The following is a 72,089-nucleotide window of genomic DNA, read 5'->3' as shown; positions in this document are numbered from 1 at the left end:
AAATGCCACTGTTGTGTAACGTAAAGTTTTGTAAGGGAAAAGGGAAATTCTCTGGAAGCTGTCTGAAGTTTAAACTATGGTCGACCCGATCGCCGATGCAAAGGATCGAGGGTGCTTTTGTTTACTTCAAAATTTAGGAGGCAACACTGTAAGGGAGAGCAGCTTTGCTTTATGACGAGCCCACCCCCTCCCCTTTCTCTAAACCCTCCGCTCAGGGCCTCTCTTTCCCTTGGTTCCGCGCCCGGTCATTTTTTTTTGGCCTTTTTTTCTTCTTTCTTTTTTTCGTCATCATAGCATCCTTCTTGTTGTTTACATTCGTATGTTGCATGGTAGTTGAAAAAAGAGGGATGATATGGCTTGTCAACGGTAGAACAGATGGTATTTTGATTATTTTTTTGTATTTGTGTTGCATGATATTTTAATAAGAATTAGAACTATTGTGGTATTTTAATAGATAAAGTGTCAAAATGAATAAAAGTTTGAGAGAGAGAACAAGAAGACCGGCAGCACAACCAAGCAGCAGCGTAAGGAGAGCGAGTCCATTCAGTCGGCTGGAACAGAGGGAAATGTAGATTCCGTTGAAGCTTCAACCATTCTCGACCACAGCACTTTTGAGGGACAAGTAGTTCAGAGCCCAGAAAACATGAGCAGGCAAGAGGAACAATGTTGCATTGCACCTGCAGCAATAGTTCGGCGAGCAACGTTAGTATTCTTAATGAAATTCGAAATTTGTTCGCAGAATTTCGGAAGGAGATGTGTGACCGGTTGGATGCCAGAGAACAGAAAGTCAAAGAGCTGACGGAGGAACAAAATGAGATCCGAGCCGAAACTAGCAGTCTTCGAAGGGATGTGGAAGAGTTAAAAGGAGGTCAACATGATATGGAGAAAGCTCTTGAAGAGATAAAGAATGACCAAGCGGACGTTCGTGTCACGTTTGAACGGAGTTCTGTATCTGAGAAAAGACGTGTGGACAACGAGTTTCGTCGGATAAGAGAAGAGTTGGTCCGAGATTTTCGAGAGGAAAGCCAGATTCAAGGCACTGAGTTTCGGGAAGAAATTACTGATTTGCGAAACCAGATGTCAGCATTACGGCAAGAAACTGTTTCGATCCGAAGTGACCGTCAGGAACAGGCACGCGCAGACACTGCAAACATCGGAGAGTACAGTGCAGGGGCGAACGGGGACAGTGTAAGTTCGCACATGAATGTAGAGCAGGGTCAATCTCAGTTGGTTGCGGGAAGGCAACAGTTTCACATATTCCAGCCACGTGAACTACAACTTCCGGTCTTCTCAGGGGGCGACAGTGAACTGAAAGCTCATCAGTATCTGAATGATTTAAAAACATACTTTGCCCTGTCGCAAATACCGCAGAAACAGCAACTCCAGGTCGCAAGTTTGGCACTAAAGGGAGCTGCGGGTTCCTGGTTCAATGCCGTTAAAAGCACGGTGCTGGACTTCACGACTTTTGTGGCCAAGTTCAAGGAGGAATATCTGAGCCAGGACACAATGCTTCGCGTCCGAGCCGAGATTTTCTCCGGACGTTACAATCAAGGCGGAAATCAATCCATCTCCGAATATTTTACCAAACTTGTGGAAAAGAACTCAATTCTTGATGATCCTATTGAGGAGAAGATTTTAGTAAAGGTAGCCACACGCCAATTTCCATGGAACGTACAGCGGTGTTTGCTGGGTGTGAAAGTCGAGACGGTGCCGCAAATGCTTAATCTGTTGCGAGAAATACAGGCGACGTTGCCCCCGCGGGAGGCACAGAGGAGGCCGCGACAGGTGAACCAGTTGCAGACTTCTGCACGTCAAAACAATGACCCAAGGAGGGGGGCAGACGGGGATTACTACACCCACCGATCCAACAATGGCCCCAGACCTAGGCGCTACGGTCCCGACAGGACGGCGGAGTCTGACAACCGAGGAAGGAGAGGGGGCCAGAGTGCATGGCCACCCCCCGGTGGAAGGGGACGACCGGCTCAGGGAGGCCGCGGTCTTTACAATCGAGATTCAGGCTTCGAAGTTAACGAGGTTTTGGTCGAAGACGAAACCCCGCCACTCCATGCCTGATTTATGGCTGCTGGAGAGAACAACACGCTGCCTATCATCTCCAGCACCTCGGAAGGAAATAGAGAGGACGGGGGGAGAAGCGACCAATTAGACAGATTAAATGATAATGAATGTGAAACGCAGGTGAAGGAATATGAGATATCTAATTCAGATTATCTTCCGACCGACAATGATAAGAGTAAGGAACCCGTCAACGGCAATGCTATTTGCACCATTTTTAATGACCTCCAGGCTGATGACGTCACAAAACGAAAAGTGAAACAAACACGTTTGCCTGAAATAGAAATATTGGTTGAGGGGAGACCCTGCAAGGTTTTGGTAGATTCCGGGTCCACGGCGACGGTTCTGAGTGAAGACCTCTGGCAAGAATTAATAAAGGAAAATCCGCTTATTCCATTCTTGAAAGTGGGTGATTTACGAGTGGTGTCGGCTTTTGGAAACAAGTCCAGCAAGATTATCGCCCAAGCGATGCTAAAGGTAAACATATCGGGGGCAGAATTTGATATAGATTGCCTAATTGTGAAGGCACTCGTAAGACCCTTCCTTATTGGCAGCGACGTGTTACAAGAATATCACGCGAATATTAATTATGCAGCGAGCATGCTGGTTATGAAGAGAGATGGACAATGTGTGGAAGCCCCATTCGTGGTAGAGGAAAACACCGATGTGTGCAGAGAGCTGTGCAATTTAAGCGTAGTGACAGATTTAAATATCCTGGACAAAAGATTTAGCCATAATGATATTCGCCAGGCGGGAAATAGGCAGCCAATCTCGAAGGAACGCCAGGATTGCGCTACCCTGGAAGATATGCAACAGCACGTGCAGCTTGCCGACGGTTTGACAAATGTGCAGAAAACCAAGTTGAAGGAACTCCTCTGTCTGCACATGGACGTTTTCAGTGAAGAACCTGGAATGGTAGCAGGATATGAACACTCGATTGCCATGACCAGCGAAGAGCCATTCGCACAAAAGATCTACCCAATACCAATAAAAGTGAGAGATCAAGTTAGGCAACAGATACAAAATATGTTGAAATGGGGTATAATACGTCCGAGTGACACGCCTTACATATCGCCGCTGACTATAGTGCCGAAGCGGGGCACGAAGTCAGAGTATGTCTCGACCTAAGATTTTGTAACAAGAGCGTTTTATCGCAATATGAAAGCCCACCTTCACCCCTCAAGATTCTACAGAAGTGTGAGGGAAAACCGTATGTGACGTGCATTGATATTACGTCATTTTTCTGGCAAATAAAAGTGAAGGATGAACACCAACGCTATTTAGGCTTTGTACATGAGGGTCGATGTTATTGTTTTACGCGGCTACCTTTTGGTCTGAAGACATCCATGAGTGGAGCGGTGAGGTGTTTGAAGATGGTTCTTGGCAGCGAGGTGCAACCGTTTTGCGAGTACTTCTGCGATGACATTTGTGTGGCCAGCGACACGTTTGAGTCTCACTTGCAACACTTAGAAGTCGTTTTGAGGAAGTTAAGGGAAGCAGGACTAACGCTAAAGCTAAAGAAATGCAAGTTTGTAAGAAGAAGAGTTCAATTACTTGGCTTCGTATTAAGTCCGGAGGGCATAAGCAAGGATCCGGAAAAGCTGCAAACCATTCACGACATGCAGGCGCCTCGAAATGTGAAACAGTTAAGATCAGCCTTAGGATTCTTTAATTACTATCGAGCCTTTCAGTACAAGTACGCCGAGTTCACGGTGCCACTGGTAGCACTATTGAGGAAGGGTGCAAGGTTCGTGTGGGGACCAGAACAAGAAAAGGCCTGGCTTGCCATTAAAGAGGCTTTCATGAAGAATGTAATGCTCAAGCACCCGATGAAGGAAGCCCCCTTTTTCCTCGAGAGTGACGCCTCGGGGAAAAGCATTGCTGCTATTCTGTATCAAAGGGACAGCGAGGGCAACCCTAGGATAGTTGGATGCTCCAGTCGTGTGTTGAATCAAGCTGAGCGCGGATACAACATTACTGAACGCGAGCTGCTTAGCATTCTATTTGGGCTACAGAAATTCGCAGTGTATGTCTGGGGATTGCCGGTTATTATAAGAACCGATCACCAAGCGTTGAAGTTTATGTTGAGGTGTCGCATCACGAATGCAAGAGTGAGCAGGTGGCTCATGTTGCTGGAAAATTTTGATTACTTGATTGAGTATATCAAGGGAAGCTCGAATATGGCGGATTATTTCAGCCGTTACCCGTGGAGCAAACCGAATGACCGGCAAGATGACGCAGAACTGCCATGTGAAATAGTCGCTGCGATTGTGTCACGACCACCTGATGATTTGATTCGTGGAATGCACGATGTCGCAAACATGCAAAGAAGGGATCCTGAGTTATTAGAAATAATACAAAAGTTGGAACAAGGCGAAACGAATGGAGACACAACAGAGAAAAAAGAAAAATACCAATTAAAAGATGATGTCCTGTGTAAAAGTGAAGGGGGAGCACTCAAAATTTGCACGCCGAGGTCACTGACTGAGAAGGTCATTCAATATTTTCATGGACTAGGGCACTTTGGTCAAAAGAAAACACTAATGGCAATCACTGAATTCTTTACGTGGAAGGCGTTAAGAAAGCAAGTACGAGCTTACGTAAACGCGTGTGATATGTGTCAAAGGACAAAAGCCGTACAAGCTAAAGTAAAAGGTGAAATGTTCCCAGTACTAGCCAGAACACCTGGTGAGCTAATCAGTTGTGATTTGTATGGTCCGTTGCCAGTGGCTAAGTACGGATTACAATACTGTTTTGTTGTGCAGGATGTTTTTAGCAAATTCTTAGTGGTATATTGCATAAAAAGAGCCACCACAAATGCTACCCTGAACAAACTGATTAACGAATTCCTTTTGATGTGTCCGAATTTACAGACAGTGCTGACCGACAAAGGGACGCAATTCACAAGCAAGAAATGGAGAGAAACGTTGGAACAAAAGGGAATCGAGGTGAAGTTTATTAGTGTGAAATCGCCGAAAAGCAACCCTGTGAAGAGATCTATGCGTGAGTTCTCACGACTCTTCAGGACATACTGCAGTGAAAACCACAAAAGGTGGCCAGAACACGTGGGAGATGTGGTCAAATATTTGAACATGGCGCACAGAGAGGAGACCGGGTTTTCCGCATATGAGCTTTTCCATGGTCGGAGTCCTAAGCAAGAGCTGATGAGGCTATTCAAGCTACCCAGACTGTCAGAGGAACGAGATTACCAGCTTAAACTCGAACTCGCTAGAGGCAACCTCACGAAAGCAGCTGCGAAGAGGAAGGCCAGATACGACAAGGGAAAACTTACTGTCTTCTCAGAGGGTGACTTAGTATTGAAGAAGACATTCCCTGTATCTGACCCGCAAAAGGGCATATGCAAGAAGTTTGTTCACCTGTATACGGGCCCATACAAGGTGGCGAAGGTTACAGGGCAGAATGTGTACTCGCTCCAGGATGTCAAAACAGGAAGAGACATGGGGATTCATAACACCAGTAACCTCAGGCCCTACATCACCTGGAAGGAAGATGATAGAGACCAGGAAGATAAATAGGCATGATATCAAAACTATGTGAACTTATGTTGTTGTTTTTTTATATATAAAATGTAGCAATTGTCATGTAGGTTTGAATCTATAAGACTTAATTAATATTGTCATAGATAATTGAAATCAATCATATTTTATGTTCGTTTTATAATATTTGTAAGTAATGTCGATGTCTCATTTATATTTTGTTTTAAAAGTAAATGTTGCACAAATTGAAATAAGTAATAATTTGTATTCATGTCAGTATTGTAAGAAAATTAATATAAATATGTATGTAATCGTTCATTGGATAATATAACCAGCATAATTAACTATATTGATAGGTCGTAGCGAGCAGCGCAGCACATAGAAATAGTATAGTTTTGTTGCCTGATGCTGTATAAGTACATAATCATTGTAAAGTTTCAAACATAATGTTTCTATTGTCGTTTTACGTAACATCTCATTTCACTTAAGCGCGTACTACTTCCATGCGAACCCACGTCCTTCTACGTATGCTCGCATGGGGTGGCATATGTACTGCGCACCTTTATTTTGTTATTATTAGTAGATTATGCTTTTAATTTTTCATATTTTCTTTCCTCGTTGGCAAGCCCATCATTTTTTTTCTCTTCGTTTTTCTTAGTCGACCGTTTCTTGTCTTTTTCTTTGTCGACCCAGAAGACAGAGAGGCCGTACGGCTACCCCCAACTCCTACATTCCAGCGACACCCCAGAATCCAGTATACCCAAACCCCCACATAATTAACTAAACTTTACATTGTCATAATTTTGTTCAAATTATTAATAATCGGATCCTCTATCCATTGCATAGGCGTGATGAGTTATTATACATGGAATAATAGAGTGCAATAGCTTCAACATAGATTTTGGACAGGAACTAAGTTAGGGGTAGATAGGGACACAATTTGGCAGTTTTGTGTGTTGTGAAAAGAGTGGTCTCCAAGAAGTGACTTTTTTTTCTTCTTTTTGTGCAAAATGTTAAATGGAACCATGAAAGACGGGTGACCATTGTTCCAAGGGACGACAGAGGAGCCAAAGGGCGATAAAACTGACGAATTGATTGGCTATCTCTTCCCCTTCTTTAAGAAAATTGTGTTGGAAGAGAAAAACGTGCGTTTTCCAACAGAGTGTGTTTTGAGATCTGACGAGAGGAGGATTGTGAAATTGTGTTAAGTGAGGGAAGGAGAAGAACTTTTGTTGTCCTTTGTGTCCTGTGGTGAAGTGGATAAAACACAAGTACAGTGGATGGGAGGACTCATCTTCCATTGAGTTGTGCTACGCCGAGGGGAGATAGCTGATCCAGACAAGTAAGTGAAGCCCGACTGCAGTAGTGCCAGTGGCATTTCTTACTATCGCCCCGCGTCTCCTAGACCCTCACGGACAGAGGAAATGTGAAGTTAAGCGTGTGGACCTAAAATTTATCTAGTTGAATCTGGAACGTGCACGAACTGAACTAAACTCAAAATTTCAAATAGCTATTTCATCTTTTTTTCTTTGGCCAATGGGATTTTATTTTTATGTAAACAAAAATGGGTGGGAGAGTTGTACCTATTGATTTTGTTTATTTAATTCTAGAATAGATTATAGTATAAATTCACAGCTATTACTTTTCATTCTTTTTACCAACAATAGTAATAGTGAATGGCAGCTACCCTTTCCCAGTGCCTGGAGAAGAATGAACCCTGGGAGTCTCATGCTCTGAATATTCTTAACCCTTCACTACCGCTCTGCCTAGCACAATATCATATCCCAATCTCGTTAATTTCAGTGTGAGTATTCTTATGTTAACAATGTACCATTCCGTATGACATGACCATGATGCAAACTGTAAAGTATTTAGCACAGAGGCTGAATCGGTTGCAATTAGAACTGAATTTAACTTCTTCTTTTGTACATAAAACAATGCCTGTCGTATTGCAAAAGCTTCTGCAGTGTAAATGGACAGATACGATGGCAAAGGAAAAATTTTGAATTCTGCAGAATTATCACAGTAAAATGCTGCTCCTGTTTTTCCAGACGTTGATTTTGAAGCATCTGTATATATGTGATATTCACATTGTAATTTTGAATGTATGTAGTCTTGATATATATTATTTGAAATTGTAGGGATTGTCATCCTGAAAACTCTACTTGGGTAGGCAGGAAAATGAATCCTCATGGGAGATATCATATTAAAGTAGTCTGTCATGAAGCATGTTGCATTAGGTAAACGAATAATATTAGCTCGAAATTTATTAATGTCCTTATAAGCATAATATAGCATAGGTAATCTGGATTTATATTTTGCTGTACGTCTGTTGAGCATCAAAGAGTCTAACAATTGAAGTGTTGGTATGATCGGAGATGTCGTGTTGGCAATTTTCTTAAGTAAAAATATGCCCGCAAGATATTTAACTCTAAGTTTGTATGGTGGATCTCCCACTTCTACGAAAGTTGATTGTTTTGGAGTTCCTTTCCAAAGGCCATAAATCCTGGATAAACTGCTATATTGGATAGAAGATAGCGTGTTAAAAGCCCAACTTTAATTATCATTGTACATAAAGGAACCATACTCTAGTCTTGAGTTTAGCATCTGTTTATGGATCTGATGTAATAATTTAGGATCAGCACCCCACTTTTTCTTAACTGTCAACATTTTTATTATGTTAAACACCTGAGATCCCTTACATTGTGCCAGTTCTACTTGTGACTTCCATTTAAGTTTTTCATCTAATATAAGTCCCAAGAATTTATGACTTCTTTGTTGACTAATAGTTGTTCCGTTTATATTTATTGATATGCATGAATGAGATCTCTTCTTATTAAAAACTACTACCGAAGACTTATCTGGATTTACTTCAATTCCATTGATATCACACCGTGATGATAATTCATCCAGAGATTTTTGAATTTTTTGAGACCCTTCTTGAATATTTTTACTACTAGTGTATATAACAATATCATCTGCATATTGTAATAGACGAGTGTGTTGAAGAATTTTTGAGCCTAAATCTGCCGTGTACATATTAAATAGCATGGGACTCAGCACTGCGCCTTGTGGTAGACCTTTATGTGTATAACGTGCGGTGGATAACTGTCCTCCATATCGAATGTACAACTTACGTGCCAATAATAATCCAAGAATACTTTTTATAAAATTACGTGGAACGTTCATTTTCTCCAATTTTTGTAACAGTATATTTGGAAGGACAGAATCATAGACGCTACTTAGATCGAGAAAAACTACGATACAAAATTCCCGCCGTATGAAAGATAGCCATATATCTAAAATTAGTGTCGCTAATACATCTACTGTTCCAGTTCCTTTCCTAAATCCCATCTGATGTTTCGGTAATTTCTGATTATATTAGACCCACCATGTGAGTCTGTTCAGTATTAAATGTTCATATAATTTAGCAAGGCATGATGACATTGCAATAGGTCTATAGTTCGCATGTATTCCTGATTGTTTACCTGGTTTTAATATGGGTATTATCACCACTTCTTTCCACTGTGATGGAATTTCTCCACTATTCCATATTGAATTGTATGTATTTAGTAAAATTTCATATCCATTCAAAGGCCAGTGTTGAATACATTCGTATGTAATACCATCTAAACCCGGAGACGTTTTCTTTCGTTTATGAACAACATATTCTAATTCATCCATAGTGAATAGCGATTCTAACGTGGATGTTTCTGGATATTTCATAGAGTTTAACAATTGACAAAGATTAGTTTCAACCGTATCCGGTGTCAACTTGCGGTGAAATTCTTTTATCCAGGCTGAATTGATATCTCCTCCAAAATAATGACAAGTATTTTTATTATTGGACATACTTCTTATTATTTTCCAAGTCACTGAAATAGAAGAATCTTTAGTTAATGTAGAGCAAAATGACTTCCAAAAGTGTGATTTTGATTTCTTTAGGAACCTCTGAGTTTTTGCTGCAATTTCTTTATATCTAATAAAATGATTGATGGTAGGATTCTCCTTATAATTTATGTATGCCTTTTGTCGTTCCTTTACCCATTTCTGGCAATCCGTTGTCCACCACGAAGTCACTTTTCTTCTAGATCCAAAATTAGATACTGTTGCATTTATTTGTTCTTGTCGAATGAGAGACACCAATGTGTCATACGATACTTCTTGTTTCAACAATTCATTCTTTATTGCATTGTTTACATTTCCGGAGAATTTCTGCCATTCAACCCTTCTTGATATATATTGACTATTGTTTTGTTCAGAGCGCATAGTAAACCACGTTATATTTTTATTATGTTGAAAGGTTATCATAATTGGCATGTGATTACTGTTGTAACACTTCTCTAATACACTCCAATGGATTTTTGAAGCTATATCATTTGAGGTAATAGTTATGTCTGGAGCACTCGGCTGTTCATTAGGTCTTGAGATTATTGTAGGTGTTCCGTCGTTGAGTAATACAGCTGAGGAATCTTGCAAGTAATTATACAAATCTTTACCTGATCGATCAGTTAGAGAACAGCCCCACATAGGGTGGTGTGCATTAATGTCCCCTGCCAGCACAAATGAAGTGTTTGGTGGAAGCTGCCCAACGATATTCTGCCACACTGTAACAGGGAGGTGCACTGTGGGAGGGCAGTAAATTGATACATAAGACGTATCAGCAATCCGAACAGCTGTAATCTGAATTTGACTGTTTATATTTTGAAACAAAATAATGTCATGCTGTATATTTCTTTTAACACCTATAGCTGAACCACCGTATCCATCTAAACGATCATCTCTTATCCAATTGTAACCTTTAAACTTCAATGTTGAGTCAGTTTTCAACCACGTTTCTTGTATAAGAAGGACATCTGCAGAAAAATAAGATAAAATATGTTGTAAATTATGTCTATTAGGAATTAAACTTCGTATATTCCATTGTAATATTTTCAAGACTTTATCTGGCATGCTGGTTGTTGAAATAAGTATTGCAAAATACTTGTAGCAATGTAAGTCCAGTCCTGGTTAACGTTCAATGTCGAAGTCCCTGCTAGGCTACATAATTGTTCTATAAATAATGAAAAATTATTTAGGAATTTTGTAGAATTTTGTTCTTGTGCCCAGGGTTGGCAAAATTTGTGTGTGTTTTTTTAAAAATAACAAAACAAACTGTTTTTTTGTTTAAAACATGTTTTTTTGTTTTAAACATAGTTTTAAACACGAGTTAAAAAAACATGTTTTAAACAAAACAAATTCAACCTTTTCCCAGTAAATTATAGTTAAAGTCGTTAAAGAGAAAAAATACTCATTTTTATGAGTACATTGGCGACAAGGACAGTTTATTTACCTTTGGAGATAAGGTTTACCATACTGCAGGGTAGGGGTGTGCGGGACAGAATTTTTCGGGTCGGGACGGGAAATTCTTTAAATCTCGACATTCGGGACGGGGAAAATTCTCAATTTCCCGAAAAAGTCGGAAAATTTTCGGGACGGGATGTGTTCCAAATTTCCCAAAGCTCTTGAAATGTCGAATTCCACCCGTAATTTCCATCTTAAGTGCTTGTTTTTGCACTTCTGGTACAAAACCACAATGCAGAGAACGTCTAGAATTGACGACTTTTTAAAATGACCATTCGAAATTTCCAGACTGCTTGGGATCCCAAAAAGTCCGGAAGTCGGGACGGAAATTTTCTTTCCCGATCCCGGTCCCGACTTTTCGGGATCCCGCACACCTCAACTGCAGGCATAGGCGCCGACTCCATGGGGCTTGGGGGGGGCTCGAGCCCCCAATATTAACAATGTGGGGGCAGAGCCCCCAAAATAATCTTGCTTAAGAGGATCTAATGTATTATTTTGCTTCTCTTGTAAAGTTTACTCTGAATTGTGCCACATGAACTTAACTTTTATTACACATTTAAAATTTTCTAAAAGTAGCTTAGGATTTATATTCATCTAAATTTCAAGAAACTAAATATTATAGAATTACTATCCTCGTCCTGAAAAAATCACGGTGAAATATTTCCTGCTGCCTGAGCAGTTTATATAGCAGAAAACAAGCTGCAGAGTCATAATAGATTCTCCAGATGAATTTATGTTTCAAAGTACAAAATTATGTTAAGAAAAGTAAGCATCTGCGCTTCATTCAGTTATACAGACCAATGAATCGTATCGCAAAAGAAAAAAAATCACGTCATGATCAAAATCAAGCATTGTGTATTTATATATTAGATTCCATTTCCAGCTTCCACCAGTCTCAAACTTACAGGACGATACGAAACAAGGAACTGAAAGCTTTCAATTTCTACAGTAAAGCACGGGTCTTTCTTGTCGCACAACAATTTTGCTACCTTGTGCATACATAGCTAGCCTGCCTAACCTAACAACATAGGCATTTAGCCTAAAATTAAAGGCAGTGTCTGCTTCCACGTTTTTTTTCTGCTGGGACCTTAAAAAAGATGCGCGTGGCAGTAGACTCGGTCTTTGTTTTATCGTGATTTCATCATGCTATGTATGCAATTACGTCTGTAACACATACTGTGAAGTTGTAGCGATTACTTTCACATAAATGTTTTAAGATTAGGTCCCTTAGCATTCTTCCAATAATAAACCTAAATGCTCTCGTAGTTAGGTTAGGTTCCGTTAGCATTAAAATAATATCGCTAAATGCTTTCTAAAGAAAAAGGTTCTAAATTACCTGTACATTCATTCCCACTAATCATAAACTTGCATTTATGTCGTCTTAATCTGTTCTTAAGATTTGTAACATCCTCTTAGCAGACGAATTACGTGGCAGCAGCAAATTTGATGCTTATTCTTACTGCTGACACGTGCGTGGCAGCAGACTCGGCCAAAATTAAAAAGGTTTCTCCCGTAACGTCAGAACATAAGATTGCTCAAGTGTTGTGCGATAAGTGAGACTGTAAAGCACGGATTAATTGACACAGATTCAATGAAAAACAGGGTTGCCAAACAAAAAAAATTATCACAGACTATAAAATATCTACCACCAAAATGTGTTTTAAACACTTGTGAAAAAAACGTGTTTAAAACAGATTGTTTTAAACGTTTAAAACATTTGTAAAAATAACAAAGCCGTGTGTTTTAAACGTTTAAAACAAGTGTTTTAAACACTTTTGTTTTAAGCATGCCAACCCTGCTTGTGCCTGATTTGGCTGGATAGCTTGAGCCGCCTCTGCAAGAACAAATAATTTATTTTGTTGGCATGTTGTCGACAAATCCGGAGCATTGTCTTTTCGAGATCCTGACAAAGAATAATCAGGGTTTGTCATTCTCTTTTTATATTCATTTTGTCCAAATGGTTTCAATGTTTGAGAAGATTTCTGGCGTTTTCCTTGAGAAGACTCAGTCTCTTCCAAATATTTTCCAGCTTTCTTTGAACTGTACAATGGTCTTTTATTAGATACGCTGTATTGATCTTGTATTATACTATTATGATATGAGGTGCTACTCGAATTGTTAGATATCGAAGCATATGTAAATGGCATTACTGTCTGTCTTTTCTATTTCCTGAACATGGCCAGTAGATATCTGTTCATATCCATACATATAGTTAATTTTTGGGACTTTCTTCATAGCTTCGTTAAACGTAACATTCTGAACTGTCATAATTTTGATTATTTCCTTTTGGCGTTGTTTTTCAGGACAGTTTTTGTCAATTGCAGTGTGCTCCTGATTACAATGGAAACACTTGATCTTATTTGTGCAAGAGGACGATTCGTGATTCTCACCACAGCGTTTGCATTTTAATTTACTTTTGCAATTAGCCCTAAAGTGCCCATAATAAAAACAATTTGTGCACTGTTTTATCAAGGGAATGTACCTATCAATATCAAACTTTTTGTAAAACAGTGTGACATATTGTGGTAAGGATTGCGAGTCGAATGTTACAATTACCGTTCGAGTTGGAACAACAACGCGAGTACCCTCCTCGTACTTATACTTCACAATGCGTTTTACCTTTATTACTTTGGCTGTTGATGAATTTATATTTTGCAAAATTTTATCTTCACTTATTGACTGATGTACATCTTTCATAATTCCCATTCTTCGTACTCGGTGTGATGGAACAAAACCTTCCCAATTATTCTGTAACAGTAACGGATTCGAAAGGAAATCATTTGCATAATTAGACGTCGTAAATGTAAGTCTAGCTAGATTTTTCCCAAGGCTATCTATCTCTTTCAAACCTCTAATATTTTCTTTGCTGATTATTTGGCCTAATTTTAAAATGTGAAGTTGACCAATGTTTCCTTTGCCATTTCCACCTGAGGCATCCTGATGTTTAGATTTCACAAATATTTCATACGGACCTAAATGATTACTTCTGTACTTCAATACCTGTTGCTCATAAACTTTCTTGGAACTTGATTTACTAATTTGTTGGGTGTAATCTATATTATTACACTGAGAATTCAACTTATTAACTTCTTCTACAGAAGTTATGATTTCCACGTTGCTGGAAAGTTCCATGGCACTAATGTCCGTGTCCATGTTGGATTCAGCTGGTTTTGTACCAGCAAATTTGGCTTTACGGCCTTTAGATTTTTTCATGAATTAATGTTCACATTGTCGCACATATATTTAGAACGACACTAATATTCAAACAGTAAACAATAAAGCCTCAAATTCTAACTTAGAACACAAAATTATCTTTGCAACAAATCACTTACACAATCACATCTGTAACCACAGACTCAACCCTCAAAAAATCGGGTTGGAAATATGATTGTATAAATTTAGGAAAATATATGTTACTGGCTATTTACACGACATGACAATATAAATATATAACAATTAAGAAATGAAAAATTCAAATACTTACCGCAGTTCAGTACTACTAACAATAATAATATTTAATAATATATCGAATGCATTTCGTAAGGCACTACATTCCCGTAGAAGAAGGTTCCATGCTTTCTCCTTCTCCTTTTGTGTTTTGTCGTCAGTTCTTATTTTAATATTATTATTTCTTTACACTCGACTACATCCTTGTACTCGTCGACAAGGTTGATCAGTACATTTCTCAAATTGAGTTACGTTTGCGGCCCTAATTACTTTCTTCTCCTACATGTTGATACTTTAACACATCACACTACACTATGCGGTTCTTGATTGTAATTTTCTTTTAGACAACAATCAGGTATAGCCCTACAAATTAATCTCGGATCAGTTGAACGGAATCTCGTGATCGTGGATTTTTGTTGGTGCAATGCAAATCTTTAAACCAAGTTCAATTAGAGTGGATTAAACTTGATCTCGTTCATCTGAACTTCGAAATAATCGGCATTGGTGCACGCGGCCATCATTCTTCAAGACAACGCTCGGCTGCATATCGGACATGTCGTCAATGAAAAACTAGCCGATTACGGTTTGAATGTGATACCCCATGCTCTGTATAGTCCAGACACGAGTCCCCCTGACTTGACCTCTTCCCCAAGTTGAAACTACCTTTGCGTGGACGTCGCTTTTCATATCTGGAAGAGCTTTCATATGCCGTTACCAGTCATTCGACGTTGGGATTCGGTCATTGCCAAGCAGGGAGACTACATTGAAGGATTGTGAAGAGACATCGCCGCCACAGCAACATACGGGTCAGTAATAAATTAGTGGGCATTATTTATGAAATTACCCATGTTAGGGGTGTGCGGGATCCCGAAAAGTCGGGACCGGGATAGAGAAAAAAATTCCCGTCCCGATCCCCGCTTCGGTAATTAAATTCCCAACGTTTCGAGATCCCAAGCAGTCGGGAAACACCATATGGTCATTTTAAAAACGTTGTTAATTCTCGACGGTTTCTGCATTGCAAGTGTATATAATTTATTGGAAATTGTTTGGATTTAGGCCGAGTCTGCTGCCACGCACGTGTCTGCAGTAAGAATAAGCATCACATTTGCTGCTGCCACGTAATTCGTCTGCTAAGAGGATGTTACAAATCTTAAGAACAGATTAAGACGAGAGAAATGCAACTTTATGATTAGTGGGAATGAATGTACAGGTAATTTAGAACCTTTTTCTTTAGAAAGCATTTAGCGATATTATTTTGATGCTAACAGAACTTAACCTAATCTTAAAACATTTTTTGTGATAGTAATCGCTACAACTTCACAGTATGTGTTACAGACGTAATTGCATACATAGCATGATGAAATCACGATAAAACAAAGACCGAGTCTACTGCCACGCGCATCTTTTTTGAGGTTCCAGCAGAAAAAGAACGTGGCAGCAGACACTTCCTTGGATTTATTCCAGAAGTGCAAAAACAACCACTTAAATTAAATTGGAAATGACGTGTAGAATTCGAGATTTTCAGAGCTTCGGGAGATTTGGAACATTTTCCGTCCCGAAAATTTGCCTTCTTTGTCGGAAAATGGCGAATTTTTCCCGTCCCGACAAAAAAAAATGTTCCGCACACCCCTAACCCATGTAATAACAATAGGGGTGTGCGGGATCCCGAAAAGTCGGGACCGGGATCGGAAATAAATATCCCGTCCCAATACGGACTTCGGGAAATGACTTCCCGATATTTCGGGATCCCCAGCAGTCGGGAAATACCGAATGGTCATTTTAAAAAGTTGCTAATTCTCGACGTTTTCTGCATTGCAAGTGTCTGGAACGTATTGGAAATTGTTTGTTTTTAGTCCAGAAATGCAAAAACAATCACTTAAGTTGAAAATGACATGTAGAATTTGAGATTTTGAGAGCTTCGGGAAATTTCGAACATTTCCCATCCCGAAAATTTCCCGACAAAAATGTCAAATATTTCCTGTCCTGAATGTCGGGATTAAAAAACTTCCCGCACCGACCAAAATAATTCTGTTCTGCACACCCCTGATAAGGATCCCGGAACCACTCAGTTGTTTTTAGACACCTTTGTTTTCTATGTCACTTTCAAATTTCAAGCCATCCATTCTGCATGCGATCTTTTATAATAAGAAAAGCTAGAAGATAATAAACCGGAAGTCCATTTTTACATGCAATAATCGAATTAGCCTGATCGATTTTTTTTTAGTAGACCTTGACTTTTGAAATTACTGCTATGAAACAAAATACGTGCGAGTGGAAATGCGAAGCGAAGAAAGCAACTGTTTCTCGGAGTTCGCGATAGGAAGTGATAGGATCAAGACCTGTAGTTAAAGCGGTCCTGAGTAACTACCACCGAATACCTGTTCGAGCTGTATTTGTATCCTTTTCCTGTACGGGAAATTATTTGTGAACTAGTGATAGTGTTGTGAAGTGATCTTGTGCTTGCGTATCGAATTAAATTTACGGGACCGTGAAATAGGCCCGTTATACCATGGCCGGGAATCATACTCCGGACTCCCAATCCGACATGGACGCTGAGAAAGGTTCTAATAAGCGTTCTCGCGAAGAAGTGGACGATGTTCACCCCGATAAAATCTCCAGAAGTGATACAATTCATGTGTCCCCCCAGATTCCACCTACATATTGGTATGGCACGGATATGCCGGGTCCCTACATAGTCCTCTTTGACGGTATAGACACTAACGAGAAATTTCTTGCCGCTGGAAGTGTTGGTAACTATCTCCGTAAGAAAGCAGTCCGAGTACAGTTAGTGGAACAATGCGGTCGTAATCGCGTCCGGGTGACTTTCCCCACCGCTAAAGCTGCTAATGAGTTTCTCACGCGTAGTGCAATGCATCATGATATGGGAGTCAAAACGAGAATTCCCTTATCCTTAATTCAACGGGAAGGACTCATATTCGGAATAGCTCATGACGTGTCAGAACAGGACGTACTCGATGGTTTCGAGAGTCCTATCCCGGCCCTTTCGGCCAAACGCATGAACAAAAAACTGTGGAAAGAGGATGGATCTTTCCAGTTAGTTCCCACTAAACTCTTTTGCATCACATTTCGCGGTAATAGTTTGCCGGAGAAAGTTCTCATTAACAGTGAAATATTCGAGGTTCGACCGCGTATACGATCAGTCCAACAATGCTCCAAATGTTTCCGATACGGCCATTTACATTTAGTTTGTAAATCAAAATCTAAGTGTGCTAAGTGTGGATTGGACTCCCACCCAGAGGACTGTGACAGTACTTTGTGTTGCATCAATTGCAAGCTACCACATTCAGCCTTAGACCGCAACTGTGCGAGCTGGCGTTTGGAATCAGCTGTCCAAACCAGCATGGCTGAAAACAATTTATCATATCGGGAGGCGAAACTAAAGCTGCAAGGCATCTTCATCCCCACCCCCACTCGCGATGATGTTTATCGACCCCGAGTGACAAAAGCGGCATTCCCTGACTTGCAGACCTCCCGCACAAAACCTTTCTTTCCTAATCACACATGGCACTCCTCAAATCGGACATATGCCAATATGTTTTCCCCGCTACGAAATCAATCTGACAGAGACTTTCCTGAAAATAAGGATTCTCAAACATCATTGGACTCGTATCGCTTTAAGGTGCCATCCTTTAAGACTACTCCTCAATCACGAAACACTAAGAAATACAAAATTCGCCCTTCTCCGAGGAAAGAAACACATCGCCGTCCGCGATGGGAAGACGATGACGTCGTCATAGAGTCCGCGGCTAGTTCATCGACCCTTACTGACCCAGAGGAGGCGAAATCCCAACCCATAGGAAACAACGCCTACCCGATAAATAACACTCCTTCCCATTCTAAGAATTTCCATCGTCCATCATCTGTGCACCCGAACAAGAGGAATAATCATCCGCAATCGCACATTCCTGACCGCCCTACCGAACACAGTGAGGTGTACCAGGCTCTTTTAGAAATGATTCCCAGCATGTGGGAAACGGTTAGACACATACGGGACAACGCTCATCGCATTCGCCTCATCCAACACATTCAATTTCTGACAGACAAACTTTTGACGTTACTCGAAGACAACGCTTAAGGTAATATCGGAAATGGGTACCATCTTACAATGGAATGTAAATAGCTTCTCCGCACGGAAACTCGAATTATTAGATCTAATTGCAGAACACCACCCGCTTATTCTTTGCTTGCAGGAGGTTAAGGGAACGCAGCATGAGAAGTATAGACTTGCTCATTATCACAGGTACGGCAACCCTACGCATCAGCGTGGTACGGTTATCTATGTGCATGAAACCCTTTCCCATACCGAAATACCAATTCCACATACCCTTTCCCTCGTTCAGAACTTCCAATTAGAGCTCGTGGCTCTCAGAGTCAACATTAATGACCAATATATAGTTATAATTTCCTTATACATTCCCTCCTCCAACAACTCACAGAAAATCAGTTTTCACGAGTTACAAGAGATCATAACCCTTGCTCCGGGCCCTTACCTCATCCTCGGAGATTTTAATGGCCATCACCCCTCTTGGGGACATCCGTACGCAGACCGTTTGGGAAAAAATCTAGATGCATGGATCACACACAACCGGTTTATACTTTTAAACGATGGCAGCCCTACTCATTACCCATTAAATAGCAACCGCCCCTCTTGCATTGACCTCACAATTACTTCCTCCCGATTGTACAATAGGTTTCATTGGGTAAAGGAACAAGATCTCCGTGGCAGTGATCATTACCCCATTTTAATTATAGCCCGTAGATCGTTTTCCACATACTTGTTGCGTGGAAATAGGGAGTCGGTCCCGGTGAAACGTTGGACCAAAGCTTCCATTAAATGGGACGCTTTTACAACACAATTTAAAAGCATTTATGATCAAACAACTCCCCACACTGATGGAAAAATAACATATCAACGTTTCCTCAGTATGATTACCATGGCAATAGACAATAGTGCCCATCGAAGCCAATATCGTAGCCCAATAAAATTTCCATCCCTTAGTTGGTGGACCCGAGACTGTGATTTAATAAAAAGCCAAAAAAAAAACCAATTAAAACGATACGAACGAAACCCCTCGCCGGGGAAGAAAATCGAACTTAGGCGACTACAAGCTCAGGCGAAGAAAATATATTTAAACGCGAAAAGAGAAGCGTGGCAATCATTTTGTAATTCCCTAGATTGCACAGATAGCCTCAGCTCCATATGGAATAAATTTCATTCTATTAGGAACCCGGCCCACCCACAACGGAAAAATCTCGATAGAAAGTGGGAAGCAGAATTTATGAACATACTCACGCCACCCTCTGTATGCGCACGAGCGGCTAAATCCTTTGCACAGAATTTTGATTTCACTGCCGATTTCCCGGCAGTTACTGCTACCGAAATACAACAAATCTTAGAAATCGTGCCGAACACTTCCCCGGGATATGACGGTCTCACCTATGACATGTTAAAACATCTGCCACAGCAAGGTATACAAATACTTGCTCACATATTCAATACCGTCTATCGCACAGGACGAATCCCTATCGAGTGGCGTCACCACATAGTTCTCCCCATATTAAAACCTCACAAAACTCCCGCGGAGGCAAAGTCATACCGACCCATAGTATTAATACCAGTAGTTGCCAAACTTTTCGAACGAACATTTCAACATCGACTTAATTGGGCGTTGGAAAAGAATAAATTCTTTTCGCCAACACAAATGGGTTTCCGCATGCAACATGGAAGCCAAGATGCCATAGCTACCCTAACAGTTGCAATCCAAAATAGCCAGATTACTCATGATTATTGCTTTGGCCTCTTCACTGACATAGAACATGCTTATGATGCAGTTCATATCCCGATCTTATATAAAATGATGGTACAACTAAACATACACCCCATAGTAGGGACCATCATCTGGAATTTATATCACGAACGGACTTTACAATTCTGGTTTGAAGATAGGTTGGAAGGCCCCCGTATAGCTCGCACGGGAATACCTCAGGGTTCGCCCCTTCGCCCCCTACTCTTTAATATCTATACCCACCAAATACATCAACTAAATATGCACGGCTTTAAATTGTTACAATATGCCGACGATTTGTGCTGCTATAAATGCACCCCTGACGCCACGCAAGGCTTACTCGCTCTAAAGAAAACAGTTTCACTTCTTATAGATCACTTAGATACCTTAGGACTCACTATTTCCATTCCGAAATCCAAAATCATAATTTTTAACTCGAGAAAAATGAGCAGTTACCCTAACAATATCACAGAAATACAGCACATTCCAGTAGTCGACAATGTCAAATACCTGGGTGTATATTTTGATAGGAAACTGAATTGGACAAGGCATCTACAGTATCTCAAGGAAAAGGGTCTAAAAATTGTTAATTTACTCCGCTGTATTTCCACGACCAAGTGGGGAGGACACCCCCATACAATGCTATTATTTTATAAAAATTGTTTTCGAGCATTATTTGATTATGCAGCACCAGCTTATGGTGGAGCCAATCCAAAACTTCTTACGTCTCTCGACGTCTTACAACGACGAGCCTTACGTACCTGTCTAGGACTAATGCCGTCTAGTCCCAATGTTAGTGTATATTTAGAAAGCAATGAATCTTCTTTGGCACACAGACGTATCAAACTCACGGTGCAATATTTGTTTAAATCGTGGGCGCGACACGCTCATCCGTTTAATAAAATATTTGCGATTCAACGACAATGGTTTGGCCTCCCGACCCCCCCTCCCCCCACTAAACGTTTTTTTTTTTTACAATGTTATAATATTGACCCTGACGCTTACCAACAAACTTTTACCCATCCGGACCCGCTTGTATATCAACTGAATATTCCCACAGAACCCCGAGTAGAGATACACTATGCAGATCACGGCCGACATGAAAATTATAGAGACTTGTGGCCCACATCAACCTTTATTTATACTGATGGATCGAAGTCTGCAGACGGTGTGGGATGTGCTTTTTACGTACCATCTCATAACATCACCCGACAATTTTCCCTCCCATCCGATATGTCGATATTCTCGGCGGAATGTTATGCTATCTATAAAGCATTACAATTCGCCCTGCAGTTCCGAATCGATCATTCGTTAATTCTTACGGACGCATTGAGCGTACTTCAAACGTTAGCACGAACAGGTCGGGCAGCATATAAATTAACGGTATTTCCTTATCTTATTCTCCGAATCATGTTAGAACTTCAACAGCAGGGTCTGTCAGCGACCTTCACATATATTCGTGCCCACAGTGACCTCAATAAATATCAAGATCGCGTTGATGTACTGGCCAAACAAGCACGAACGAAAGAAACCGTTACCCCGATGCGCCTGCCGTACACTGACCTCCTCCCACGGGTAAAAATCAAAATAGAACAACAATGGAACGATTGGTGTACCCAGCAACTCCTCAATACCACTACATATAGATGGCATGCACAAGTCGGCAATAAACGTCCTTGGTTTCAACACTTTAACCTACCCCGTGCAGTTTTAGTGTTTACCATGCGAATGCGTACAGGTCACGTCGTTATACATCCCAATTCATATATCGTGCCTGCAACCTCCTGTCCGTGTGGAGAAGCTATCCAATCAATCACACATTTGTTCTTACAATGCCCAATTCGACAACAACATCGCAATACACTATACAAACAGTTACACCGTGTGGGTATTCCATTTCCGATGTCCCTTTCGACTCTACTCTACGAGCCGCGGTCTGATGTCATGTGGATACTGTACAGCTTTGCACGAAAGAACAACATTGTAACATAAACAAACAGACATTTGGAATGTAAACAAACTTTCTCATAACAAACAAATAGGACCCCTGGCAGGAGACCGCTCTTAGGCGGTGTGTGCCACACAAAGAAGAAGGAAGGAAGGAAGCAACTGTTTCTCATGAACCTGAGTTGAATGTTGATTAATGTAGAGTTATTACGTTTGAATAATAGTTAAAATACTTCATTATTTTTTGGTGTTGATTTCAGTTATTTGCATATTCTTCCTTTCCTATGTAATGTAAGAAGATTTTTTCTCATTTTTGTTGTGTCATGTTGAGCAAATGTCTCAATGGCGTATATTTGATAGTTTGTCAAGGTCAATGTCTCCACTGATAATGGTGTATTTGCATGAGGATGAGTAATGATCTAAATGAGTAATGATCTACCCTTTACAAAGTACATTAGCGAGAGATACGCATTTAAGCTTCATGTTACTGATCTTTAGTGGTAAGACGACATTCTTTCGTTACTTTGTGATTGGGAAAAATTTAGAAGCTGTTTGATATAAGGTAGTTTAAGAAGGGAGACCAATTAATAGTTGTGTGTGGCAATCATGCTCTGAATTAATAGAAACGGCATAAAGATGTGGTAGTGTTCAATATATATTTTTGTGGAAGAAGAAACGTGGTGTAAGGTAAAGTGAGGGTTCTCCGGTGCAGTAGTGTACACCCTTACTGGTTATTCCATATCAAATCTTCCAATTCAAAATATTTATTTGCTTGAAGGAAACTATTTAAGTACAGACATTCGTTTTAGGATTAAGAAAATGTGTTAAATTATTTTCTGGGTACTAATCTGATATTCCCAGGACAGATTTCTTCATTTTTACAGAAGAAACTACGTACGGTAATAAGTTCCTGTAGCATTGTCTAACATCTGGAAGGTGTTTTGTGTGATGTGGGAATGTTTCATAGGGGAAATTCAACCATTGACGCATAGCCCCACGAACCATTTCCATTAAGGTTAGGTTAGGTAGGGTCATGTATAGGTTACAATAGTTAAAAATTGGTTTCGAAAAAAATATGCGTAGCCCTACACACCATTCTCGCATAGCCCCACGAACCATTGACACACAGCCCCACAAACCATTTGCGGAAACGTACGTTCTTCAGTTACAAAAATACTTTTTTTTTAAAAAAAATTGCAATTTCTTTCATCAAAAAAACGTGAATGCACCTTCAAGAATGTTCCGCAAAGCAGATGTGTGAGTACGAATGTCAAAAATTCACAAAACGAAAAAGTTATAGGTGTCCGGGGACTATCAGATTTTAACCATTTTCTGCAGTAATTTATCCTGGGGTAGCCATTTTTCCATGTTGTATGACATTTTATGTTCCCGGAGCTGCTTGCAGAATATGGAAACTGTAATTTCGCTAAAGCTATTAGCTATTTGTTAGATATGTGGTTGACAAGTGTCCCTTTCAATATTCATTGCAACATTGTGAACTATCTTGCGCATGCGTGCTTTTGTGTAGCTAAACTTACTTTCTTTGTCTTTGTTATAAGCTCAGCTGCGCTTCTAAGTGATGTAAGCCACAGCAAGCCTAAACACGTAACAAGAAAATGCCAAAGCTTTGAAAGGGTAACAGTTTCATAGATCGGAGACACATTAAAATTGGAAATTTTGTGTTTTGCATGGTTCGTACCTACCAATTGTGTATTGCGGAACATAGTGAAAGGTGCCATTATGCTTTTTACATGAAAAGAAACTCAATTTTTCACATTCTGAGTTTTTTTTTATTCCTTTCTTCGCTTCCATAACACACGTTATGGCGGACATATCTTGACTCATGTTGTGGATATGCAGTGTTTCAACCTTCTTCACCGAAAATACCTACGGTTGTGTTCGTCACCGGTGGAAATTATACATTATACACGGGTAGCTGATGGATAGCCCCACAAACCTTTATGCATGGTAACTGACCAATAGCCCCACGAAACATTCACGGATAGCCCCATGAACCATTTCCGATAAGGTTAGCTTAGGTTTGGTTACGTTAGGCAAGCATAGTAAAAAAAAAGGGGGGTTGAAACACTGACAGGGGCTTACGTCATCAAACGTTCGCAGCATCCGGTTGTCGTAGGGCAAGCAAATGAAAGCAATGGCAATTGTACGTCGGTGAGATATTTCTCTTCAAAAATACATGATTTCCCAGTTGAATATATTCCACAATGAAAGAAAATACCTCGACGAACGTTGTAAACCTTGGAAAAACTCATTTCCGTAAGTAGTTTCTTGTGTAAAATTGAAGAAATGTGTCTTCGATGTATGAAACTGTTCCGCAGAAGTGATTAATGAAGAGGAAGAAGTAAACCTGAAAGTAAACAAGACTCGGCAACAGTTTCATATGGGCACAACACCTCACTCTTTTATTTTGGCATTTGTACTTACGTATTCTGCATTGCAAAAGATTCTTCAAGGTTGCATTTTGCTTTTTTCATGAAAATAATTTCAATTTTTCACATTAACACTAATTATTGTTCTTCCTTTTCTCGCTTGCATAACACACAATGTGGCGTGCTCTGCTTGAGTTGCTTTGTGCATCATCAGTGGGTATGCAGTGTTTTCAACCTTCTTAACCAAAAAAATACCTATTTTCGTGTTTGTCACGTGTGCAAATTGTACACTATGCACGGATTTTTTGTTTTTAATTTCAACTATGCTTGCCCAACCTAACCTAACCTTACCAGAAATGGTTCGTTAGGCTAGCCCCACAAACCATTTCTGGTAAGGTTACGTTGGATTGAGTTAGGTTAGGCAAGCATAGTTAAGGTGAACATAGTTAAAAATCTTGTTCCAAAACAACGGTGTGGTTGGAAACACTGACTGGGAATTATGTCATGAAACATACGCAACATCCGGTACACGTAGAGGAAGCAAATAAAAGCAACGTCTATTGTGCGTCAGAGAGATATTTTTCTTGAGAAACACATGAATTCCTGGTCACATAGATTTCATGACGAAAGAAAACACCTCCACGAACAGTCAACATGCTACAGAAACTCATTTCCGTAAGTAGTTTCTTCTGTAAAAATGAAGAAATATGTTGTTCACATACGAAACTGTGACTGATGTTTGGTAGTCAACTGTCACCAAACCATGCAACTGATGTTAACCTTATTATATTACGTAACTTGGAAAACAAGCAGAACTACACAGCTGAGCTTAGAATGAAAACAAAAGTTCAGAGTTGGGTAGCAGGTGCTACCCATGTTTCTCTGCGTGTTAATAAAAATAGCATGCCTAATGCAGGGTTCAGATACATAATATTCGTCTTAGTGTACTTGCTAAGTCATTTGTGTAAGATTTGTTCAAGAGGCCATTCCATGTCTAAAGGTGCCTGCAGAGGAGAGCCATGGTGCACTCCACCTTACAAACAAGATATCTCGAAAAAGTTCATAAAATTTGTGTGGTGAAAAATCCCGGTCGCCATGACGACTAAAAATTTCAGCCTGGCGACTATGGCCTTTTGCTGTAATATTGTCGTCTTTTAAGTTTTCATGTACGAAATTTTGAAAATTCTAAGTTCAAATTGCAGTACAGCCTAAGTTAGCAAATTACTGTTTTTTTGTATATCAACGTTGTGAACATTCCATAGAGTCAGTAACAATTTCTTACTCTTTGTCCCTCAACCACCCATTCCCGCTTTCTCATATGCTTTAGCAATGTATTAGTAGGTGGTTGGTTACCTGGCTCCTGATTTTAAGAGCTGGCACCTAGCTCTGAAGAATATTTTTCGAGCACTGCATATAGTATTGTTTTCTATGATTTACATGCTGTAAGTTACGGCAATTAACTGCATATTCAACAAATAATAAGATAACAGTTTCATCAGTGTGTGTGGAATGGATAATTTTTTTGCATTTTGATTTTTTGCAATCGGAATGGGATTGGGAAGGGAATTTTACATAATCCTGATGTTTGTGATTGGAAAAATTCATCATTTCTCAACCATGACGGAAATTTTCAAAACTTCTTGATGAGGTGAAAATCTCAAAGGCAAGAATTTACAATACCGGACCCTTCTGTAATGTCTATGCTATGTCTTAAACTCGCAAAATAATTAGTCGCGGTTATTTATCTCAGGTTAACATGTTGGGGTGAGGTGAAGAAATTGTTCATTAACGTGTATAAGTTGTAAAATAAGCTTTTCAATTCTCTCAATGATTCTCCGTATACAAGTATGGGAGCCATATTTGTTGATATGAACAATTGTCATTCACAATTAGTTACACTGTCTACAGCATTGCCACACTGTTGATTTCATACTTGGAGAGCTTGGAAATGCGTCAAGGATGATGAAGACGACGACAGTGACAATCACGATGTAAAAGAACATGTGGAATGGGGACTGATTTGATTACAGGTAAGTTTGGCAACAGTACATCGATCGTAAAATTGCAGGATACGAAAATGACATCTTCGATGATGAATGTTTGCCGTTAAATTGCTACAAAAATAAGATTTTTTATCGGTTTGTTTTAGCGCAAAACCATTCACAGATAGCCCCACTGACCATTCTCGGTTAGGTTAGGCAAACATAGTTGAAATTTGGGGTTGTAAAACCATGCACGGATAGCCCCACGAACCATTTACGGTAAGGTTAGGTTAGGTGAGGCAAGGCAAGCGTATTTAAAATTTGGGGTCGTAGTAATATCAGGAATGTATATTTCGAAGTATTGGAAACACAAAATTTTCCAGTAAATATTGAGTGGATCACTCAATTTCTCTGATTTTGCAATTTCTACACGTGACCCCCAAATTTTAACTTCAAATTCATGATCAGGAGGCCTCAAGTAGTGAGTATGCAAAATATTACAAAAATCGGGGAGGGGTCCGGTATTGAAAATTCACTCCATCTCAAATTATACACCCTATATCCCCTCAAGTATTTGTTTTTGCACTTGTGGAATAAATACTGTTAATTTCAAGAAATGTCGGACACACATAGTGCAGAAAATACCAAAAATATACCACTTTCAAATACAATTCTTTGGAATTTCTTGACTGTCCAAGCTCCTGAAAAGTTAGGAAGTTACTTCCCGATGTTGGGACGTGACCTTACAAAGTGATAGATGTTTGGAAAAGGAAGCAAGGTGAATCCAGTTGCATACAACACCAAAGTATTTTCAATTCAATTCAATTTGAATTTTATGATTTGTAGAATAAATCTTAACACAGGATGTTAGTTCATTCAGTGTATAAATGCATTATTTTGATTTTCATAGAAATTTACCCATTTGTTTATTGATGAAAGAAAACTAAAAATCCAGAATTTTAGATTTTTCTCTATTGTTCCTGAAGATCAAGATTTGACTATTTTCATCCCATTTACATGACTGTGTACATTGTTTAGTGTTTGTGTATTCAGACTCTCTATTTTACTATGACACAAGTTACTTAACCTGCACAGCTGGCTTTTAAGTCTTTCATGCTATATTGCTGAAGGATTGTTTGAAATAACATTAGCTTGGTTCATGGACGTTCACAGAATTTTTTCCAGGGGGGGGGGGAGGGGCAAACAAGGCACATTTTTCCCAATCATAGTGTTATTCCCTCAAAAAACATTGCTTAAATACTAATTTACCATGTTCGTGCAATAATTAGCACATAGTATTGTGGCTGAAATGAAATTATGTGTGTGAAATTTATAATTTTTGGATGACCTTCATTTTCCAGGGGGGCATAGCCCCCCCCCCCTTCCGGACGCCCATGGATTGGTTTCTCTTTTGCACGTCTCTCCTAGCATTGTTGCTTCGACTGGAGTTCTAGTTCCTTTTGTCATGCATCAAGGCATCGTTTGATAGTAAAGAAATTATTTTTCTTTTTTATTCTTGATAACATTGCTAGTCTGTGTACCAATAGATTAAAAACACTACATTCTGTTGTTTATATTGTCCAGGAGAGCCAGTACTTTCCATTGAACCTTATTTTGCTCTTTACCATAAGTTAAGCAAATGTATGGGAACTTGCGAAATTTATCATTGGACTTATACAAGCAAACCTCTAATGTAACATTGTTTTTACAAGTGATTCTGTCATGTTACATCAATATCTAACAAACTATTGTGGGCCTACATGGTGGAGTGATTAGCACAGCATGCTACGATGCTAGGGGTCCTGGGTTTGAATTCCAGCCTGGGCATGGGTGTTTGTGAGCATCCCTTCATCACATCATCCTCATCTTCGTGATTCGCCAAGAGAGTTTAAAAAGTAAAATAAACTAAATCAAAATTTAGCAAAGTATTGCATCAATAGTGATCTTAATATATTATACTGTGTTATATAATAAATATGTATGTATGCATGTTAGTGGATCGAGAAATAAAAGACTCGTTGCTAATATCCTTTTGAGTATATTTTCAAGAACATGTGCACAACACAGTATAAAACATGACAATCTTCATACTTTTTCTGCCCAGGATGACAGTAGTATAACACAGCATAGAACAAACACAGTACTGCACAGGCTATTGCCCAGAATACAGAGTAAACAATATTGCCAGGTGCCAACTCACATAACATAATATCTAACATCTTCCCACCTGAGTTGGCATATCAAACAATAATAGTTTCTTAGGTAATTTTATCTCTCCCACTACGTGTGGTACAAGGTTTGGTTTCAGTGGGAGGGAGAACGTCTTGTCTGATGTTTCGTTTTGGTTTCTGGCTTAGGTAATTAACTCTTCATCGCTTTACTCTCCACTGCAGTGGTGAGAGGCAGTAGCCTAGTACATGGGGTTGAAATAGAGAAAACATCTACTTATACCCTTGAATTTTTGGAAATTTTACGTTGAAAACTGGGAATTATACTTGAATTTTATCATGGTTGTAGAGTAGCCACCCTGAATTGTCTGCATCATTTGATTAACACCTCTTTGAAATATGTGATTTCGACTGACTTTTTAGGATTTTGAAAGAGTTGGTGTGTTGTCTTTCCATCATTGGAGGTGTCACAACCATCTTGTTTAGGCTTGTCAACGACAATACCCATAAAGCCTTTGAATTTCTCCTTGATGTTTAGTTTTAAGGCTTTTGTTTTTGCTTTGTCTTCTCCATCCATCTTGAATTCTTGTCTATACGACATACGAAGGAAGAACTCGTGAATAAAGTCTAAGCACGTGGATTGACAGTCAGATCTGAAAATTTATCGCTCTTTGAATGACCTTGTCAGAACTGTTCATTTCTGTTGGTTAAGCACCACAAATGTAACACACCTGAGCAGATGATGTTCCCCTCATTTTGTTGCAAACTAATGTGTGAAGAAACAAAGCTGAGAGATATGTAGGACTAAGATGTTGTATCTTGTCTCCAATGTATTTTGATTGTACTCTGTTTATGTTAAATATTACATTCTGATGCAATACTCTTTCAATGCAGGCATATTTGTCAGTGTGAAGCCATTTGCAAATAACCTTCTTATTCCATTTCATACTTGCGCATTGGCATGAGTTGGCAGCCAGTTTTCTTGGTTGCATTTATAAGACTCGCTGAATCATTCGGCATAAACCTCTTCATCCTACCTCATCCCACAAATTTTGAAGGTCAAATGAAAGAAACTCACATCATTGTAATTCAGCTGAAAACAGCAGCGTATGATCCTTTTCATATTACAATGCCCACAATTCACTAAATCAATTCCTGCTCTACCTGCAGAAAGTACATACCTTAATGATATGAGGGTGGTTTGAAAAGTTCTCGGAATGGAGTAGAAAGAAACGACTTACAACAGTGATTTTTTTTTTATTTTTCAATGTAGTCTCCCTGTACACTAATGCACTTGGTCCAGCGATGTTCCAATGCCTTGATCCCATCTCGAAAATTAGATTCCTCCAGGCCTGTGAAATACGTGTCAACTTCGGCTATTAGTTCTTCCTTTGAAGAGAATATCCGTCCACCGAGGAAACTTTTGAGTTTGGGGAAAAGATGGATGTCTGAGGGAGCCAAATAAGGCGGATGTGGCAACAATTCGTAACCAAGTTCATGAATTTTTGCCATGGCAACGACACTTGTGTGAGGGCGCGCATTGTCCTCATGCAAGATGATTTTCTTTCTTACCAAACCTGGCCTCTTTTCCCGTATCTTATGCTTTAGTTGGTCGAGGAGATTAGCGTAGTATTGTCCTGTAATTGTTTGACCGGTGGGAAGATAATCGATCAACAGAATCCCTTTCGCATCCCAAAACACTGACGCCATTACCTTTCCAGCCGACCGTATTGCCTTTGCTTTCTTTGGTGTTGGTGAATCAACATGTTTCCACTGCTTTGACTGTTGTTTTGTCTCTGGGGTATAGTAGTGGACCCATGTTTCATCTGTCGTCACAAACCGGCACAAAAAATCTGTTTGGTTTCTCTCAAAATGAGTCAAACATTGTTCGGAAATGTCCACTCTGATGCGTTTATGGTCCTGTGTTAAAAGTCGCGGCACCCATCTTGCAGATAATTTTCTCATATGCAATTCAACTGTTAAAATGTGATACGCCCGTTCGGATGACATTCTTATAGCTTCAGCAATTTCACGCACTTTCAGTCGGCGATCCTCCATGACCAATTTATGCACTTTTTCAATAATTTCTGGGGTAGTAGCACATTTTGGGCGACCGCTACGTGGATCATCTTCTAAGCTGTCCCGACCAAATTTAAACTTGTTTGTCCACTTTGCAACAGTTGAATATGAAGGAGCAGAGTCCCCCAGTGTGTTCAGAAAATCAGCATGAATTTCCTTTGCTTTCATACCTTTCTGTACGAAGTACTTAATCACCGCTCGAATCTCGATTTTTTCCATCTTCACAAAGCACTGCATGGGAACAACTACAAAGTGACGTCCGCACCACAGATCTCTACCCAGAACACTGACGTGCCACGTGCTTATTAATAAAGGATGGCCTATTACTATGCGGGAACCTCGTTGTCCTAGCACTGACATCTGGTGGTGATTCCGAGAACTTTTCAAACCACCCTCGTACATAGAATATGATCAACAGAAGGCCACACAGACAAGGTTTTGATAATTCAACACCAGTCTCAATGGGTGAAACTGTGCGCGAGAAGTTTGTGAAAATGGATGGGTTTTGACCAACTTACATCCTAATTTACGTTAACACCTGGGTGGAACTATTTGCATTTTTTGAGGCAGCCCCATCATTGCTCTACAGGAAACTAGTGGTTTAAAGACTCTGCTTTAAAGTAGGAATTTCGATTTTCGTCCGCATTTTCAGAATTCTGTCCCACTGTGCATTGGTTTGTTTGCGACACTTGGTGTGTGTAGCTGAGGTAGGTTGATGTTGGGATGAATTTGAAGTGTCTGATGATGTCTGGCGCAGAGTGATGCCTGCTCTTTAAGTGGCACCCAATAGTCAGTTCTTTTCCATTCACATTATTGTATTCTAGGTACACCACTCTTATATCCGGCATGGTAATTGCCTTTATGGCAGTGACCCTCTGTTGCCATGTTTCCCTAAGAAGGAACTCGTGGTCAAACAACCAATTAGGCCTAGTGCTCTAGCAAGAGCCGACAACGTTGAAAATCTTACTCCCCAAAGCAGCCAACAGGGAAACAGGATTTTGTCAAACTAACCATTCTGCGCTGTTGATTGCACACTGGTTCCTATGACACCTGAACCTTAGATAGCTACATGAAAAATTTTCATTTAAAAATATGAAAAAGCACACATAAATAATACAACTCATGCATAAAATCACAAAAATCTCATTAAAGAATGGCATATGATATTAGGAATTTAAATTAATATTCTCTGTAAATATAGAAACAAATATGCAATTATTTCCATGCAGGAGAAAATACAAATTATTGTTGCTACCAAATGGGGGCAACAATAAGGACCCCCCCCCCTCTGTTTCCTCACTCAATTTTTGCCAGTGATGCTGTTCTGCATATCCAATTCTGAAATGTGAATGTTTGGAAAGTAAGGATAAAGACATAACCTTTAGTTTTGGGTGATTTAAAAGTGAGTAAATTTGAAAAAGAGAATAAGAATTTCTAGCCAACTAACTACAGTAACAACATTAAAAAATATAATGATAAATGAAATTTAGCTAATAAATTTTTTAATATATTTTTTTTTCTGAATTATTAACAAACCTTGTATTACATAATTCAATCTTCTGATCTCATTCCCCTTGTTTACATGTTCTCAACCCAGAATAAGTTCAATTTGGAAAGAAATACATATAACTTGTATTAATTTTACACACAATTTTTGTGAACTCACAACTCACTTTCAATCGTAACAGGTTCCCCTGATTAGAGAAAAGCAGTAAGCCAAAAGCAATAACCTCCTTCGTCGGCCGTTACTCTCTCAAGCATTCAAAGAATGCTAAGTCAGTATCAAATCAATCTTCCTGGTTGATTATAAGTAAGTTGCTGATCAACGAGTATGGGGGGAGCAACAACCAGGTGGTGGAAAAAAGGATAAGTGAGAGTGTAACGGGCGACTTGGGGTCTTTTGCTTTGGAACGAGGAATGAGTAAGATCTGGGAGCTTGAGCGAGTCTGCATAGAGGACTTCTAGGAGTTTTCTCCGAGGATTTCTTCATCATCGTATAGACAGGTAATATCCTTCTCTAACCATGTTGATCTAAACTGGAAGATATAAACCCAAATTCTTAGTGTTGTGCCATTTCAAGTGTGAAAAGTAACCTCTCGCCTATTACCATCAAGTTATCTGCCAAAGGGCGAGTGCTCACCAGTGAGGATGAATGAATGACGAAGCTAAATCACCCAAGCATAATGGTTAGGATTCTGGTAAGATCCCAACGAGCAACAGTTCGTTACGTGGTGGAGGTGCGGGGCATGCTTGCATTCGGCTCTTGAAGGCTAAAGTATTATTTACTTCAGTAAAGCTATACAGGGGCCTCCCCGTTGGCGCAGTGGTATTATCGTCACCTTGTAATCAAGGGATCCTGGGTTCACTACCCGGCGGAGGCCCAGAGTGGTTCGGATCCCACTTAATATTGTAGGTCCAGACCCGATTAGCCTTACTGTGCATAAAGTGGACTTAAAACAATCAATCAATCAGTATATAAGGTTACACTCGTATTCAACGCAAGAACATCAGGATTGTTTTTTATTTATTTTTTATTTTCATGGTTGCTTCTAATTAATGCACCACTGTGCAATGAGTCTCCACTGGGGATCGAGCCTGTCACACCTTGGATTATATTTGCAACAGCATTTCCACTACACCACTGGGGATGCTTTCACAAATTAACTGTCGTTTGGCTGTAAATAAAAAACCCGCATCCTCTATTTTTCAACATAGTCTGGGAATTTTCAGGAACCACCGAGCACAGAACTTCCGATAGCCTAATTTTCCGGTGACAACCTCGTACAACACAGTCCGAGAAATGTTTGGAAATTTTGCAGAAAGTGCCGAGATTGTGAATCGACGGTTCTCACGAACTTTGTCGTCAATTCTCTGGACGAGATCATCGCTCACTACAGAAGGCCTACCACTCCTAGGTTCATCATGAATGTTTGTTCTTCCTTCTTTGAAAAATCTCATCCACTGACACACAACACCTTCACCCCCACTCACGACCGGATCAAGAAAGTGTGGCGCGTTACCCCCGCACCCCCTATATGCCTTCATGGCGTGGTGCTAAGCACAGGGGAACGCTTTTTTTTTCTTTTGTTGGTGTTTATAAGTCCACTTTATGTGAAGTAAGGCTAATCGGGACTGGACCTACAGTTTAAAGTGGGATCCGAACCACTTGTGCCTCCACCAGGTATCGAACCTGGGACCCCTTGATTACAAGGAAATGACGCTACCACTGCACCATGAGGGAGGCACATAGTATTACGTAACAGGTGTTGTGTATATATAGCTCACATAAAGGGGGGGGGGGGCTTGTTCAACTTTTGGTATGATTAGGGTTGCTGTATTTCATAAGTGAAAATCTGGAACACTGCTGACCGGAAGCTTGTTAGGGAGCGCGAGGAGGGGGGCTTCTGTATGTACAATTTAATTATTATGTATATTTGTACAATCCAATGATATTCTTTATACTTCTTAATAAAAAACAGAATTTGAAGACATGATTTCAACTTCTTTAATGTTGAAAACGTCGTCTCGGATGTTGCAGTTGAAACTGGCAGTGTAGACAAGATCACCAGTGATTTGTGAATATTTGGGCAATTTTCTACTGCCTATAATGTAGACACACGCTGGACTTGTCTTTCCAATTACTGTTTGCCACTTCTTTTTCCACATTCGTCATTCAGATTTGAAAATGTAAAAATTATCAACAAGGCCATCCAACATTTTGGCACACTGTTCCAATGAATGAGGGATAGCCATTTCAAATTTTTGGAAGAAGTTTTTACAATTTTCAATGTGTTGACTGTGTTCAGAGAAACTTAAGTTCATTTCTAAGTTGCAAAATGGTCCAGTTGGTGCATTAATCCTGCTATTTGGCAGTTGGGTGTTCTAGGTCTCTTCATTTCTTCATCATAGTTTCTTAGTACTTTCTCTGCTTTGGAATAAATTTCATTCCAGTCCTCAAAACTCCCTCTTAGTTTGTTTTTATATATATATACAGGGTGTCGCAAAACTCTTTCAACAACGCTTGGGTGCTGGTTGATATCAAAAACAAGTAACTTTTCCCTCTAAAGCTTACCTTGAAAGCGCTTAGTTTCTGCGCTATAAGAGCTTAAAATCTATCCTGTACGTATACAACCCAACACAGCAAACGCTTGCTCTGACATAACTACCAGGGGCACGTGGCAGGGTTGCCACTAGCTTGCCTCGTTAAGAGAGACGACTTGAAAACAACAACTTTGGAGTCTTGCCCGAGCAAAATTCAAAACATTATTGATACTTACGATGATGTAAGAAGCATTGACAGTATTTATAAACTGAACAAGACAAAAAATGGGCAGATTGAAATTCAAGATTACTCATTCTAAACTATCTCCATAACTGATTGATTTGGTTTATTTTAATTCGCTTTTCTGCCGCCTTTGGCTAATCGCGAAGATGAGGATGATATGCTGAAATAACAAATGACACCAATGTCTAGGCCAGGATTTAAACCCGAGACACCTGGCACCGTAGCGAGCTGTGCTAACCACATCACCACGGAGTGTTTCGTACATCATGCAATATCAACAATTACAAGGGACACGTGAGATAGGGGAAATCTACGAATGAACAAATGTAAACATGATGTGCTTGCTGCCTCGTTTCGAACACGCAGACTGTAATGTTATTACAATTTATTTGGAAGTTATTCCTATCTGTGCTATTGTTATTGCTAATCATGTTCGTCTCACAAGTAAGTAATTGCAAGGCTTTTTTAATTTAATGATTGATTGATTAATTTGCTTTATTTTACTTCGCTTTTGTGCCACTTTTGGGTAATTTGCGAAGATGGGGATGAGTAATGACATGATGAAATTGATGAATAGACCCTTACAAACATCCATGCCTAAGTCGGGATTCCAACCCAAGACCCCTGACATGAATAAATTCACACATTAAAACTAGTGCTTATTAAAAGCCAAAGCCAAGAAATGTATACTTACGTATATCAAGCGCTGAACTGTAAAGGTCACTCGTATTGCACAATGACAAAAAACAATTTTGCGAACAGCAAAATTCTATTGAGTCACCTTGGTGATCGAGTACGTTTAGTGATCGACACATGATCGCTCTATCGAAGGTTCCTGATAAGAGCTCCGGCCTGGAGAAATGTCACTTGATCATTTGTCTTCGTAGTTCCGATTTTTCTGAAAAGAGAGCAGGTACTGCACCACTACACCTATTGGTGCATTGAACTTTACGTAAAAAGAACACTGTAAGAAAACTGAATTTATAAAGTATGTTAGTTCTCTGCTCTTAATGAATTATTTTGACTCTTGGAACAATAGTAGCATTAGAAAAGTCAAGAACGAATATACTGACAAGAAAATTTCATTTCTGCAGTAAAGGCATGTTTTGCTGCGAATGTGATTGCAACCACAATGGCAGAGTCATTGTGTAATGCACTAGCAGCCAGCAGTTTATGTTCGAATGTCAAATGTTCGAAACGAGGCAGCAAGCACATCATGTTTAGATTTGTTCGTTCGTGGATTTCCCCTATCTCACCTGTCCCTTGCAATTGTTGATATTGCATGATACACGAAACACTCCGTGGTGATGTGGTTAGCACAGATCGCTACGGTGCCAGGTGTCTCGGGTTTAAATCCTGGCCTAGACATTGGTGTCATTTGTTATTTCATCATATCATCCTCATCTTTGCGATTAGCCAAAGGTGGCAGAAAAGCGAATTAAAATAAACCAAATCAATCAATCAATTATGGAGATATTTTAGAACGAGTAATCTTGAATTTCAATCTGCCCATTATTTGTCTTGGTCAGTTTTTAAATACTGTCAATGCTTATTACAACATCGCAAGTATTATTAATGTTTTGAATTTTGCTCAGGCAAGACTCCCAAGGTCTTGTTTTCAAGTCGTCTCTCTTAACGAGGAACGCTAGTGGCAACCCTGCCACATGCCCCTGGTAGTTGTGTCAGAGAAAGTGTTTGCTGTGTTGGGTTGCATATGTACAGGATAGAGTTTAAGCGCTTATAGCGCAGTAACTAAGCGCTGTCGAGGTAAACTTTATAGGGAAAAGTTACTTGTTTTTCTGATATCTACCAGCACCCAAGCGTTGTTGAAAGAGTTTTGCGACACCCTGTATATATATATATATATATTTCAAACTCTTCATAAGTTACACGGTGAAGAAACTGAAGATCTTGCTGAAATGTTTCTCTTATAAATTATAAAGTCTGAAATGTTTCTACAATTAGTGAAAGCATTTCAAATCACACTACTAGGCATTGATACTTTTCTTTTCTTGTTTGGGACAAACAACTTGAGAATATTACGGTGCCTCATATCCTGGCTTTCTTGCACTGCATTAATTAAACCCAAAGTCCTTTGAGAAAACTCTCGGAAAATAGAATATAACATTTGACAGTCTCAAATTTCACATTAATAGGCAAAAATGCACAAAAATCGCTTTCGGACACTTCTCTGAAATTATCGATCTCTCCCCCTTAAATCTACCACCCATTACATCAGCACCATCATATCTTTGAGCAACCATTTTTTTCTAAATCCACACCCAACCCAGAGAGAGTAGAAGCAGTAGAAGTAATAGCTGAAGCTAACCCAGATGCTGTTACATCTCCAACAGGAAAGTTTCCCTTTCAGATCTAGACTTTCGAAAGTGATCTATCGACTCTCAGGATTATTGAAGTTCGGAAATTTCAAATTGACAAGAATTTAGAACTTGATGAATGGTTAATTCTTCAATATCAGGAACTTATAATGAAATGGTAATATTCATGCTACAAATTCCCAAACAACTGCTTTGGGCAGAAATTACATGTAACATTATATAATTTACAAGATGTCAGGAATTTTCTGAGCATTTTCCACAGAAATTCTATCTGGAAATTGTAGACATTTGGTCTGCAGTCCCATCTGGTGTGTGGAATTATTTTTTTCCCCATCCATATCTTGTCCTATACATCTCTAATTTAGGAGAATAAAATGAGTCCGAAGAAATTTTTCATGAAGAAGTGGTTACAACAGGTAATATGGCAATTTTACTGAACCAAAAAAGAGGGGGGTTGGACCCATTGAACCCCCCCCTTTAAATATGCCCATGCCTCTACCCCTCCATCCCATACATTGTGGAATTATCTGGCAGCATATTTTTATGTATCTGTCATGCGACATACATACAAGAGTTAGGTGGGAGAATAGCATACACTGAACCTCACCCACTAAATAAAGATATTATTATTATTTATATCTGGAATATATGATTTATTCATTTAGTTTTTTTCTTTGCTTTTGTGCTGCTTTTGGCTAACTGCGAAGATGGAGATGAATGATGAAATTAATGAAATGGACACTTACAAATGCCCAGGCTGGGATACAAACCTGGAACCCTGGCATCGTAGCACAATGTGCTAACCACTCTACCACAGGGATCGACACATCTGAAATACATTATGGCACTTGGAACTGATACCGATACTCTCACCCATTCCCACCGATACCGAAGCCAATACCGTTCGTTACTTGTATAATTCCAATTTAAAACAACAAACGCTACTTATTAATAATTATATACATATGTATAAATATGTGTGTATAATTATTATTATTACATTTTATACATATCCAATTCTGACAATCCCAGTCTGGGTATGGGTGTTTGTGAGTGTCCCTTCATGAATTTCATCATATCACCTCTCATCCTCATCTTTACGATTAGCCAAAAGTGGCAGAAAAGCAAAGTAAAATAAACTAACTTAATCAATCCATTTCTGACAAGCTGCGATAAATAAATTAACCCACCAAACAATGCTCTGTTCACTAATTTCATGTTGATATTCTTCCTGTTAGCTAATCTGTGATGGTGCAAATTTGGGGACGATAAATAAATATCTTTTTGAAGATGCTATTATTGTATCATGAAAGTATCCACATTGTTCACACCTTTGCATGGGTAGATTAGGAGAGAGGGGAGTAGAGGAAGAATTGCTTCCACACCTAAGTTCTTACTTTTTTTGTCACAACTTGTGTGACACACAACTGCCATAAAGTTAGTCGTTTAGATAAATTGACTCTGCAGTGCTGTGTAAGATACAAAGGTATTGCATTTGAGTGAAAATGCATGACGTGTGTCAAGATGGTGGACGAGAAACCGGTTTTCCCTATGTTAGGTGCTAAACTTAGTAATATCAGGGCATTTGTTGAACCACAAGATCGTAGGTACTTATGAAATTAAATGCTTTAGAAGGAGGTTTTTCCCTCATTTCAAGTACATCGAATGTTGAGAATGAAACTTTCACTCTCAAATAGGAGATGCAACAGTTGCCCTGGCCTACATTACAAAAAATTGACAACACTGCAGTGAGTATCTATTTTCATGAAGGAGGTGCAAGTAATAAAAATGACATTTATAATGTTACTATGGTAACATTATATGGTTACTATGGAAAATAAAATAATTTGAGATCTTGAATTAGCTTTTTTCAGATTCTGAATATTTCATTCCACCCAGGATATTACGCTCTTTAAATGTTTTCCTTTATTACATAAAAATATTCATTATTGAACATTAAAATTTTTTGTTGGTTGTAGAAAAAGGACATGTCTATAAATTATGCATAGGGGATAATTTCAAATTATATAGTTTTTAAGTTACAGTCATTGAAATTTATGTGTATCCAAAAAGGAGTACAAACATGTGATTTTTTACAAATTTTATTAATCTCCGGATGCACAGTAGAATGAAAAATAACCAAGAAAGGCATTCCAAGGACACGTGGTTACATGAACAGTGAAGCATGTTCATATCTACCAATTTGAGTTGGCAACCTTGCCAGAATGCATGTGTGACATACCTATATCTGTTTAGATTTGGGAGTTAGGCAATTAGTATGCCATGGAGAGTTGGCCAGTGCAGACAAGTATTGTTGTGGTAGCAGCCTTCATCCAAACAAGCACCGGTCACTGTGGCGGAACAATAAAGATGCACCTGTTCCAGAGATGTACAGCATTCTGAGATGGGTTAGGCAGCGGAGAGCCAAGGGTAATGTTGTGAACTGCAAGTCACCGTGAAATACATGCTATTCCACAAGACATGTTCAGACGCACATCATGAAAGCCTTCCTGCATTGCCTCGAACAGTGCATCCAAGCAGGAGGAGGACATTTAGAGGACATTATTTTCAAGTTGCACTGATGTCTGTGTTGTTCATATTATACACTGTATTAAATGCTTATGTGTATGTATTTATTTCATAACCATATATAATTTTACTACAAGCACTCACCATCTGTGTAGAAGCGGATTAAGTTTTGCTAAAAATGGGAAAATATCACTTAAAATGTGCGCTTAAAAAGTCACTTATAATTTACACAAATTTACAGAACCTTGCAAATACAGTTTTTAGTATAAGTGTACAGGATGAAAAGAATACTGGGAGAGGCATTAAGAGCTCATAATGTGGGACAAAAAGTTGAAAAAATGGGAGATAACTGCCCCCTTGCCCCTACTAATCGCTGCCACTGCTTAATAATAAAAATGGTGCAGCAACCAAATCAAAATGCACCATCTGGCAAATTAACATGTGCTTACTTGCTGCAAAATTATGTGGACTTAAACTGCAAACTCATGCTTCTTACACACTTAGATTTAACTTGCATCCAACTTGAAGCGTCAGGCAAGTCGCAAGAGAAAATCAAATATAGTGTACACTTACAGTTAACTTACGTGCTATCTGGGATATGAAGTTGGTAGTTCCAATATGCATTATACTGTAGTAGGAAATCCTACATTTTGTGTTTGGATCATTGCGTTAATGAGAATTTATAAGAAGTGGAAATTAATGTTTCTCTCAACAGGAAAGTAAAACAATGGCTAAGAACCTCACTGGGAACTCTGCCATGTTAGTAGAGTAATAAATCAATGATACCTGAATGATACCACATCATGTGCCAAGCAATTTATGTACCTTTTTATTTTCTCCTTTCAGCAAAATGGTGGTTCATCTAATGATCAATCACTTATACAGGTATCCAGTGGAGCTGGTGATGAAAACTCACCTCACCAAGTATCCAACAGAGGCAGAAACCCATGTGCTCTCAGTGCAAGAGGTTGAGAGGAAACTCGGTAAGTACTTGTGTTCCAATTCTTGCTGGGTTTACATCTACATCAGCATTTTGTGACATTTTTCTGTACATTCTTGCAAATAAAATTTTCTGGCTGTTTGGACATAATACAAAGAAAAATAAAGATCTTCTACATGGCATGTATATTATATGCAGAGGGGAAAATCATATTCAATGTTTGCACTTATCATTTATTATTTGTTTATTTTTGCATTATATTTATTTATGTTCCTTCTCACACAAAAGTTGTAACACTAATTTCAGAATCTTCAGGAATGGAATATAGGAGAAGGATTGCAACGTGTACAAATATTATTCCATGCATTTTTCGGAAGGTGAGTACACATGGCAATATATTAGGAATAATTGATATTTGTATAATTCCTATCTAATTTACTGCACAATGAATTACATTGTCATTATGAAATCATACTTATTGAAATTAGAATTAAGTAGGAATTAAGGGGCAAATTTTGATAAACCATACTTTACAAAGTGAAGTATGAAACACTTTACGTAAAGTTATGTTTTTATGTTTAGTTTTTCATGCTAAATGCATGTTAGTTCAATGGACATTTCAACTCTAACCTAAAATGTGATTTTAACTGTATCACTGCATGACATTCATTTTATATTAACATTGTGCAAAATAGTTTGTGTTAATTTGAAATAGTTTGCGAGAAATTGGCCTTAGAAGTTGTGCCAAATTGATGTTATACGTCACGAAAACCAAACTGCCTCTGATTGGATATTCCAGTTATGACGTTCTTGTTCAGCAGTTAACTCGGTCGTTTGCTTAGCACTCTAGAAATCCATGCATGAAGGCGTTCGTTGCTCCTCGTGTTTGTAACCATGAATATTGAAGAGGATTCTCTGTGATTTTCAAAATTAAAGTTTTGATTATGACATGCAAGAGATGTATGAAAGCCAATTCCGGCAATCTAACATGTGCAGATGCATTCACGGTAGCTCCATATTTTGCACAACTGATATTGGATGGAGCAGAGATAAGAGGAGCGAAAGCAGCGAGTTAAGTTTTGCAAGGGAAATTTGACATGGTGTTTCCTTTTCATCGACAGCTTATTCAAGATCATTTAATATTATTCTGTTGCAAAATTTTTCTCAGTAGCAATCATTCCTAATTTTCAGTTACTATTAGTAGTGCTGGTATTACTGCAGTGCAATAAGTTTACCTGAAGAAAAAAGAAGATAGACAAGTGTTATGTGTTCAAGTTGTGGTATAGCACTTTGTAAAAATTCATGTTTCCATGATTATTACACAAAGCAAAATTACTAACTACTAAAATTGCTAAAATGCTAAAACTATTACATTATAAATATATGCTTTCATTAATATTTACACTTTGTATAGAAAAAGATTTCATCTTTGTTGCTCTGGCCAAATAAAAACGCAACAAAAAAATATGTCTTTTAGGTTAATTTTGTTTAAATTGCTTGCCGGGATAGAGGCAGCAAGTTTGTAATTGTGCCACCAGGGAAAGAGTTAAGAATAGCGAAGAATGCAATCAAGAAAAAGGGAAACAGAGAAGATGGCGAGGAAGGGATTATCTACGAAGTAAAGTGTAAAGATTGCCAGAGTTTGTACATAGGAGAAAAAAAAAAGAGGCTGAATGACAGGTTGAAAGAACATAGGGATGATGTATGTCTTAAAGGAGAGAGAAATGTGATATTTAAGCACACGAGAAAAACAGGACATGACATAGAGTGGGATGAGGCTAAGCAGATAGGAAGGGAGAAAAGAGTGCTAGTGAGAAAATGGAAGGAAGCCAAGGAAATAGAGAAGAAAGGAGAAGAAGACACAATGAACTGGAATGGGGGACTGAAGATAAGCAAAGAATGGAAGAAGGTGTTTGAAAGAGTGGAAAGGAGAAGAGCGAAGGAGGAGAAAAGAAGGAAGAGGAATGAAGATAGAAAGGATAAGGAAAAAGAGCATGAGATAAGGAATCCAACCACGTTCCAGATGAAAGGAAATGTTTATCTAAATCACCTGTCAGGTGAAACAACAGTTGATGGGAGAAGGCCACCTTCTTAAACACCTGGAAAGGAATAATCTTTCTAATAATTTTGTGTCTGGAGGGGAGTGATTTTTGTGTGTGTGTATATATATATCAGGGCCGTATCAAGGTTTGTGGAGGCACCTGGGCAAAATGTTTGGTGGGGGCCCCCATTTTTTAAATTATTTTTTACTAGGAGCTTTATTAGCTCAATATGTTAACCACCAATTTTCAGCAGTTGAAATGGTAGACCTGATTTTAGAATCAGTAGTCATTCACAATCGAACATATCGCAGATAGGTTTGCAGGGAGAATAGCGCAGTAAAATAAAGTTACAGGATGATAATTGTAGCGCTATAGCAGCAGTAAACTTCTGCGTCTAAATGTCTACAGTATATTATGAAGAGTGAACACCGGAACTACAATATATAGTAAATACTAAGGGGGTTCAGACGGAAACAGAGAACTGAGCAGTAGACTGTACTTATGTACATAATTTATTATAAATGGTATTATTTACAATTAAGTAAAAATGTCACTACACATATGCATGGTCCATCTACTGGACAATTACAGACAGGTTCATTGTGGAAATTGTAGTAACTACACTTTCTTCAAGAAAATTCCCAAAGTCTTATAGTAGACACACTTTTCTTGCCTTTTTCGATGAAAATTCGTCTACTATATCATCGAAGTCAAATTCACGAAGAAGTTCATGTTCAATGTTTAGTAAACAAAGATTGGTTAAGCGATCCTGTCCCATTGCAGCAGGAAGTCTGTTTTTCATTAATTTCATTTTTGAGAAAGATCTTTCTTCGCTGCAGTTTGTTACCATTAAGACCAAATAAATTCTAAATAGAATTTCGACATTGGGAAATGTACTGCGGAACGGGTCCTTCCATACAATATTATACATAGACAGTTCCATTGGGATGTCTTCCTGATGTTTGACATTGCTACTGCTTACTAGGTGTGCAAACTGTATCAGCTCATTCTCTAGTGAGAGTTCCAGATCCTCCTCGTAGATGCTCGCGAGCTGCAGATGTAATTTGTGATGGAGTTGCTATTACAAGTTCATTTAGAATACTGAATCTCTTTGAGACAGATTCATAGGGGAAAATCCTGTCTGCGAGTGATGAGGTGATTTGATCAATCCACTCTGAAATGTTCACTAGGCGAGAGGTGGATTTGAGGTTCATTTTGATAGTCAAGAGGATTCAGTCAGACGTTTCTCACCCGCTGACATGAGTGTTCCTTATTGTACTCTTCTGGCTATCTCCTTATATTCAGAAAACGAGTTCCTTTTTGATTCTATGAACTTCTTTAAAGATCTCAGAATGACAATGGCAGATTGAAGAACTCACCTTGGATCATGGAGTGTTTTGCTCATAGCATCAAATCTCTCTAAAATGTCATTCCAGAAGATGGCTAACAATGCTACTTCCAGGGATGACATCTGCCGTGAGAGCTAATTCACTTCACTTCCACAATACCCTTCTCTTCTTTGTCATTGCCTACTTCGACAAGAGCTTCCTTAAATTTTTCGTAACCTTGGACTATAGCTTTTGTGGCATCTGCTCTATATGCCCACCGAGTCTCACTTAAACTCTTGGGAACATAGTATTTTCCTTCTGCTTGTCTTAACTTATCCAATGTTTGATAATGGTGAGGTGATGCTGTGAAGAACACATAAAGCCGTTGTACAAAATCAAAGAAATGAACAGCTGCAGGACATGCATTAGCTGCTGTTTTCCCTACCCGATTCAAAGAGTGGACACTAGCTCTGATAGTGTTATTTAGCCGAAAGGAAACAACTCATTCCGCCGTCCATTAACTTATATTAGCGCTGTTCACAAAAGTGCTGCTTAAAGTTAGATGTCCCGTAGTTCACTTACGCTAGTATCTTCACAATTTTTTTCCCTAGAAAAACTCCGTTCTAACACGATGTTATTAACGAAAGAAAGTTATGTACTTCATAGGATTATTTATTATCTTAATCGTATCTGAGAATTGATTGTTTCAATAAGTGTGCCTTATTCCACACCACATCCAAATCAATCCATGGCATAAAGTATACTGAGCTTCAGATATCTACAAACAGATCGACTGAGAGCTGTGCAACAATTGGATCCACAAGAGTGTAGACATACGACAATATTGAAGTTTTTTTTATTTTTAAAATACAACTTCTTATGCAATTTTTCACAAGCATAATCAGCTGGTTAAAAGATTTTTTGGTGGAGGCCCTTCACAGCTTCCTTTTGGTGGGGCCCTGGGGCGATCGCCCCAGTTGCCCATGGGTTAATCCGACCCTGATATATATGCAAGGTGTTGCAAAACTCTTTCAACAACGCTTGGGTGCTGGTAGATATCATAAAAACAAGTAACTTTTCCCTATAAAGTTTACCTCGAAAGCGCGTAGTTTCTACGATATAAGCACTTAAAATTTATCCTGTACGTATGCAACCCAACACAGTAAACGCTTGCTCTGACATAACTACCAGGGCTCTGACATAACTACCAGGGGCACGTGGCAGGGTTGCCACTAGCGTTCCTCGTTAAGAGAGACGACTTGAAAACAACAACTTGGGAGTCTTGCCTGAGCAAAATCCAAAACATTAATGATACTTGTGATGTTGTAAGAAGCATTGACAGTATTTATAAACTGACCAAGACAAATAATGGGCAGACTGAAATTCAAGATTACGTACTCATTCTAAAATATCTCCATAATTGATAGATTGATTTGGTTTATTTTAATTTGCTTTTCTGCCACCTTTGGCTAATCGCGAAGATTAGGATGATAGCTTTGATGAAATAACAAATGACACCATTGTCTAGGCCAGGATTTAAACTCGAGACACCTGGTGCCTTGGCGATCTTTGCTAACAACATCACCACGGAGTGTTTCGTGTATCATGCAATATCAACAATTGCAAGGGACACGTAAGATACGGGAAATCCACTATCGAACAAATGTAAATAATGCACAAATGTGCAATACGAGTGCCCTTTACAGTTCAGCGCTTGACATAAGTATGCATTTCTTGGCTTTGGTTCTTAATAAGCACTAGTTTTAATGTGTGAATTTTGTTCATGTCTAAACGACGTTTTTCATTAAATTGAAAGTCGGCGTCTGTGATGGAGTGGTTAGAACATCGTGCTACGATGCCAGGATTCTTGGATTCGAATCCAGGTTTGGGTGTGAATGTTTGTGAGTGTCCATTCATCAATTTCATCATATCATCACTCATCCCCATCTTCGCAAATTAGCCAAAAGTGGCATAGAAAGTGAAGTAAAATAAAGCAAATCAATCAATAAATGAATCATTAAATTAAAAGAGCCTTGCAATTATTTCCTTATGATTGATTGATTGGGTGTTTTAAGTCCATTTTATACACAGTAAGGCTAATTGGGACTGGATCTACAGTTTAAAGTGGGATCCGAACCACTATGTGTCTCCACAGGGTATCGAACCCGGGACTCCTTGATTACAAGTCTACAATGCTACCACTGTGCCATCGGGGATGCCTAATGAGACTAACACGATTAGCAATAACGGTAGCACAGATAGGAATAATTTTCAAATAAATTGTAATAACATTACAGTCTGCGTGTTCGAAATGAGGCAGCAAACACATCATGTTTACATTTGTTCGTTCGTGGATTTCCCGCATCTTACGTGTCCCTTGCAATTGTTAATATTGCATGATACACGAAACACTCCATGGTGATGTTGTTAGCAAAGATCGCTAAGGTGCCAGGTGTCTCGGGTTTAAATCCTGGCCTAGACAATGGTGTCAATTTTTATTTCATCATATCATCCTCATCTTCGCGATTAGCCAAAGGTGGCAGAAAAGCAAATTAAAATAAACCAAATCAATCGATCAATTATGGAGATATTTTAGAATGAGTAATCTTGAATTTCAGTCTGCCCATTATTTGTCTTGGTCAGTTTATAAATACTGTCAGTGCTTCTTACAACATCGCAAGTATCATTAATGTTTTGGATTTTGCTCAGGCAAGACTCCCAAGTTGTTGTTTTCAAGTTGTCTGTCTTAACAAGGAACACTAGTGGCAACCCTGCCACGTGCCCCTGGTAGTTATGTCAGAACAAGTGTTTGCTGTGTTGGGTTGCATATGTACAGGATAGATTTTAAGCACTTATAGTGCAGAAACTAAGCGCTTTCGAGGTAAACTTTATAGGGAAAAGTTACTTGTTTTAATGATATCTACCAGCACCCAAGCATTGTTGAAAGAGTTTTGCGACACCCTGTATATACGAGGGGAATGCCAAAAGTTTTTAGCTCTGCCCACAAAAATCATCCAACTGAAACCAGACATTTACACTTTTTCAAAGTACTCTCCATGGACACAAATACACTTTTGCATCCTTTGAAACCACTTAGAAAATTGTTCATTCCACACACTTTCGGCAGTGTTGTTCACAGCCTCCAAATAAGCAGCAATGGTGTCATCATCAGATGAAAAGCGACATCCACGCAACTGTTCCTTCACTTTGGGGAACACAAAGAAATCGCACAAGGCCAGGTCCAGCAAATAGGGTGGATGTGGCAACACCTTGACTCCTTCACGGCTCAAAAAGTCTACGGTTCTTGCAACACTGTGGGAACTTGCATTGTCATGATGTAGCAGCAGGTGATCAAGTTTTGATCTTGGGTGTTGGGCCTTCCATTTTGTGAACACATTGGGAAGGCAAACTGTTGAGTACCACTCAGAATTCACTGTACGCCGATTTTCAAGTGCAACTGTCGCAACATGTCTCTTCCGTGAGAAAAAAGATGCCACCATTTTCTTTCCAACACTTCGAGCTCTCTTCACTTTTGTTGGGGGTTCTTCATTCTCGAAGCACCACACTTGAGACGGCTGCTTCGTAATGGTAAATCCACGTTTCGTCACCCATGATGATGTTGTAAACATCACAACTTGCACTTTGGTTGAATTTCTCCAACATAAATTCACACCACTCCACCCTCCCCTCTTTTTCCATTTCCGTGAGTGAATGTGGGACCCAGCGAGAACACCTTTTCCTGAGACCCAAGTGTTCATGCACAATTGCCTGTGCTGCTGTTTACCCAATGTTGAGAGTCGTTTGTATCTCCAAAAAAGAAATATGGGGATCATCTATCACCATTTGCCTCACAGCTTCGATGTTTTCGGGTGTCACTGCAGTGTTAGGCCGTCCGGCACGAGGTTCATTTTCAAGTGACACACGACCCATTTTAAATTCTCGAGACCAATTTCCAACACTGGCTCATGAAGGGGCAGATTCCCTTAAAGTATTCACTAAACTTTCAACGCACTGCTCTGTGGTTAAGCCTTTTTTTAATCGTACAAAATCATGGCACGAAAGTCACGTCTTGACAGCTCCATGACTAACAACAACAATGGAGGACGCGTGCTGCTTTAGCGCTCTTACCTCTCACCCCACTATCGCTGACTCACTCTAGCCATTGTTTGCTCAAGGTCAATAAACATCAGGCTGTCAAATGCAACACATGCACAGTTGCTGCGATGTTACATTATTGCGCTGCTAAAAACTTTCGGCATGCTCCTCGTTTATATATATATTTTCCTGTTTTGTACCTTATTTCATTTGTATTTAGTACAGAGTCTGAAGAAGACCTTGTTAGAATGTTGATATGTAACATTTAGTTTATTTTTTATAATAAAATAAATTTCTGCCTTGGTCAGCATACTGAGTTCTTGGTTATCATGGAAACAAGGCCTAATGGTATTATCATATATATTCGTGGGATATGCCTCAAGAACGATGCATAAAATGAAGTTACACTAAATGCAGTTTAAATATGACTTTAAAAATCCAATCAATAATTTGAACAATATTTCAACCAATATACACAGCAGTGTCATAAAAATGTGTAACTATTTTATTTGTCTAATTACAGGCATTAGTACACTTTACATGTTTTCTGTATGTTTTACATGGTGAAGCTGAGCAGAAACTGAGTTTTGGCAGGATTTAATCTGACCCTTATACAATCATGCCATTCCATAGATTAACTGAGCTAACAATACAACCTCTGATCTTATTGCTATGCAGCAATATACAGCTTGTCCGAAAAAGAACGCCAGGGTTTCAAATATGAGTATTGTTACTGGCCATACCTGGAAAACCTTTCCCAAGTATTACCTAACTCCCCGAGAGCTCTATAAAAGTGGTACACAACCTGCTTTGGGAGCAGAAGCCAAGGAGACCACCAGGTGGCAGCCAAGTAGGTCAGGGATCCACATTGAGTCGCGAGAGCGTGACATCTGCTGGCCGCAGAGAGTTAACTGCAGAACTACCAGAAGCCATGGGGTCCAAGCCAGGGCCTGTCCAGAGGCGAGATCCCTCAAGGCACCCAGCAGGACCAGTGCACAGCAGCTAACTATTCCAGCATTAAGGCTCGAGATAAGTACCTGCCCTTTTATGGTGCTAATCCTTTCGCCCCTATCTTCTCCCTTTTAGTCTAACATTGAGTGTTATTACTAATTTAATAAACTGTCAATTAGACTTTTAGTGTGTTGCTTTAATTTAACTGCTCTACTCCTGACTCATCGCCCGTTGGTCAACAGGTCCTACCCTCCAATACAGAGGCTGAAATCCCTTACGGCTAAGGTTTAACACCCCAATTGAGTCTCCAGGGATCCACCCTTGGATGGAACCTTAGCTCGTAATGGTATATAATTTTTGTTGCAGCATACAATGGTGTTTTTAATGTAATTATGAAGCAACAAGCAAGTCTTACTTCACATATTCCTCACCAGGTAGTAGCAGTGTCACGCAGCTGTACAGGCTAAGCTGTTCATAGAAGCCATGCAACTGATTCCCAGAAATATGGATAGACAGAGCAGATCTCATTCCTTGGTCACCGCAAAGTCCCAGTTTGGTGCCAATGAATTATTTTATTTTGGTGCTATGTAAAAGATATTGTATATCAAGAAAAAATCCAGTCACTTGACTGTCCATGCAATACGTGAAATTCCTATAAATGTGCTTACTCAAGTGTGAACTGGAGTATTGGCTTGATGTCCATAGGGCTGTATTTGGTGCACATATTCAATTGCACTAAAAGTAATGAAACTTTGAACATTGTACTTTCATAAAATGCATTACATACACGTATGATTCAGAATCTAATAAAATAATTTGAATTCAAAACCCTGGAGTTCTTTTTCGGACACCCTGTATATATATATGGATTTTTATGTACAGTATGGCAGTAACAGACAATGGTTTCTCCCAGAAATTATCATACGATCCTAGAACATGTTAAAGGATTACTTTCCTTTCCATCTCACCATACATTTCTTTCATTGCAATCATTTCAGATAGCATTTTTGGATGAACCTGCTGTCTTTATTGAAGAAGAATATTGGTTGGATAAGAGGGGCAGAAGATACTTTGTCCGGAGCCGAAATATTACGTGGGCAGATACAGCATGCCTCTATGAGTCATCAACATTTGTAGCTGATGAAGCTAACCCTGGCTGGTAAGTTGGAACAGTCACACTGTTTTGTTACTTGTAGAACTTTTGATGCATCTGTTTTCTCATGGAGATTGAATTTTCATCAGTTAGACTTTTGAATACCTACGGATTTATATTGTGCTATTTGTTCTTAATTTTCTGCTGGAAGGTGGTTTAGCATATAAACTTCTTCTCTTGTTTGTCAGTTATTCTGCCAACTTACATTCAGGATCCTGAGAATTTTGAATTTTTCTTTGTTTTTCTTCCTTCTCTTTCTGCATTACTTTTTGAATGTAGCATTATATTAAGCAATATAGCAGTCTTAAATACTAGAATTAACAGTAATGGCAATGTGGACATGTGTAAAGAATTTTGATTATATAGTTTTAGTTTTTCTGTGTCTGTCTTCTTCTTTTTACCTTTTATTTTCCTTTCTTGTATCTTTTTACCTTGTACTCAGCTTTCTATATTTTCATGTCATTTTTCTCATTTCTCTTCCATTTTTTTCACTTTTTTAATATGTTTCTCTTTATTTAATGTCACTTTCTCATATGTCATGGTGGTCAGGTGTGAATTTTGTATTTGTATTATGGTTATTTCACATTCTTTTTTCGATCATAGTTAATCATTACAATAAGATGTAGTTAAACAAGCACGCACACACACATACACATATACATATTTAAGTTTTAATGTTATGATACAACATATTATCTTGATATCAAGCTACAATTGCTGCATAAATATAAGGGCCAGTCAGTGGAAAACAGGTCACTCTGTATAACTATGAAACTATATGCTCACCTTAAATGGAATCCCCGTAGGCATCCCACCACCCTGGCAGTAGGTCAATGACAGCCCTGTAGAAAGTGGGTTGTTGCTGCAACAACCGGCGGTCACACAGTACCCATTTCAGCTAACCAAAGATGGCATAATCACACAGGGACATGTCCGGGATACAAGGTGGGTGCTGGAGTGTGTATGTGGCCGTGCATTATCATGCAACATCACCACTCCAGACAACAGCAAACCTGGTCTTTTGGGTTTGATGGCCTGACACAGGCATGTCAAAGTTTCTGTATGCTGCACACCAGTAACGGTTGCACCTTTCCCACAAGATACAATAAATAGGGGCCCCTTGTGGTCGAAAAACAATGTGAGGAGCAAGTGACCACGGGGACTCTGAATAGCCTTTCATTTCTTTGGTGGTGGCGAGTGGTGAGTGCTTCCATTGTTGACTTTGCTGCTTGGTTTCCGGTTCATACAGATGGCAGATGGATCCATTTCCCGTGACAATTTGACAGAGGATATCACTGCCTTCTTGGTTGTATCGGAAGAGCATCTCTAGTGTCATTCCCATGCAAAACAGCTTTTGTTCTGGGATCAGATTGTGAGTAACCCACCCTGCGCACATCTTCCGATACTGGAGGTGGTGTTTCATGATGTTAAACACTATGCCGTGACTTGCCCCTGTGGTCTGTGCAACATGCTCCACTGCACACCATCGATCCTGTTGAATGATGTCATTCATACATTGGATGAGGTCATCATTTGCAACAGTGACAGATGATCCAGGTTGTGAATCATCCTGCAGTGACGTTCTTCCTTCGCAAATCCTTCGACTCCACTCCTTCACCCATGACAGAGATAAATAATGTTCCCCATACACTGCTGTCATTTGGCAGTATATGTACTAACACTTTTCACCACCAGGAAACGCACGACTACTCACTCCTCTTCCTTACTGGCCTCCATTATATGCTAGACGGCAAGTCCCTGTATGTCTGCACTTCACATGGATCACACGTGCACTGCTTCACATAAGCCTGAAACATGACTGCCATCTACCAGGCAACAACGGAACTCCCTTCCAGTGGCAGGTGTTTTGTGGAACCACGACATCTACACATCAAGATCTTTCAGGTGATCTGTTTTTCACTGACTGACCCTTATACCTTATTGATCCTTCATCAGTTAATGATATAAAATGTGGGGTTATGTCTGTAAATAATTATAATAATGTTTTAATGTGTTAAAAAATTTCTAAAGTTAGTTTTTAAGTATAGAAATTTATGTATGGTTTGATGGTAATTCTTACTTCAGCAAACTGCAACGCTCATACTCCACTTTCACAATCATTGATACAACAGTGTTGTCAGATATAATGAAAGAATAACATAAAAATTCACTTAGTGAAATTATGACTATCTTTCGTGCATAGGAACTCATCTCAATTGCCATCATACACAATTTCAGCACTGTATGAGGGGTTTTCATTGTGGCTTCTTCGTCTGGAGAAACAGGAAGAATTTAGTGAGAGCTAAATGAACTATTCAGGGCAGTTAGGGCAAATGTCAAAGCCAAATTTGCTTCCTTTCACAACTGTGAAATGAGAGGAATGTGCAGGTGCATTGATAAACTCGTTTTGTGAGCTGTCTACCTATTTCCCAAATATGTTCTTCAGGTTGCTCAGGAGGTTGCAGTAGTAACTGCTGGCAGTGGTCTGACCCTGCTGAACATAATCTGTTAGGAGGGCTCCACAATACTTTCAAAAAAACAGCATCACAATCACCACAGACTTTTGTGCCTTAGCCTCTCAGGTGGAGGTGATGGATATTTCCACCGCTTACTCACTTGTTTTGTCTCTACATTGATCAGGCAGACCCAAAATTCTTCCGTTATCAAAAACAATCTTTATCCTGTTCACAAAGGTGCAACATCTGTTGAGAAGAATCTTACCTTGTTTTCTTCTGAAAAGAATTTGACAGTTACATGCCGACCGACGCCTTCGATATGTTAAGTTTCTCATGAATAATTTTTCACACACACTAGTACAAGTTAGAAGGTCCCATTTTTGATGGTTGCCATCTCAGAGTATTGGCATTTCCACTTTGGACACAGTTTGTCTGAGACTGAATAATAACTGTAACGCAACAGCCCATTGAGGGCCCAGGCCTACCTACTGACTGCCGGCCTCACTCCCACCTGATTCTACTTGATCACTCACCCAGGTGGAAGATCATCCAACCAGTTATGGGGTGATGTGCAGTCAGTTGTAGTTTTCCATGACTGGGTTACGCTACTCATTTGTAGCTCTCCAATTTCCTCATGATGGTGGGTGACCACTGGCCCCATACACAGGCCGAAATCTCAAGAGAAAAGTTGTTACACTTCCCCCAGGAGATTTGAATCTGCACACATCCTGTAGCTGGAGCCCAAAGCATAACGCCTTAGACCGCACGGCCACAATGCAGGACATCTGAGACTGAAGGCATCCTTTATATTGGGTCATTGGAGAGAGATATGTGCTCACTTGGAAAGCTTCTTTTCTAATGTACATACAATAGCATGATTTGATGAACAAATATCTTTTTATGTGAAGGAATTGTAAAACATTTGCACTTAAATTTTTCCATCGTGCAGATTCCACACTGCTTATGGCTCCTAAAGAAAAGGGAAGAAATCATCTACAAACAATACAGAAGGGTTTACTTGTTCAAATTAGGCATGTTTTGTTGAGCTGGCACAATTAATTATTACGGTAAAAATGAAAACTTTATAAAAGGCCCTTTAAACTGCAGCAGCACTTGAAATTATTCAAGAAAACATTTTGAGGCTAAAAAATATCCCCAGATGAGAAGCAGCTCGATTACAGAACTCTCTCCCAAGTGGCAGTCCTAAGAGTATAAAAATAATGGCAGATTTTTTCTTTATAGCATGTAATATATGATTGCTAATATCAATACTGTATAATCTCATATTATACTTTAAAAATTATAATTCAGCTTTTTTTTTGCTTCCGTTTCAAAGCCTTGCAGTAAATAATCTCGCTGTAAGTATGAATGGTTATTTTGAATGTGCATGTTGTTGTGATTCAAGTTCACAGAACTATAAAATAACCTTGGTGCATATGAGAACAGTACCCCTAAGAAAATGTCACAGGACACACATTCCTGTATGGCTCCATAATCTCAATATAAAGATTAGTATTTGTGACGTGTTCAGAATATAGTTAGTTTTTAGACTTATATTACCTTCTTGCACACACAGGAGACCTACTTTGTAGAAATTTTAGAAAACAATACTTGAGCAGGACCCAAATCTCGGTTTGGATCCTGGCCAAGTGCATTTTTCACTGACATTTCGTCATAATTTTTTATTGGAATGTAATGTAAGGGGAGCATAATTTCAGTAAATGTGTTTGTTGTCATTATGTGTGTTTGAAAAGAAGCAATTAAAATACCAGTTGAAGAATTATTTTTGTTGGCATGTTCTTTGTGATTTTGTGTTACATTTGGGAATTATATAATACATAATTTGGTTATATAATATAGCTCTCTACCTCTTTTGGTTAATCTCTGTGGTAAAGATGAATGATGATTAGATGAAATATATCAAAGGAACAAGAATGGAACAACCATAGCATGTTACATTGAATTGTATTACTGTATTTGCCAGCGTATAAGATGCACTTTTACCTTTAAAAATAGGTGTGAAAAAGAGGGTGCATCCTATAAGCCAATACTCAGTTTTTCATTACCTTCATTTCAGGAAATTTTCTCTGTTCTGAGTTAGACAATTTCTTTCTTGCTTCCTTTCTGTGTGTGATGTAGAAGATTAAAATGTATTTTTCTTAGTTAGGTTATGTAAATTATTTGCTGAAATACAGTTCACATTACTGTATATTTGAAATACTGTAAATTAATTATAAATGTAATAATAAAGCATGCCGGCAAATATTGCCGGTAAATGGCACTGTAGACACCATGATCATTCATACAATAAACTTCATTTAAAGATTCATGTTTTTCACTGTAATGGATCGAGAATTTTATAAACACTGTACATAAATTGATTTCAGGACACAGTTTGAGCAGCATGGTGCTGTTGAAATCAAGGGTCTTGGAAGGCTAGGACACATCCTGGAAATATTTACAAAGACATTCCTCTCTGGTAAAATGAAAAGCAACATTACTCTTATGGAAACATTATTAAAACAAAATGCAGAAAGATACCTGTGTAACAATAATGATATACCTCTTTGAGGGTGTTTTTAATTCATGTATTTGCATATGAAAATATGTGGGGTGTGTTGTACATTATTACATGTATATAGAAATGATACCACGAGGTGACAAATATGAAAGTATATTTCTGTTAGTATTATTATGATTTTGTTGCATTGAATTCCCTATGCATGTTCTGTTTATAAATATATGATAGGTCAATAATTTGGGAAGGTTTAGTTGTTTATCATCTGTATTATGTTTATGTAAACTTTTTACTTTTGTCAAAATATGGGGAGATACTTGTATTATGGTATGGTATTTATATATGAGTTTTTAAGGATACATTAAATATTCATTCTAAATACAAGAAAGAAATTTGAGTTCTAAAATTTGTATTCTTTTAATTAAGGCACACTGTTATACAGGGTGTCTACCAGTCAAGAAAGTAAAAAAATGAACAGGTAGGTCAAGAAAGTCAGGAAAAAGTCAAGAAATTATGCTTGTGATAAAGAATTTTTTCAATTTTTTTTTTACAGTATAGTGAATTTACATTGTTACATACCTGTACTGGGATTTGATAAAATTAAATATTTAGAAATCTAAAATTGTATTGAGTGCGCTTACTTTGTTTCTTAAGAATTAATACATTCTTGTATGCATGAAGTTTCGTAAAGAATATTAAATAAATTAATGGCCATTCCCCATCCAGGATAAAGTTTGAAGCATTAATTTTTTACATGCATTGATAATTAAAGCAAGTCTAAATCTCTCTCTTTAAAGTACAGCTTCAGTTTTCATCTTAACCAGACTTGTGGTAGGGGTTTTTCATTGAATAAAAATATATATTTTTCTTAATTTCCAACTATACTTAAGTAGGGGCAATTAAATAAAGGTTAAATAAAAAGGGGGAAAGGTCAAGAAAAAGTCAAGAGTTTTGGATTTGTTACTTTGGTAGACACCCTGTTATAGTACTATGAATTATAGCAAATAGATTAGATGACAATATTTGCAGTTAATTTTTTTCTACAATAAAGCAAATTAATGACATTGTCTTACAGAAGTTTGCAAACATGAAAACAACCCAACTATTTAATATACGTACTTAATTTCAACACTGGGCACAAAGTATTAGAACTACTCCCAACCCCAGTTCAGAAAATGAGAGTGAATGTATATATTTCTTTCGCATAATATCTCTTACATTACAATCCATAGGTAGAAATGATCTTGTTCCTGAAATTTTTTTGAAAAGTGACATTTGTGAATAATCAGGGATAGGGTTGCCATATTTCTCCTTTGCCAATGCAGGAGATACTGAATGTGAACATAACAACCAGCTTTTATACACTAAATACACAACAGTGTTATATTTTATATATTCTAATACACATACATATCATCATCATCTTCGCAGTTTCCTGCCTCTGGCTGGGTCGGCATACAAGTCCAGCCTCTCCATTTTTTCTAGTCTTCCACCCCCTCCTCTTTTTCCATGGTGTTCCAATCTTGTCCTCTTCTCCTAACATTCTCCACTATCTGCTCTTGCTACCGACATCTTGGTCTCACATTTAGCCTTGTTCCCACTCCCCCCCACACACACATACATACAAACATATTACATTTAAAAAATATTACTATAAATTTCACAGAACCTAAAACAGATTGTAGAATACAGAACATCCTGTAAAAACAGGATATCTGGCATCCTTAATTAGGGAAAAATACTGGCACTTATTCTCCGTAAATTTGTTTGATAATTCTACTTATTTTGAAGATGAGTGTAAAGACTGATGGAAATGCCTTGCAATTTGTAGTAGTGCATTTCCTTTTTATGTTGTATTGTTATAATTAAGTAAACATTTTAGATTGAAATTATTTTCTTAGTATTATAGTTTATTAAAACATTTTTCTTGCAATTTTGTTGGTATTTTAATAAGACTGAGATAAACAATATCTTCATTTTTAGAAAACTTTTTTGTGTGAACTCTCAATGTTGCTCTTCAAATTTTGTAAAGTTTGAAAAGGTCAAATATTTTGCTTAATGATGAATACTTATACCACTTTTTGGTATACTTTTGCTCAAACTAACATTAATGAAATGTGTAAATGATGGGTATACATTGAGAAATCTAATGTGTAGCTAGATGGAATGACAATTTCCAAACAATTAAACTCCATTGAATTACAATATTATTAAAAGAATATATAATAATTATTTTTTATAGTTTATTGTTTAGAGACAAGCAAACGATTATGGAAGATATTTATATTGTATTTTAATTTTTAGGTTTTGACAAAATGTGCAATAATTTCTTCATAAGACTGCTTGTGTATTCTAGTGACTGTGTTGCTATATATTTTCTTAATAAATTACTTTGAGAATTATTTTTGTTACTATGTACTTTTGCAGATGTAAAATAAGAAAAGTTGTATGGAGTGTACCATAGTAATGGCTGAATGAGGAATTATTTAATATTGTGATGTATTGTCATTAACAGTATAATATTTGTCTGTCACAATTAGGGCTGAGTCATTATCGGCCAATACCAGGGGTATCGGTAAGTATCGGTCGATATTTTTGCACCAATACTAGCCAATACCATTGTTTTTGAGTTGCTAGAAGCGTGGCCAAAACCAAAATTTGTTCCCTTTCAAAGGTTTGTTCACCTTTTCCAACTTACCTTTGATTTTGAAAAAAAGAAATATAGTTGTGCATTTGTTAAATTAACTCAAGTTTCCATGAAAAGCAAGTATGAGACACAAAGATTCTTATGCAGATAAGACTCGCGGTCAAGTATCTTGCAAATAAGCGTAACGTGAAATTATCCCCATAGGAGTTTGCTGCTTCTGTTTAGTTCTCTAACAAAGTCTGGTAACTTCATTCGTACATATGTGGTCGTGTGTAACGATAACCCCAATGAGGTCCCGAAAGCGAACGATGCATCTGTGGGTAATCCTTCCACTTTCTTTGGTGTTTCCGGACATCTCTCTCTTTAGAGACCTCCCGCAGTCAAAAACATCATCGCCCATGAAAGTGGTGGATGTGTCTCAGGCATAGTACATAGCATATTCCTGAAAATTCAAATATCTGGGCTAATCCCTCTTTTCCTTTCCAACTTTAGACTTTTGTTTGTCCTGATCTGGATGGAACTGTCCTGTTAGTGGACAGTTCATGGAGAGAAAACAACTTGATTGACATGTTATCTAGTGAACTAATCAGTTAGAAAATCTAAACCTCCCGCCCCCACGTGCTGCTGCCACACAGGAACCAGTTCATGGAGCGGACACATGTTCATCAACCTCCCCTGGCCTGCTGGAAATTGTGTTACTAAAGGGTGGATGGATTTGTATTTACGTCCACTTTGTGCCAAACAAAACTTGTACATATCCTTACAATGAAGTGCGAAAAGGTCTATACTTAGTGCCAGCCGGGACTGCGTGCCTTCTTCACATCAGGGCATCTCATTATTCTGAAGATGAGCCTGTTGTAGTGCCTCGCACCAGCAATGCGACAGGGGGTCCAAAGACCCACGGATGCGATAGTCCCGCATGGAAAACTATACTTGGCCTTCAAATTGAAGACCTAGTCCCATCAGCAGCATTAATCTGCTTCGTCAAACACATACATTTTGTGCTACGTCAAGAGTTCTTTACATGCTATCAATGCAGTTTTAGAATGTAGGACATTGTCTTTAGAAATTTGGGCACATCACTATCTTCTTCATATTTTTTGTGTTTCTTGCAGCTTGTTCATCCAACTTTACATATTTCTTCTTTCTGTTCACTTCCTCCAAGTTGAGCTCCATTCTAATAATTTTCTCATTTGATTCCTGGGCTTCCAGCTTCAAAAAAATTATAAGCTTGTTTATTCTGGGATGTGGTGTACCCATGTGGCTGTTTATTTTGTAGTTCCATCCCTCGAGTGACTTGTTGGTCATGTGGTGGCGCTGGTAACAACTCCACATATCTATCGGCACAAATGGTTTTCGAGCCACTGCTCCACGAAGTAATCGAAAAATTTCGTTAATCTTTCGTCTGCTGGAGCCTGTCCATAGACATGAAGCCACCCTTCCTCTACGTCGTCTGGTTTCAGGGAAGCGAGTGCTGCGCACATACGAACAGAGAGTCTGATGTCCTCGCTTTCTTTGTACAGGGAGCTCAGACCAACTTCCTGTACCTTCCGCCAGAGGCTTTGTGACATGTGGAAGAAACATCCATGTAACTTCACCGCCGGAAACACCTCCCTCAAAGCTGCAATAGCAGACGCTGCAAAGTCTATGGTCACATTCTGAGGGTTCCAACCTGGTACCGCACGTAGCATTGTCCGAGACAAACATACATACGTTTCCTTCTTCTTGTCTTTCAGTAAAGCAAAGACTACCGGTGCTATGTTCGACTTTGCTTCCATGCTACCCAAGTCTGCGTGTATCGTGTACAGGTCAAAGAGCACGTGTCCGCTCCATGAACTGGTTGCTGCCTGAAAGCAGTGCGTGGGAGCAGGAGGTTTAGATTTTCTAACTGATTAGTTCACTACATAAAATGTCAATCAAGTTTTGTCCCCTCCATGCCCTGTTCGCTCCAAGAACTATCCGCTCACAGGAGGACACGACCTGGATAACAGCAAGGAAATAATTTTCTTTGAATGACAGTTGATGGCACTTACTTTCTGGAAAGTGTAGTGGTGGATATGGATTTCCTTCGACGCCAAACGATAGAACTATGCATTTATTTTTTTTAGAAATAATTTTGCCAAGAGTATATTATATCGAAAACAGTCATGTCAGAATATCACTGTAGGGTTATTCCATGTCACATCAACCAATGGTCTGAACCTTGACATCTCAGAAATTGATAATTATTGGTACAGTGGCAGTACCAGAAAACTACCAAATTTCAGATTTTTTTGGGATGATAGTTTTGAGTTATTGACTTTCAAAGAAGCAAAAATCCCAAAATTTGATGACATTTCAAAATATTTTAACAGCTACAGATCAAAAACTATTTGACGTAGAGAGCTCAACTTGGTGCCATTCTCTTCTGCTTTTAATGAGCTTTAATTTGAAATGAAATATGACTGTGGTATTTGAATTTTGTAAAAAAATTTATTTTAAAAAATAAAGTGTTTCTTTCAAAATCTCAAAAACATCCCCTTTAATTTTATTTAAAAAATATATGTTTTGAAGACATCAATTGACTATTTGTGTGCAAAATTTCATAATGGGATGGTAATGGGTTCCTATGGAAATTATTATTATTTTTTTATGTTGTAATGTGTGTGAAATTTGCTAAATTTGTTGACTTCCATGTTAAAACCATAACTATAAGCTGACTGGTTGATGTTCAAGTCTTCATATTAATCTACTTTATAATTTTTGGACTACATATAATTTGAAAATTTAAAATATTTCACTTTTAATAATAATGTATTGGTATGTGTTTCATAAAAAATCTCATGGCATATAACAACCTTAATATATAAATGTATGATATTATATACATTTGAGGAGCTTTCAGACCGAATAGTTTTTCTTGTATGTACGCATTGTAGAATTATTTTCCTGTAGTTTACGGTTATTACAAGCATAAGAAAACAGTTTTTCGTTGTGGCGTTTCAGGAGAACACATGCTCTCTTCATCAGACATTTATTTTCATCTTGACTAAAGATACAGTTATAACAATGGTTAGCAATTTTTTAAACAAGAAGAATCCCTTATATAATGCATGTTGTCAATGTTACATTGTTGTAATATAGCAACTTAACTGTGAAAAGAAGCAGTCTGTTTTATTTTTATTTCAGATAACAATTTTTTGATCACGTTATTTTTTTTATTTAAAATTATGAATCCCAAATATCATCAAAGTCATGATTCTTTTCACAAAGTCTCTTGATGTTTTCTGTTACACTAGGCTTGCTATAATTAAACAACAAACACCATTCAGTGTTAAAAATGCATATGAAGTGAAACAGAAACTAAAAAATATTGTTTGGAATAATGATTATCGTATTGCAAGTTTTGATGTTGAAAATGTATATCCTAGGGTCCCAATAGAAGGTGCCACAAATGCATTACACAGATGGCTTATTGATATGAAGGTTAACCCAGTAGAATCATGGGAAATGGTTCGATGGTTTACTTACTGTATGTGCAAATTACAATTACTTTATATTTGATGGCAAAATCTATCAGCAAAGTAATGGTCTATCAATGGGAAACCCAGTATCCGGAATCATCTCCAGCATTTTCATTCATTACATAGAATCTCCAATTGTTAATGAGATAGGAACGGATATCATACTCTACATCAGATATGTAGATGATGTGCTAATTATTGCTAAAAATTAGAACACCATCATGGACGTATTTAAATTGTTAAATGAATCACATCGTCGCATAAAACTCACTTGCGAACCCATGAATAACAATGTAATTTATTTCCTTGATCTGCAAATTAAGACAACTGACACAACAAGTCAAACATCAGTCCATAGGAAAAAATGAGCAGGGGAAAAATACATCCATGCCTATTCAGAACATTCACATATAACAATGGATAATATATTTTTATTTTCTTTCCTGAGAGCACAAAGACTATGTTCTAATAATAAGGATATCAAAAATGAAGAAGAAAGGCATTTTAATATAGCAAAATAAAATGGCTTTCACACTAACAGAATAAACCAAATCAAGAAACAAGTCACAAGAAAACTAAAGGAAAAGAGAAATACAGACAAAGATGAAAAATCTGTTGAAAAGAAATTTGTGTGCATTCCATTCCAAAGGGATTCTCACATAAAATTGCCAAAATTTTTAGAAGATTTAATTTCAAAATTGTTTTTAGGTCACCAAAAAGTTTGGAATGTACATTTAATGAATTCAAAATGAGAAACTCTCTACCAGATGTGGAAACTACAGAAATATATAAGTTGTTCATGTTCAAAGGATTATGTAGGACAAATAGCAAGGAAAATGGCAATAAGATGGCACGAACACGATGTGGACATTATAAATCTAAACCGAAGAACAGGTTTGTCAGCTCACATCATCGAAGAGAAGCATTTGATTAAAAAGAGAAGGGTTTTATAAAGATTGATGGGAAACATAGAGTTGAATGTCTGGGAAGCTTCGTTTATTTCAAAAGAACACTGGAATAAATTAAATAATGAAAATCAGGCACGTCGCCTGATAATGTTTGCATGATCACGTGAACACTCATGTATATGTTCTAAATTTCGTACATATTAAATGCACACACACATATATTTCTTCGAAATAATACTTTTTTGATGATCGAGTATACACACACAATTTAGTCTGATACGACGTCTTTCACGTCTGGTAACTTTTTTAGATAGTTGGTAACACTGACTCCTACTGTGTTCCACGGTTGCGATGAACACAATGGCTGTGTTGTGTGTTGTGAACTGGCAGCTGAGGGGCTGTTGGCCACTATACCCTGAAAGTGTTCACTGCCCTGTGCGAACATTGTGGTGTGAACCCTGATCCAAGCGGCAATACTTCTTACATTGGGCACCAGGGTGCAGCATATACAGGCACGTCTAGGAGGACTCGAAAAGATCGGTGCTACATAGTTGCAATCTGTAGTGAGAAGTCTCTAAACCTGGCAGATTTTAAATTCCAGTGGGCGCTAAAATTTACGGAATAGTGACGAGCGACTTTTCTTTAGAAACTAGTCTGCAGGAGTTAAAAAGTTTATATGATTTGCGCATGTGCGTCTAAGGGCAATTTACACTGTGCAACTTACTTTAGTAATCGACGTTTTTCATGCCAAGGAAATAACTCTCACCAACTTAAATTGCAAAGGAAAGTGCCGACTACATTTACATCAATTGAACGCGCATTTTTCTGGTAACTATACTCAGAATAGTATGGGGTCTAATGGCCTAAATAGTTGTTACCGAAAAAAGTTATCAATTGATATTAGTAAATCATTTTTACTGTTCCCTACGTTATTAGAACATGCTTATTGTAAAGAACAAAATATAACTTTCAGAAAACTAGAGCTGTGTTTTTGCTACACATACATTTTCTTTTTTGAAGTTAGAAAGTTGAAATAATGTATGCATTTAAATTATAACAATTGAAATTAAATGCATTTTTAATGTGCATATAAACGCACATACATTCAAAAAACCTGGTGTAAGTTGTTCCCCACAGCATTTTTTAAAAATACATTTTGTATTTTTCACCAGCAAATTTGATTCAGCGATTTTTAATTAGCGCATGTTGAAGATTTAGAAACTTCTGCGTTTCAATTGTTGGCAACACTGCTGCTGTGGAAGAACTGGGGGCAACGTTTATTTTGGAAAGATCAAGTACCGTTAGTTTTTCGGGGCAACAAAAAAGCCTATGCTCTTTGGCAGCAACGGGTAAAAGGCGGTTAGTGTCGATGTCGAGAGCAAGATATCTATTAACAAGCGGTTGGGTGAATTTACGTATGTGCACTGGCTTTCAGATGTGCGAGTGTGTTGTGCCGTGTGTGTAGTGTAGTGTTGTGTTTTGTACACTATGAATACTGTTAGGAGTTTGAAAGAATAGTCATTTTCGTGATTGAGCGAAACAGAACAAACTCAAGTAAAAAGGATGGGCCCTCACCAGCCGACCTCTACATTGTACAAGAGGTAAGTACTCCCAATTGTGTTATTAAAAGAACATTAAAAAATTACTGGTACACGAAGTACAATTGGTTAGTGGTTGCAACGTTGTGAACGTGCAATTTTGTTTTCCTTGTTTATTGTTTGAAGGCGACAATTCATGGACAAACACAGGACACATTTGTTACCATTTGCACATGCGACTCGCTTAAAAAGAGACTGCATCTGAATTGGATGGTAAATATGTTTGATTGATTGATTTGGTGCTTTAAGTCCACTTTATGCACAGTAAGGCTAATCGGGACCATGGGGCTTGGGGGGGCTCCCAATGTTATCGATGTGGGGACAGAGCACCAAAATAATTTTGCTTAAGAGAATCTAACGTATTATTTTGCTTCTCTTGTAAAGTTTACTTGAATTGTGCCACATGAACTTAACTTTAAATACACATTTGAAATGTTCTAGACCATCAACTTTAAGGGGGCTGAGACCACCAAACCATCAACTTTGGGGGGGAGGGGGGGCTATGACCAGAGACAGCAAAACACATGACTTATTACTATATACTAAGTATATAATTATGAGTATTCTTAACATTTTTACTAAAAAAGATGTGCATGAACTAGGAGAGTGGATAGGACGTTCGGGCTACAAATGGTTCTCACATGACATTCAGAACGAGATCATTGATATATTAGGGAGATCTGTTTTGCGCTCCGTGGTAGCAGATATTAAAAGTCGGGAATATTTTGCTATTATGGTAGACGAAACTTGTGACATATCCAATTGACATTTTGCATTCGAACTGTAACATTTTTGAGGAATTCATGGGCTTTTACGAGATTCCGAACACTGAGGCCAAAACTCAAAAAAGGGAGGGAGTGAGTCATTCATTAATTTATTTCAGTGATCAGAGCCCCCCCAATAATTTTGACAAGTCGGTGCTCCTGATCGGGACTGGACCTACAGTTTTAAGTGGGATCTGAACCACTGTGTGTCTCCACCGGGTTTCGAACCGGAACCCCTCGATTACAAGGCGAGGGTAAATATGTTAATGACGACGACGAACAGATGTTACTATACGCTGTAAATCGGTGGTTCCCAAAGTGTGCTTACAGGGGCGCAACGAAATGTTCCGATATTTTCACTGAATCGTTAGTCAATTCTATGAATGTTTCAAATATCTGCTTATTTAGTACTTTTTTTTACATATAAAATGTTTCTGAATTTGAAATACGTGTTTAATTTTTAATGTAAGACAAGCAATCTTACAAGTGAGAGAGAGAGAGAGAAAGAGGAGAAGACTTTCTCTCTCTCTCTCTCTCTCTCTCTCTCTCTCTCTCTCTCTCTCTCTCTCTCTTCTTGTCCTTCCCACCTCTTACAAGTAACTGAGCGTTGCAAGTGTTAGAGATGCTACATTCTGGGCGCCGCGGTAAAGTCTTGAAAACACTAAGGGAGCTGTGAAGCAAACAAGTTTGGGAACCCTTGCTTTAAATGGTCGAAAATCAATCTCTCTCTGAACCATTGCTAGGAAAAATACGGAACACTAGGAAACAAGGAATACAAGCAATGTCACATTGACTGATACTTCAATCAGAAGCATCACAACCGAGTTATTGTGAGTGGGGCGAAATATCTTATACTATACACAAAATATTTTTTTCTGGACTGGAGGCATCCTCCCCTCTGTCCCGCTAACGATGCACGTGTGAAAGCTGAATGAATGTTGTTGGTTAACATATGGTCGGTGTAATAGAAAGTAGATTGCGAAGTATGATAATCTTGCATTGTACATACCTGAGATTGCATCTTATACTAATTAGTTTGCAATAGCCATCAGTAATTGTACATAATGTAATTAAAAGGGTGTTAATTGAATAAAAAAGTATTGAATTGCTTCAGATATAGCATGATTTTGGTGGGAAATTGTTGAAGATAAGTTGAACTGTTATTCTTACTTGTTCAATATTCAAGATGAAGTTACAAGGGAGAGTAGTAAATCTCCAATCAGTATAAAAATTTTATTGTGAACACCCATATGTGAACAGCACACGATGCCATTGATGAAAATGGTAACATAGATCCAGTATGGAGTTTTCTTTTTCACAAATGGAGTAAGCCACCATGTTTAAAATTTAATGTAACAGAAAACATCAAGAGACTTTGTGAAAACAATGATGACTTTGATGATATTTGGAATTCATAATTTTAAATAAAAAAAATAATGTGATCAAAAAATTGTTATCTGAAATAAAAATAAAACAGACTGCTTCTTTTCACAGTTAAGTTGCTATATTACAACAATGTAACATTGACAACATCCATTATATAATGGATTCTTTTTGTTTAAAAAATTGATAACCATTGTTATAACTGTATCTTTAGTCAAAATGAAAATAAATGTCTGTGTTCTCCTGAAACGTCACAACGAAAAACTGTTTTCTTACGCTTGTAATAACCGTAAACTACAGGAAAATATTTCAGACCAAAGTGACATGAAACAGGAAACACATATTGCTTGTCCCTTGCATGTAGCTCGGACTGGGTCGTTTTCTCAATAAAGTGCATCATGTCGCCTTGGTCTGTTGATCGCACATGCTTGGTGAATGCTTGCTTGTAGACTGAAGGGGGCCATGTTGCTTGTTGTTTGTCACTTTAGTGCGAACTCTAGCTGTCACTTGTCAGTTGCCACTTGTTGTTTCGGTCTGCAATTCCCCTTATAGGTATTTGGAGAATAAAAAGCATTTAAACCTTGCCTCTTAATACAATATAATGATAGACGAGAGACAAGATATGTATGTTAGGGATTCCAGTCAGTTTTACAGTCATAACAGAAAAGGATCAAGTCTCAAGAGGAATAACTAGCCGTATTTCTTGATTGTTTAAAGTGATATGTGGTAGCAACTGATTGTGGGTAATCTTTAATTCATCGTCCAACCCTTCCCCTTCCGCACACACACACGCAAATGGATAAATTGTATTGTTGTTTCAATCAAATTTGACCTGAATTTGTTGCAACTTTTCAACGTTTTCAGCAGCTGGTGGGTTGAAGGTGAGGGAGCAAGGAGGTGGAAATAGAAATTTCAGTTTTACTTTGGTGGCAGTGTACCTGAAATCCTTCAGGCTGTCAAAAAGGCTGCTGAGTAGCTCCTTCCAGTCTGCCAGCGTATCGCAGCAGAGGGGGGAGGGGGTGACAAGCACGTGAGAAAATGTAGTTAATGAAATGTGCCTTTGACAAGACAATAAATACTGTGATTAGAAATGTGCGAGCAATTGATCTGCAATCTTCAGCCAGTTGTCGTTTGTGAAATATTCAAGTAACTGTGTTTTATACTCTCAAAGTGATGCTTTTAAAGCGAATTAATTTAAATTAATTGTGGAAATTTATCTTTTCCTTTGTTCCATGTAGCCTGCTGAATAAAATATGTTCAGCTTATGCATGTGTTCTCCTTCTTTCACAACACACTCCTATATTTGTGACTGGTCGAACTTCATTGTCACTAAGGTTGTACTTTACCTTGATATTGAAAAGGTTCTGCTCTTTTTTGTTTTTTCATATTTTTGGCAAAGCTGAAGATGAGATTAGGGGTATGAAGTATGTTATACTCTGTGCTTGAAATATAATGCGTATATGCTTTTTGAATCCCTCGTTTAACAATATTCCGAAGTTCTTTAAATTTCTCATGATGATGTTCAGCGTGGGGAGCGTTATTTTTCCATTTTTGCCTATGATATGCTTTTTTCCTGATATTCTTTATAATTTCCCGTGAGAACCAGCTCGGAAATTTCTTCGGTTGAGTTTTCGTTGAAGGTACGCATTTGTTAAATATGTCATACACAATTTCATAGAAATTATCAATAGCGGCATTAATATTAGTGTATTTCTTCAGATCATTCCAATTTACAGCTCTCATAAGATTATACATTTTTAAAAAATCTGCATTCCTAAAGTTATAGTTATATTCTGCTTGAATTGAATTTTTCGTGATAGATTTAAATTTAGTCATGGAAATGTCAATATTTAAAGCTGGGTGATGAATGTCTTCTGGTAGGAGAGGATCGGATTCCCTTGTGACTGTTATGCTATTAACATTACTTAAAATCAAATCTAACGTTCGTTGGTTATCATTTTTTATGTCATTGAAGCTGTTTAGTAGGTGGAGTGACATGAAATGACTCAATTCTATGCAAGCTTCGTTTGAAAATAAGAGATTGTGATCCGCCCCCTTTATCTGAGGGAAATTAAAATCCCCTGCAATAATAAGGGAAGACCCCTGCTCATAAAGTGATTCTAAAGTTTGATAGAAGGAACTGTATACAGATCGATTCGTATTTGGTGGGAAATAGACTACACAAATATGCATATTTATTTCGCTAATTTTTACTAACAAGTAATTTATCAGAGGGTCAATTACCGGAGTTTCAATTTCGATAGCTCGAAAAGCCCTGTTTACAGCCAGAAGTACCCTCCCCCCAAGCATTTGTTAGAAGATTGTGCATCGCGATCTGACCGAAACAGAATATATCTATCGTCAATCGTCACTGAACGATGGATTTAACCATGTTTCCGTAGCCATGATTACATCAAAATCGTTACTTAATACACTCAGGTGGAATGTTTTGAGTTTAGTTCTTAAGCCCCTCACATTTTGGTAGGAAACACTTACACTTGCAGTTCCTTTATCGACATAATTGCTGGTCATGTGACCATTACCACTTACTTTTTTACATCTGGCCTCACCTCAGGCTCTCGTTCCTTGGTTGCTTCCCTGGCGCTTGGGATATCGCTGAGTAGAGGGAGGGGAAAACTGGTGACCTATTTGCGATATCCGGTTGTTCTCTTCTTTCCTTGTCCCGTTGGAGGTGAGGGGGGGAAAGGGATCACCACATGAAGATGGCTGGAATGCGGTCATTGTCACTTGTGCTCCCTGAGACGTCACATTTCCATTGTTGGGGGGTGGAGGGAAAGCCTGTTTCTGGGAATTGGATGCAGCTGAAGGTTCTTGGGTCTCGATGCATTCTTGAAAGTCGCCATGGTTGTCTTCCAAGTCCCAAATTGTATATTTTCTGCTGTCGACGTTGAGATATTTATATTGCAGATGAGCTCTACATCCTTGCTGTCTGGCTTCGAAGAGATGCTTTTTAAGTCTCTGTCGTTGTTGCCTAACAGAAAATGAATAGTCTTGCTCGATGTAAATATTTGAGCCTTTCAATTTGCTGCTACTTCCAAGAATTTTCTCTTTCTCCGTATCGCGGAGGAACTTGCACACAATGGGACGAGGTTTTCCGGACAGCGTGCTTCCGGTACGATGAGCCCTCTGGATTACGTCCGTTGGTAGGGAAAGATGAAGTCTTTCTTTGACTAATTGTCGCACTGCGCTAGCCGATTCATCCCATGTCTCGTTCATTTTTTCATGCATGCCGTGGAAAACGAGGTTTTGTCTCCTCGATCGGTTTTCGAGATCGTCCAGATGATCCTCCAGAGTCCAAACATACGATTGGAGCTCGCCGATGTCACACTTAATCTTGCTTGTCTCGGCCTCAATCACGTCAATCTTTCCAACGAGTTTGTTCACAGTGACGGTCAGCTGCTTCACCTCACACATAATAACATCGTTCGAACTTTTCACTTGAAGCATAACTTGCTTCAGTTCCATAATTTCACTTGAGAAATCAACATTGTTACGGGGGCCTGGATTTTGCTCGATGCCGCCTATAATGAGCAATGATAGCAGAACCACTCCATAAGCATGGTACACAGTTTTCGGAAAAACACTTCCCTTTTCCATTCGGATGTTTTGGCACCAAGCTGCGCGAAAGAGGCCGATTGCCTGCCGCCACTGCCCCAAGGAATTTCCCATCTTGTTCCGCTTCGCTGCACTCTGGAGACCACCGAAAACACGTCCGTTCGCTTTCACTTTCAACTCGTAGTTTTGAAGACATTAATACAACAGGTGAAGCAATAATGAACAAAATTGCAACAGTAGCTTCAAACAATTACAAACTACCCCATATCAATGTTCTTGAAGGTTCGCATAACCACGTTTTGTACATGCAAAATAATCTAACAGTTATTTTTAGTGGTTTTTATTGATTTTAATGCGACCTTTCGTTCTGGTTTCCCAGAACTTTCTCAAGCTACACTAAGATATACATACAATAACACAACTTCACATGGCTAGTCACTCTACACTTCTAAGGAAAGAATACACTTCTAAGGAAAGAATATGTCCTTATTTCCTCCTAGGTAAACTGGTTTTTCCTTGCAGGTGTTCCTTACAGCTGGCTGTTTCTCCCCCTCTCCTCCATCCTGTAACCTATTCTTCTTGTCTTTCCTCTCCTCCTCCTTCTGGTGACACTGACCTTCTCTTTCTCCTTAAACTCATCTGGCAAGATGAGTGCAGAAAATTGAAGGTGGCTCAGGAAACTTAACTAACTTACTTTTCACATGCTTTTTTATCAGTTCCACCCATTTCATACATTTCTACTTCTAAAGTAGGCAGTTTCTTGCCTAACTCCCAGAAGTTGAACTCTCAAAAAATCAGAAATTCTAAATTAAGAAATATTCAACTGACAGACTAGAATACTGCTGGATACCAGTGGTACCCCAGGAGGCTTGAATCAGATCAGGTTATGGAATTTTTAAAAAATAACATTAAACTAGGATAAATGAAATCTATGAATTTAGGTTAAATAAATAAAATCAAAATCATTCTAATTCTTACTGCATTTACCACTTTCATTTTCAATTTAAGTTTCACTACCATTTTAATTTTCATTTTAATCCTAATCTTAACGGTGTCATTTGATTTAGTCTTATTTCCACGTTATTGGATTCCATTAATATTATTTGTAACAATTAGGTAGGTAGGGTAGATATGTTTACATCATAACAGCCAAAAATGAAGTTAATTCCACAATTACTGTAGATTAATTCTATAATTATACATTTGTGTTCTTGTATATCCACAAAACTCCTCTCCATGTAAACAAAATAAATAAACAAACCCGGAATGCTAGAAATATGACCTACTCTGGAAACCAGAGTGGATCAAATACCCTATTGAAAAGTGTAAAACCAACGAATCTCAATTCACATAACCCAACTGGGCCTCCCCGATGGCACAGTGCTTGTGTTGTCACTTTGTAATCAAGGGGTCCCGGGTTTGATTCCCGGTGGAGGCACATAGTGATTTGGATCACACTTTAAACTGTAGGTCCAGTCCCAGTTAGCCTTACTGTGCATAAAGTGGACTTGAAACACCAAATCAATCAATCAAAAAACATAACCCAACTAATAACAATTACCATATCACCGGACCTAGTACTTATATGTTCATTCAATTGCTACCCTCACAACATATTTACAACTGTTCTGGATCCCTGAATGGTTTTATTTTAATTACTTATTCGCAACCCCCCAGGAATATAATATAAAACATAACATAAAGTAACATACATACAATAACTAACCAAATTCCAAACTATTCACATGCTAACAGAGACAACTTGTTCTGGATACCAAAATAAATCTTGATATTAAACATTAAACTAATATAACATAAAATATTCAGCTAGGAATTTCCATTTTGAGCACTGTCTGGCAAGATTTTGTCGGGCTCAGTAACAGATCCTGCGGTGCGGTACTGGGCTTCTGAAGGGAAGGGGGGGAGGGGAGTGGCCCCTTCAACAGTTGGTTTCGCAGTTCCATAACGTTAACAACATACAAAATTCCTCTCCATAGACCTAATATGAAAATGAATATGACATATTAATGACACTGTAGTAGAAAATGTTAATTACTGAAGGGGTTCATATTTGTTTGTCGACTCTCAAACAAATGTTTTGACCAAAAACATAATAATACAATGCCAAAAAATGTACACAATATTTAGCAAAATTATCTCCACAACAAGTACAATGTTGATTGAATTGATGTTTTAAATCCACTTCATGCACAGTAAGGCTAATCGGGACTGGACCTAAAGTTTAAAGTGAGATCCGAACCACTATGAACCTCCACCGGGTATCGAACCCGGGACACCTTGATTACAAGGCAACGACGCTCCCACTGAAATGAGACTGTGG

The 72,089-nt window shown here is 38.4% G+C and overlaps 2 protein-coding genes across 4 annotated transcripts; one reads left to right on the top strand and one right to left on the bottom strand.

The window, feature by feature from the left end:
• Positions 1–22,301: 22,301 nt before the first annotated feature.
• LOC146002604 (PRELI domain-containing protein 2-like) lies at positions 22,302–57,771 on the top strand. 3 transcript variants are annotated; one of them, XM_083140566.1, is made up of 5 exons: positions 22,302–22,405; positions 40,733–40,869; positions 41,133–41,203; positions 50,241–50,401; positions 55,239–57,771. In XM_083140566.1, the coding sequence occupies exons 2-5, from the start codon at positions 40,737–40,739 to the stop codon at positions 55,420–55,422; spliced, it is 549 nt and encodes a 182-aa protein (XP_082996692.1). In that variant the 5' UTR covers positions 22,302–22,405; positions 40,733–40,736; the 3' UTR covers positions 55,423–57,771. The 3 variants fall into 3 exon arrangements, with proteins under 3 accessions (XP_082996692.1, XP_082996690.1, XP_082996691.1); XM_083140564.1 differs by lacking the exon at positions 22,302–22,405 and adding an exon at positions 22,470–22,614; XM_083140565.1 differs by lacking the exon at positions 22,302–22,405 and adding an exon at positions 22,598–22,676.
• A 1,582-nt stretch (positions 57,772–59,353) lies between these two features.
• On the bottom strand, positions 59,354–59,794 carry LOC146002302 (uncharacterized). Its single transcript, XM_083140013.1, has one exon. The coding sequence runs from the start codon at positions 59,792–59,794 to the stop codon at positions 59,354–59,356; it is 441 nt and encodes a 146-aa protein (XP_082996139.1).
• Between the last annotated feature and the right edge of the window lie 12,295 nt (positions 59,795–72,089).

Source organism: Lepisma saccharinum, chromosome 18, assembly GCF_977018435.1.
Source record: "Lepisma saccharinum chromosome 18, izLepSacc3.1, whole genome shotgun sequence".
Lineage (NCBI taxonomy): Eukaryota > Metazoa > Arthropoda > Insecta > Zygentoma > Lepismatidae > Lepisma > Lepisma saccharinum.
The sequence above is the reverse complement of the archived record's forward strand: the minus strand, read 5'-3'. Positions and strand labels throughout refer to the sequence as shown.

Excerpts from the sequence above, each read along its gene's own strand:
- LOC146002604 (XM_083140566.1), top strand. The coding sequence starts at position 40,737 with ATGGTGGTTCATCTAATGATCAATCACTTATACAGGTATCCAGTGGAG. Across the intron at positions 40,870-41,132 it reads AGAGGTTGAGAGGAAACTCG|AATCTTCAGGAATGGAATAT; the intron begins GTAAGTACTTGT and ends CACTAATTTCAG. Across the intron at positions 41,204-50,240 it reads TTCCATGCATTTTTCGGAAG|ATAGCATTTTTGGATGAACC; the intron begins GTGAGTACACAT and ends CAATCATTTCAG.
- LOC146002302 (XM_083140013.1), bottom strand. The coding sequence starts at position 59,794 with ATGGAAGCAAAGTCGAACATAGCACCGGTAGTCTTTGCTTTACTGAAA.